The sequence below is a fragment of the Miscanthus floridulus genome, chromosome 17 (genome assembly GCF_019320115.1).
Source record: "Miscanthus floridulus cultivar M001 chromosome 17, ASM1932011v1, whole genome shotgun sequence".
Lineage (NCBI taxonomy): Eukaryota > Viridiplantae > Streptophyta > Magnoliopsida > Poales > Poaceae > Miscanthus > Miscanthus floridulus.
Window position 1 is genome coordinate 10004981 of NC_089596.1, and position 72089 is coordinate 10077069.

A 72089-nucleotide genomic window follows, 5' to 3' on the forward strand; every position below is an offset into this window, starting at 1 on the left:
GTGTTAGAGTCCAGTTCGTGTGTTTTTCCCCATCGTTTCCATCAAATCCGTGCTGTCGTGACCAATTTTGCGCGTATTGTTTCCGTTTTGTCCTCTAATTCGGAGTCAGTTCTCAAAACTGGTCTAGTTTCCGCATACGAACTCGGATTTCGACGTTCCATATATCAAAATCAATTAGAAAAAAATTTCGTATCCATTCGTCCCCCTCTTCACTAGGTTCAGAAAATTTTATTTTGGCAAAAACTGGTCACAAGATCCTCTTTTCATGGTTACAAGCTTTTTGTCAATTTTGAGCACGTCTTCTGAATTTTCCACAGACCACGCCTTTCACTTGTTTAAGCTCATATTTTCTATGGTTGCTTCTTTTGTGCTCCTAAGTGAAAAAATATCAAAAAAATTAAAAGAAAAAGTCAAAGTTTCCCAAAAAACAACGACAGCCCAAAAAATAGAAAAAAGAGGGGCAAAAGAGGAATAATATCTAAAGGAGCACAGAGAGAAAGCCAAAGTGAGCTGTGTTAGCGTGTGCTGTCTGGTGCCTTGTTTATGTTGCTCTTGCTATCCACTATACTTGTTTGTCACACACCTAGCACTTGAAACATTTTAGACCAGCAACAAGAACAAATAATTTGGACTATAATTCAGCATTACTTTCTGTTACTAACTTATGTGCTAAATATATACATTATTCTTTATATGCCTTCCAAGCTCCACAAACTCTTCAGATCAGTATAGAAAAAGGCCCTTGCAATCTCGGTGCCACTGCCTCACAGGTATCATGAACCAGCCGCCGGTTGTACCGCCCACTGCTTACGTTGATAAGAACTTTATAAGAGCTTGGTAAGATGCTTCCACTTGCTGTGAAAAGTGACCACTGCAACCACGTAGTCATTTAGTAGGGATAACTTTCACCATTTATTTCTGTTTTTGTGTTTATAATGGTAGGAGATAATTAGACTGGAGATAACAATCCCAAGGATTTCAATGAGTGTGTCAGCGAATAGCAACAGCAAGCTGCTGTAGAGAATGCCCAAAAAAGGATGAATGAGGTTGTCACTAATGCACTCATTGAACTCAATATTGGCAACAGCATGGAGAGATTGGACAAATGAATTTCCACGCTAACTGACAAGGTTACTTAGTTGGAAACCTTTGTGGTGGTCAATAATGATATCTCCGGCAGCAACATCGATGGTCTCTTGCCAGAAAACACGGTGTATGATGTCAATGGGAACATAGATCGAGCAGCCTTTCGACAAGCAAGATTACAACGATGTCTTCACCGCAACACAACAGGTATGGGTGGTGTCCACCACCATCAAGGTAATAATCATCGTGTGCCTGATGATCCTTATGCTAAGATTAAGTTCACAATACCATCTTTTTTGGGTCATTATGATGCTGAGGGATATCTTGATTGGGAGATGATGGTAGAACAAAAGTTTAGTGCCCACCTTGTGCCTGAGCAACATAGAGTTCGCCAAGCTACTAGTGAGTTTAAGGACTTTGCCATTATTTGGTCGAATGGACTAGCTGCACAAAATGCTTTACCTGGTACGTGGGAAGAACTTAAGATGGCTATGCGTGATCTTTTTATTCCTCTTTATCATAGAGACTTGCGTAAGAAATTGATGTGTTTAGAACAAGGAGAGAAATCTATACAGGATTACTATGGTGAGCTCCAAAAGGGATTGATGTGTTGTAGTGTTGTGGAGGGGAACCGAGATTCCATTTGTCGTTTTTATTTGGGTTTGAAGCGCGAGATTCAGGACATTATTGATTATAAAGAATTTCACACGGTCAACCAGCTGTTTTAGTTCGCTATGCTTGCAGAAAAGGAATTGCAGGGGCGTGAACAACAGAGCAAGAGCAAGGTCAGCACCACATACACGCCATGCTCGGCACCAACTTTGGGGCTGACCAAGCCAACACTTTTTAGGCACCTCCACCAGCGAGCAAGCGACCAGAAGCCCCAGGAGTTACCGCTACACCTAAGGCACCTCCTACACGACCTTCAGATTTAGGTAAAAATTCTTTGTAGGTGCCTGCCAAGAGTGCCTCATCTATTGCATCGACGGGACATACTTCAGACATTTAGTGGCACCGCTGCCATGGAATTGGCCATGTGCAGAAGGACTGCCCAAGTCAGCGGGCATACATTGCTACAGAAGATGGTTACATCGGCATCTCTAACATTGAAGATGAAGATAAAGATGAGGAAGACAGCGAAGTCCTTGGTGAAGAGGACACGGTGGCCTATAGGAGCATCATTGTACAGTGGGTGCTCAACACATAAGTACAGCAACCTGAGAAGCTACAACGTCATAACTTGTTCTAGATTTTCTTCGTCATCAGCACCTGTTGAGCACGTGTCATTATTGATGGAGGTAGCTACAATAATTTGGTGAGTTCTAATTTGGTCAAGAAGCTTGGCTTGACCATATGCCCGCGCCCACGTCCATACCATATTCAGTGGCTAAATGATTCTAGAAAAGCAAAGATAACACAAACTTATAGAGTTTCATTTTTCATGGGTTCTTATGCTGATTCTGTTGATTGTGATGTGGTACCTATGCAAGCCTGTTCACTCTTATTGGGTCATCCTTGGGAACATGACAATGTTGCTATACACCATGGTAGAAGTAATAAATACACTTTTGTGCATAAAGGAAAGAAAATTACTTTGGTACCTTTAACCTCTGCTCAAATTGTACAAGCTGATAGAGAACGCGCTGCTAGTTTGAATGATGTCTAATCTAAAAATCAGCAAGTTGCTAATTCTATTCTCCCACCTAAAAAGGATAAGTCTACATCTATTTCTAAGGCCGAGGGGATTAAATTGAAGGGTGGTGTTATGCTTGCAACAAAATATGACTTTGCTGAAATTTCTAATGATGATATTTGCTATGCTTTGGTATACAAACGAGCTATGTTTTTGCTTGATGATATTATTAGTTCGGTGCCTCCTACTGTCACTAACCTTTTGCAGGAGTATGAGAAAATTTTTCTAGCTGAGATACCCCCAAGGCTGCCACCTATGAGAGGGATAGAGCATCAAATCGATTTGATTCTAGGAGCAACCTTGGCCAACCGTGCTGGCTATCGAACTAATCTTGAGGAGACTAAGAAAATTCAGCGGCAAGTCCAAGACCTTTTGGACCATGGGTATGTACGTGAAAGCCTTAGTTCTTGTGTCGTTCCTATACTTTTGGTTCCTAAGAAAGATCGAACTTGGCGTATGTGTGTTGATTGTAGAGCCATCAATAATATTACTATTTGGTACCGTCATCCTATTCCTAGGCTAGATGACATGCTTGATGAGTTGTGTGGCTCTATAATTTTCACCAAGATTGATTTGCGAAGTGGCTACCACCAAATTAGAATGAAACTTAGAGATGAATGGAAAACCACGTTTAAAACTAAATTCGGGTTGTATGAGTGGTTAGTAATGCGTTTTGGTTTGACAAATGCACCTAGCACTTTCATGCACTTAATGAATGAGGTTTTAAGAGCTTTTATTGGTCGTTTTGTGGTAGTCTACTTTGATGATATATTGATTTACAACAAGTCTTTGTTGAACATATGGATCACTCACGTATTGTTTTTAATGCTTTACGTGATGCATGATTATTTGGCAACCTTGAGAAGTGCATCTTTTGCATGGATCGAGTTTCTTTTCTTGGCTATGTTATAACTCCATAGAGAATTGAGGTGGACGAGATGAAAATTGAAGCCATAAAGAGCTGGCCGGTTCCCCAAACCGTCACATAGGTGAGGAGTCTTCTTGGTCTTGTAGGATTCTACCACCGCTTCGTCAAAGATTTTAGCACCATTACTGTCCCGTTGTATGAGTTGACGAAGAAAGGGGTGGTGTTTCATTAGAGAAAGGCACATGAGGAGTCCTTTGACACTTTGAAGGACAAGCTCATACATGCACCATTGCTGCAACTTCCAAACTTTGGTAAGACTTTTGAGCTAGAATGTGATGCTAGTGGAGTTGGCATTGGGGGTGTTTTGATGCAAGATGGTAAACCCATTACTTACTTTAGTGAAAAATTGCATGGCCCTGTTCTGAATTATTCCACGTATGATAAGAAATTGTATGCACTTGTTCGTTCTTTAGAGACGTGGCATCATTATTTGTGGCCTAAAGAATTTGTTATTTATTCTGATCATGAATCCCTTAAGTATTTAGCTCTCAACATAATCTAAATCGTAGGCATGCTAAATGGGTTGAATTTATTGAATCTTTTCCATATATCATCAAACACAAGAAAGGGATGGATAATGTGATTGCTGATGCTTTGTCTAGATGATATACCTTGCTGTCCTAACTTGATTGTTAGATTTTTGGGCTTGAATCAATAAAAGAACAATATGCGCTTGATCCTGATTTTAAGGACGTGTTGCTGAATTGTAGAGAGGGATGTACATGGAACAAGTTTATGATTAATGATGGGTTTTTATTTAAAGCTAACCACCTATACATTCCAGTTGGCTCCGTTCGTCTTTTGTTATTGTAGGAGGCACATGGAGGCGGATTGATGGGACATTTTGGTGCCAATAAGATGGAGGAGGTGCTGTCCACATATTTCTTTTGGCCAAGGATGAGGCAAGATGTAGAACAGTACATGGCTCGGTGCGCCACATGTCAAAAAGCTAAGTCACGGTTGAACCCACATGGTTTGTATATGCCTCTTCCTGTTTCTTCTACTCCTTGGATCGATATATCTATGGATTTTGTGTTGGGTTTGCCAAGGACTTAGAGAAGAAGGGATAGTATTTTTGTGGTGGTTGATCGTTTTTCAAAGATGGCATATTTTATTCCTGTCATAAGAGCGATGATGTTGTTCATATTGCTGACCTTTTCTTTTAAGAAATTATTTGCTTGCATGGTATGCCTTCTACTGTTGTTTCAGATCATGATGCAAAATTCTTGAGTCATTTTTGGTGCACTTTGTGGAATAAATTGGGGACCAAGCTGCTATTTTCTACAACATGTCATCCCTAAACTGATGGGCAAACTAAGGTAGTGAATCGAACATTGTCCACCATGTTGAGAGCAATTTTGAAGCGCAAGTTGAAGATGTGGGAAGAGTGTTTGCCGTATGTGGAGTTTGCATATAACAGGGCTGAACATTCCACCACCAAGGTAAGTCCTTTTTAGGTAGTATATGGTTTTAACCCCGGTGCTCCTATTGATCTTTTGCCTTTACCTACCACTGAGAGAACACATAGTGATGCTAGAGAGCGTGGTGATTTCATTTGTAAGTTGCATGAAACAACTAAAGCAAATATTGAAAGAATGAATGCAAAGTATAGAATTGCTGGTAGTAAAGGTAGAAAAAAATTAAACTTGAACTGGTGATTTGATTTGGTTACAGTTGAGAAAAGATAGATTTCATGAGCTGTGTAAGTCTAAATTAATGCCAAGAGCATCTGGTCCTTATAAGATAATTGAGAAAATAAATGATAATGCCTACAAACTTGAGTTGCCACCCGAGTTTGGGGTTAGTCCCACCTTTAACATTACAGATTTGAAACCTTATTTGGGAGAAGAAGATGAGCTTAAGTCGACGACGACTCAGTTTCAAGAGGGGGAGGATGATGAGGACATCACTCCTTCGGATGTACTCGCTGATCCTCCAACCATTATGCAAGGTCCAATGACCCGAGCTCAAATGCGTCAACTCAATTTAGAGGTGAGCTCGTTCTTAAGCGATCCTTTTCATACTTTTGAGAATAGACTACTACCTAATGATGTTATCTTGCTTAGGAACATAGGAGAGGGTCATGACGAGGACATCACTCCATCACATACAAGCCTAGGAGAGGAGGAGGTCCAGCATGGGCGTCCAATTCATCTTTCTCATAGTGGAGGCCCAGTCCAACTGAAGTTGGAGCCCAAATTGGGTTCTAGGACCAGTCTGTCACAAAACTGGTCACATGGGCACGTCCAGGCTCCATTTTCAACGATCCATATGGATGGAAAGCTAATTAGATAAGAAAGCCAATACAAGTGGTCTCATGTCAAAAGCCCTTCGGAATCAATAGGAATCGTCAAAACAAGTCAGCATCCAGAATCTGTCAGGGTGCTGCGACACTGTCTTTTGATCCGTTGGACCGTGTATCGTGTTTGGGCCCATTAGGGGCACGTCTAGGGGGTGACACCCAAGACTCTATATTATACCATCATCACTTTCGTTAGGGTTTTGGGTTTTGCTTAGATTAATCTATTAAGAATAGTTTCGTCGTTCATCGGTTTGTGAGACCCCAACATTATGAGATTAATCATTCATCTGCAATTTATTTGTTTTCTTTCTTGTTCTTGCTTGTGGTCTTCGTTGCGCAGGTAGGGGTGAGCCTTCTTGGCGAGGTCAACCGGATCCGTGTCTCGATTGATAACCAGAGGAGTTGTGGTGCTAAGATTACAGGGTTCGATCTTTCGATCTAAAGCCATATCGGTGTGTCATTCTCTGCCACAACGATAGTTACCTCTACCTGACGAAAGATCGGGATCCCTATCCCCATTATCGGCAAAGTTGTCATTCGGCATTCTTCACAAGTCGCGTGTTGCGCTCATTAGCGGTTTCTCCTTCTCTTATCACGCTGTCGTGAATGACGTGGAAGATCATGCCTCCAAACCCCAGAGGGAAGGTGGGACAGCTTGGAGATGTCCTGGTGGAGCCCTTGGAAGAGTCGTCGGGACTTTTGTCCAAGACATGATGAAGAGACTCGGTTGGAAGACCTAAGTCCTCCGAAAGTTGTCAAACAACCACCATGTTGACCACCGAAGCAGGCTGGCCGGGGTCAGCCTGATCGACCGCGGGGAGATTGGAAGCCCAGTTGCGCTCAGCATTATCAACAAAGACACGACGGACGGTGTTTTGATAGGTAGATGTGGCACCTGCCGACCCAAAAGGATAGGATCTTGAAGAATTTTCAGCTTGAATCTCATACTCGCTCAGATGCAAGCCAGTAGCGGGAAGTGGTCGGTGGCGCACTGTACGTCCTTCTAGGGTTGCCGTAATCATTAGGTCAGAATCACTCCAAACCACATGGGTTGATCGAGCAGGTCTCTGGACCATGGCGATCGGGCGGTCCTGGGGTGTGGGGAAGCCATCTCCTGCCCTAGATTGGTGCAGGACCGAATCCACAAGGATCTGGCACTCCATTAGATGATCCATGACCCGATCAATGGATGTGATCAGATCATCGTTGTTGATGGGTCTTCTGACCCAGCAGCGTGGCACTGGCATGGGAGACGACACCATCGGTGCAGGCATGATTGGCGCTAGAACTGCTTGGGTGATCTCCACGATCTCCTCGTTGTCATCGGGGCTGATGATCTAAGTGATGGATCCAACCGTAAAGACCTGGCCTGGCTCAAGCGGAGCCATGGAACTAGGAAAAGTGACCATCCGGTTTGACATGGAATCAGCGTGCACACTCCCTACCTGGCACGCCACTGTTGATGAAACCTAGTCGGTAGTCTACCGAGGGGTATGCCCATGGCAGTAGATGAATTGGTAGAGTGCGCATGAGGAAACTAGATGGTGACACAAAACACAAGAGACAACGATTTAGATAGGTTCAGGCCGTCAGTTCGACATAATATCCTACGTCCTGTGTCTTTGTGTATTGTATTGCTTGAGATTGGATTGAAATGAGGGGGGTCCCTATCCACCTTATATAGCCGGGGGTAAGGTTACAGATTGGTAGTTTCCTTTCTGGTAAGATTACAAGATAGGAAGTTACAGATTACTTGCGGTCTATTGTAACCGAGCAGATTTGGTAGGCTATCTGAAGATTGATCGGTTGCCTTGTAGAATGCGGCGTACGAGCTAGACTCCTGCGACCGGCGTTGCCCATACGTAGCCTCACATGCTGGGCCTCCCTAGGCAACTTGGCCCACACGTGGCTTTGTGCGCTGGGCCTCTCATGGTGGCTCAACCCAAGTGTAGACCTGTGGGTACTGGGGGTTATGACCCCCACAACAATGGAAATAGGGAATTGCTATATCAGTACCTATTTCTTTTTTTTCCAGGTGGTGAATAGCATCTTAATTAATTCAATCGTTCACAGCTTAGGGACTATTTGGTTGCTACCCTAAGAAACTTGTCTGGCTCAGGCAACAACGTCCAACCACAGACAACTAAAATCCAACGCCTGAGATTGTTGCGTGTACCCACGAACTTTCTCATCAGTGTCCAAACTAGGGCCTAAATAAGCCCTAAGTCTTATTATTCTTCTTTCACCTCACCGGCCCCTTCTTGGGCAACTGTTGTCCTCCTCCGCCCATGGATGATGGGGGCTCGAGTCTTCTTAGCTTAGCCAGTCAGCCCAAGTATCTTTCTATGCCCGTAGGGAGAGCACGACTCGAATCTATTTTTTATGTAAGAAGAGCGACGCCTAAAACAAATATCGATTTCAGACAACCGTAACATAGATCTCTTAAGCTACTGGCCCACCGAGGGAGAGCGGGGTGATGGTGTATGCCTTTGTAAGACAACAACAACAATGCATAAGATATGAATGTGGCTAGATGAAATTGTACACAAGCATATCATTCTCTTCTTAGGCCTTGTTTAAATTTAGGGTGTAAAGTTTTGAGGTGTCACATCGGGTGTCACGTGAAGGTGTGCATGGGGTGTTCGGATACTAATAAAAAAACAAATTTATAGAATCCGTCAGTAATCCGTGAGACAAATTTATTAAGCCTAATTAATTCGTTATTAACACATGTGTCACTGTAGCACCACATTGTCAAATCATGGACTAATTAGACTTAAAAGATTCGTCTTGTAAATTAGTCGCAAACTGTGCAATTAGTTATTTTTAGTCTATATTTAATACTCTATGCATGTGTCAAATATTCGATGGGATAGAGAGTAAACTTTTGAGTGAGGAACTAAATAAGGCCTTAATTTTTGCTTTTCTTCATTATAAATAAAAACTTGATATGGCTCCTCTTCTACTACTCTTTCAGAGGAGCCTAAGGGCACGTACAATGGTGTCTCTTCCCCCGTCTCTTTGTTACCGTTTTTTTGCAAAATACACCCTCGCTCGCCTTGTAGACGGTTGCCCCGTCGCCTCGTGAGGCGACGACGAGGGCTCGTGCTCCGAGGCCGAATCGCCTACTGAAGCAGCATTGTAGGAGTCGTCTTCTTGACTCATCGAAGGATGTGGATCTCGCACGAGCACACACTGAATCTAGTATTCGCGCGCGTGGGGGGATGTTGGGCGCCCTGGCCGTTGCGAGCAGCGTGGTCGAGCTCCGCCGTGCCGTGGACTGCGCGCGGCAACCTCCGCCGTGCCGTGAGCTGCGCGCGGCGACCTCCGTCGCAGCCGTCGCGTGCCGCACTGCAAGCTGTGCGCGCCGACCTCCGCCATGCCGCTGCGGGACGCGCAGGCCAGCTCCACGCACCACGGGCTGAGAACGGGTGAGCTCCGCCCCGGCCGCTCTGCCCTGGCCACCAGGAGCCACGCGGGTGAGCTCCGCCCTGAGCAGGTCAGTGCCAGTCCCTGGGATTGTTTGACAGAGATGCGCTATTTTGTTTGACGGTGCAATCGAAGCTCAAATATGTTTGACAGAGCCACAGCGCCATCGTCCATCGATGGATCCAGCGGAGGCGGCTTCCCCAACTTTGACAGAGATGCGTGCTGCTGCTTGTAGTACCTACTAGTGTTTGCTTCGATTGCTATATGCTATCAGTTTAAGATTTCTTTGATGTGCACCCCCTTTGTTTACAGTGATACTTACGCCAGGGCTAGATGCTAGACCAGATATAGTTAAATCTGCATATAGTACTACAATGATCCTATCTTCAGTTGAGTGCCAATTTTCTGAGCCAGTTTTCTGAATCTTCAGTTAGAGCAAGCCTGTGAGCACTGTGATTTTTCTGAATGTGCTATTTTTCTAAATGTGTGCAGTGTGAAGCTGATGTAAAGTTGCTGTGAAGACTGTTGTCGTGGAGATTGAAATTAAGCTTGCTGTGAACTGCTATGAACATCATCATCCTGTTAGCTTTATTGCAAAACCCTGGGCTATGAGGACTTGCAGCTATGAATGTTGTAGCAACTATTATCCTACTGTCCAGGAACTTTATCCTATCTGAATGTGAACTTTATCCTATATGTGCTGTTATTTTCTAAATGTGCTGCTATTTTCTGAATTTGAACCGAGCTATCAGCATACTAGCTGTTGTCTGATTATGGTGCACTACTATTTTTTTAATGTGAATAGAGCTTTGCTACTATGATCCTTGAAGCACTGGCAACTCGGGATCTTTCTATATGACATACTTTTTTTTATCATGTTGCTCTTATTTATTCTTGATACATTTTCTATCAAATAGTCACACAATAAAAGAGCGTACCCAGTGTAGATCCTAGCTACATGCAAAGCATTAAATAGCTTAGAGACGGACCCCTATTTATAAATTATATAACCTATCTTTATATCTGTCTGTATGATAGATTCGAGACGTTTAGAGATAAACCCTAATCTATGAGTTGTACCTGCCCTAGCCCTTGTTTAGTTCCCACCAATTCCAGAATTTGGCACTATGCAAAAAGAAGATTCCCCATCCCATCAAACTTGCGGTACATGCATGGAGTACTAAATGTTGACGAAATCAAAAACTAATTGCACAGTTTGGTTGTACTTTACGAGACGAACGTTTTAAGTCTAATTAGTCAACGATCGGACAATTATTACCAAATAAAACAAAACGGCACTGTAGCTACAGTGTTGATGCAGTGAATTGGGCGGCGCTGATTCGGCCGAACTAAACAGGCCCCTAAGCATTCGAGAAAAAGTCATAAATTGTAGCTCCTCGTCCGCGACCCAATTCACAAAGCGCCTCGAACTCCTCCAATATTCAATATAAAAAGTTTGGTATAACTCTTCGGAGCCTACAGTAAGCTCTCGTTGTCCATTCTCGTCATTTCGGGCATACATGATTAACTTTCAAAATTTGTCATATAAAAGATTTGATAAGTCAAAAGTTAAAAAAAATTACTATAGATTTAGTAAGCCAAACGAGAGAGTTTGACAAGTTTAATAGAACTAAATACTTGCTAAAATTATAGCTCGACAAATCAGGTCTAAAATTTAGCTGAAATTAACTGATTTTATTAGAGAAAATATTGTTCGGCTGGTTTTGATAAACAGTAAAATGAGTGAGGCAACCAGCCGGCTGGTCTGATTTTTTCAGACCCGCGAACACGCTCAAGCAATCAGACCCTTCCACTTCGCCGCCCCAACCAGACCACCGTACACTTCTCTCCATTACTACAAGTCTGCTGCAACCGCGACTCCTGTCTCTCTCTCCCTCCCTCTCTCTCTCTGCATTCTGCACCAAGATACCTCCGAGTTCCTTGCATCTCCGTTCCCCACTGCGCAATGGGAGGAGGAGGGGGGGAAGTGATGGAGGTGCCCCTGTCGACGGGGGCGTTGGAGGCGATGTGGCGGGAGGATGGGCTGCGCCCGGTGCTGCAGCTGGCGGACGCGCCGCAGATGGCCGGCGGCGGCCCGGCTTCGGAGGCTGGGCGGTACCGCGTCGCGCTCTGCGACGGCGGCGCGCGCCTGCATCCGGGGATGCTCGCCGCGTCCCTCAACCACCTCGTCGCCCGCGGCGCGCTCCGCCGCGGCACCGTCATCCGCGTCCTCGAGTACTTAACCGGCTTCAGCCGCACGCAAAGGTGACGGATCGGTCCGTCTCGCATGATCGCATCCCGCTCCCCTCCTTCCTCTCTATGCTACCCTAACCTAGCGGCTAGCGCGCCCGTCAGGATCCACATTGGACAGTTCTTGTGCGCCGCCGCTGTGCGCGTCCGTCAGGATCCACATTAGTCACAAGTTACTACTGTAGAGATGCCTAGGATTTCGTGCCTTTTTTATTTTTGTGCTACTGAAAATCTTGCCACGGCGTCCAGCAACCCTTCGTTACGTTCATTCGTCGCCCTAGGGGTGGCCGATGGGGTTTCTGTGACTGCGCAGTGACAGATCCAACGTTACTGCATGGCTTGCCAACAAGCGCTGTTTTTTTTTTTTGTTACCGGAATGCATGCGGGGCTGTTCTCCGTTTTGGGGGTTTTGGCACCAGCAGTGAGGAGCTGAGCTATCGATCATAAAAATGTATTGCCTTTTTTTTCCTTATTATTGTGTCTATGGATGTGCCTTTGCATGGAATCGGCAAAGTGCCAGTGACCCCTCTGTGGTCCTTGCTCTTTTAGTCTTATATAGGTTTGGTTATGCGCATAAGGTTTTGTATTTATATCATATCAATTTACTGATCAGATTATGCTGTAATTCCTTTCTTTGTAGTCTGAAACCACAGAGAGTTTTTAGTCTGTTACTGCACCATACTCTGAAAAGTAGAACTAAAATCATCGGTTTATTTGGTCGGACGTGGTTTGAGCTTCTTATTAGTTTGTTACTGAAATGGCCATAACTGCCTATGTTGCATTTCCACTTGCATTTGATATAGGAGTATATGCTTGTACATTACTGATTCAGATGGGGTTGTCTGTCCATTTTTACTTTCTTATCAGAAGTTACAAATTCCATGGAGTTCTGAACTTGTCAACCAATTTTCTTAAGTTCAAAATAACTTTTTGTTCACACATATTCTACATAATAAAGGGCAAAGCTCTCAGCTTTGAGCGAAATATTCTTCCGTTATTTGTTTCACTGCTCTAGTTGGTTTGTCACAAACATTACTGCATGGACTGCCAACAAGGACTGCATTTTGTAGTTACCAGATGCATGCGGGTGTGCTCTCCATTATTTGGTTTTGGCACCTGCAGTGAGACCTTAGCAGTCGATCAGAACCTTATTGACTTCTGCGTCACATGTGTCGAGTACATCAATTTACATGCAATGGAGAGCTATATGCATCAACAACAACAACAACAACAAAGCCTTTAAGTCCCAAACAAGTTGGGGTAGGCTAGAGTTGAAACCCAGCAGAAGCAATCAAGGTTCAGGCACGTGAATAGCTGTTTTCCAAGCACTCCTATCTAAGGCTAAGTCTTTGGGTATATTTCATCCTTTCAAGTCTCCTTTTATTGCCTCTACCCAAGTCAACTTTGGTCTTCCTCTGCCTCTATTCACGTTACTATCCTGGCTTAGGATTCCACTACGCACCGGTGCCTCTGGATGTCTCCGTTGGACATGTCCAAACCATCTCAACCGGTGTTGAAAAGCTTTTCTTCAATTGGTGCTACCCCTAATCTATCACGTATATCATCGTTCCGAACTCGATCCCTTCTTGTATGACCACAAATTCAACGTGACATACGCATTTCCGCGACACTTATCTGTTGAACATGTCGTCTTTTCGTAGGCCAACATTCTGCACCATACAACATAGCAGGTCTAATCGCCGTCCTATAAAACTTGCCTTTTAGCTTCTGTGGTACCCTTTTGTCACATAGGACACCAGATGCTTGACGCCACTTCATCCACCCTGCTTTGATTCTATGGCTGACATCTTCATCAATATCCCCGTCTCTCTATAGCATTGATCCTAAATATCGAAAAGTATCCTTCCTAGGCACTACTTGACCTTCCAAACTAATATCTTCCTCCTCCCGAGTAGTAGTGCCGAAGTCACATCTCATATACTCAGTTTTAGTTCTACTGAGTCTAAAACCTTTGGACTCCAAAGAATGGAGAGCTATATGCATCAGATGCATCAAATGTACAAGCCATAGGCGCAATGCTCAGTGTTGTTTCAGACTATACTGTCAGACCTTGGATTTTGTCTTTTACTGCAACAGACTTAAAAAGTGAAACTGAAATCATCAGTTTTATTTGGTTCAATGTGGTTCTGGGTTTCTTAGTTTGTCGCAGAAATGGACACAACTGTTTATGTTGCATTCCCACTTGCATCTGGTGTATATATGCTTGTACATTACTGATTCAGATGGGTGCACTCATACATTTTTCCTTTCTTATTTGATGATACAATTCCATGGAGTTCCCGACATGTCAGTTTTCTTTCCTTATGTTCGAAAATAACTTTTTGTTCACATATTTGTATCGCTACATATGCTAAACTAAAAGGCAAAGGTCTGAGCTTTAAGCCAAATGTTCTTCTATTATTTGTTTCACTGCTCTAGTTGGTTTATCAGAAACAGGCTCACTCTTTCTTCCTGTATAACTATTATGTTTTTCTAACTTGCTGGTCCTGTTCAAATTTCTTTCTCCATTTATATATGCCCTGCAATTCTAAGTTCATTACTCGAAGTAAGCATATTTTTCCTTTTCTGGATGAACAAACTCCTCACATGTCATATCCCACTAAATCTGCTTGATGTGTTTCGTGAATTAATTCTAAACAATTATAATTGGCTGTTCCCTGACTATTTTTCCTTCTCTGTCTTGGTTTCTTCATTCAGGGTCATTATTGTTATCCAACTTGAGATACTGCACGCTGAGTGCATGCTAATCCGCAGTCCCACAATCTTTGAGGCCAATGCAAGTCAACATATTGGTGTATCCTGTTCTGGTGGTCTTGCCATCCATGAACCTTGCTTCATGCCATGTACTCAGCAGGTTATTAGCAACTCGTCATGTTCTCCTGATAAGGGAGTGTTGGATTCTTCAGTTACACCAAGGGCAGAACCTACTGTGATTAATCTGCCATTCAGTGAATGTTTTTGTTCAATGCCAGCACAGAGCACAGTAGAAGCCAAGATGCAGCAGCTTTCATTGAATGATCATCAAAACCAAAGGTTTATGAAGACTGCCACAGGTGATGGATTGACCCTCCTGGAAACTCTTATGCAAACCCAATGCTAGCTTCTTATCTGTACGATTCACCAGGGCTCTCAGGCACGATGGCGGCGTGGCTGACGCCCGGCGCGGTGGTGGCGGTCTCCGAGCACGGCGACGGCAATGGGACGCTGCAGCCGGTGCTGCAGGTGGTGGACGTGCGGATGGTAAAAAACGTCGAGAACCCCTCCGCCGAGTGCTTCCGGATGGTGCTCTCCGATGGCGTCTACACGATGCAGTCCATGCTTGCCACCGCCAAGAACACGCGCGTCCGGGACGGCTCCATCCAGAAGGGCTCAATTATCCACCTCCAGGAGTTCACCTGCAGCACCATCCAGAACCGCAGGTGAGGATTAGTTATTAATCCTTCGCTGCGCTTGATTCCCAGCTTCATCCCTGGTCCGAGTCGCAGATTTGTTTTTATCTTGCTGCGTGCCTAGTAGAAAGGTTGAATCTTGGTTTACCTCCCGCACGATTCGCTCGATGTTCGGTGCTGTAAAACCTGCAGCATGTTAGACTCGTGCCATATTGTTAGGGTTGCGACATTTCCTGCAGCATGTTAGGCTCGCCGGTGTGGCTACGGCGGCTCGCGCGCGTGGCTGTGATAGTGGCTGTAGGCACACTGACCAGCAGCAGCACAGTGGCTTGCACAGCAGCACGCCGACAGACCGGACAACACGTAGCAGCACGCCGACGGACCAAACAACACGTAGCAGCACGCCAACGAGACCGAACAGCAGCACGTAGCGACGGACCGAACAGCAGCAGCTCGCACAACAGCAGCACGCGCGTGGCTGTGATGGTGGCTCGCACATGGACCGATCAGCAGCACGCCGACGAGACAGCGGCACAGCGATGAGCTAGCCATGGCCATGAGAGGTGAGAGATGAGAGAGAGATGACATGTGGGCCCATACCCGTTTGGATGAATATGAGACCCAAACATAGTTTAAGGACCGAAATGACACACTTTTTGAGTTCAGGGACCGGGATGACACGCTCCTACAAGTTTGAGGCCTGGCCATGAACTTTACTCTTTTCCCTTTGTCATTAGCAATTTTCAATTGAAAGAAAACTGTCAAACGGGCAAAGTTTCTTTTATTCTTTATAGACTTTCTATGCTGTTGATGATCCTTAGTGCAGTGAAAGGGTGGTGTAGTTTTGTGCTTGTAGTTACAAGTCGGAAAGCTCTTATTCTGGCATCCATGTCAAATCAGTAAAACTGTCACAACATGTTCTGCTGTGACCATTCAAATGAGTCGTAGAAGTAGCTCTTTTAAGATATGACGAGTCTGAACCTTGTAGACTCTCGTGGGTGTTACTAAACTGTGCACAATTATTGAATTCTAATGAATTGCCATACATCAATAGAATGTGGATTTACTGATATGCTGAATTTTAAGATCTGAAGTGGGTTACTGTTGTTTCATGAATATTTCAAGAATCATTGTGTCCCCTACTTATTTGGTTCTATGATTTGAGTCAATTCTTTGAAATACCTATTTCTGCTAGAGCTGACTAGGCATCTCCTAAAGAGAAGAATATCGTATTTCAATTTTAGTTTGTGGACACCTTTCTGTGGCTTGCCTCTTGTCAGTTGAGTTGACCATGCCTTTATCTTTTGTTCAGGTTCATTATTGTTAGCAAACTTTATGTTCTGCAAAGTGAGTGCAACATAATGGGAAACCCCAAACCCTATGAGATGAGGAACCAACCTAATGAGCAGGTCACCAACTTACTGGCCAATGCTGCTCAAGCTAATACTGGCATTACCCCTGTTAGTGCTTTGAACCCATACCAAACTATATGGAAGATCAAGGCTAGGGTGACTGCAAAGACTGATCTGAGGCACTACAACAGCTCCAGAGGTCCCGGAAATGTCTTCTCCTTTGATCTCCTTGATGGACAGGGTGGAGAAATCCGTGCAACATGCTTCAATGCGCAGGCTGATCAGTTTTTCGACCTCATTGAGGTTGATAAGGTGTACCTGATATCTAAAGGGTCGGTGAAACCAGCACAGAAGAAGTTCAACTCTTTGAATCATGAGTATGAAATAACTCTGGATTTCAAAACATCTATTGAAGTCTGCATTGATGATGATAGCAACATCCCTAGGCAGCAGTATAATTTCCGGCAGATAAGCGAAATTGAGAACATTGAGGCAGGTGCTATTGTGGATTTGGTTGGGATTGTTACATCAGTTGGTCCTTCTGCCATGATAATCCGAAAGGATGGCTCAGAAGCCCAGAAAAGAACTCTTCAACTGAAAGACATGTCTGTTCGGAGCATGGAAATAATCCTTTGGGGCAAATTCTGTGATGCAGAGGGACATCAACTGCAGTTGCTGTGTGATTCAGATTCAAACCCTATACTGTCTCTCAAAGGTGGACGTGTTAGTGATTTCAGTGGTAGATCTGTGGTCACAATCAGCTCAACTCAGTTAAAAGTAAACCCAGATTTTCCAGTGGCTGAAAGGCTGAAGCAGTGGTACATAACTGAAGGAAAGAATACTGCTTGCATTTCTTTGTCTCGGGGAATATCAAACATGAGCGGGAATCATGTGCTGAAAACAATTGCACAGATCAAGGATGAGAACCTGGGGCGATCAGATAAGCCTGACTTCATCACTGTTAGGGCTGTACTCTCACATGTGGGAGCTGATAAATTCTGTTATCAAGCTTGTTCCTTGGAGCTTAATGGTAAGCAATGTTGTTCCTTGGATCTTAATGGTAAGCGATGCTACAAAAAGGTGATGAGAAATGGTGATGGGACATGGTATTGTGATAAATGCAATCAGCGCACTGAAAATTGTGAGTACAGGTACATGCTTTCGTGTCAGATCAAGGATCACACTGGTACTACTTACGTTACTGCATTCCAAGAGGCTGGTGAAGCAATATTTGGCCACACGGCGCAAGAGCTTTTCATGATACGAAATGTAGAACAAGATGACCTGAGATTCACAGAAATCATGCAGGCGGTCCTTCGGCGTGAATACCTATTCAAGCTGAAAATCGATGAGCAAACCTATAAACGTGAGCAGCGTGTGAAATGCACCATCATTGGTGTCAAGAAGCTGGAAGAGACCAACAACCTTTTGAAGGATGTTTCGCGCCCAGTTCTGAAGGATGATTCGTCCTACACCCCAAACGTTGGCTCTGCCAATTTGGAAGCTAGACAGAGCATGCTAACCTCCAGCAATGCTAACCTCCAGCTAGACAGAGCAAGCTACAGCTCCAGCATGCTAGCCTCCAGCAATGTGGGTGCCACAGGCTTTGCACAGTCGAACTGGATGCCTACTCCACCATCAGCTTCATCCGATGGTTGTGATTTCAATGGTGGCTTTGGCTTTTTGGATCAGTCGGCAGTGAGGGGAGCCCCACTGTGCTTCAAATGCAACCAGCCTGGGCACTGGTTTAAGGACTGCCTTGTCTGAGGCACTTCAGTGCCTTGGCTCATCCAGGAGGTCGCTGGAAATACCTCTCATACCAAGTAGCTCTATCGGTTGCTTTTGCTTAGTAGGCTGGAGTCCTACTTTATCATGTGCAGTTATATTTTCAGTTCCTATCTATATATCTATGTGCCTGGTTCCTATGGACCAGGTGGTTAGTACTTAGTAATATGCAGGAGGTTGCTGGAAAAACCTATGTCCTTTGCAAGCCTGCCTTATTGTGGAACCTGTGGTTTGTATGCAACTGATGACTAGTAGTTTTCATCTTCGGTCTGTTCGCTGGTTGGTTTCTGGGCTGGTTTGGGTTGGCTGGTGCTGATTTATTGTGAGAGGAAAACACTGTTGGCTGGCTGGTTTGGGCTGGCTAAAACCAACAAACGAACAGGCTGCTTATGTTGAAGAATGTTTTTATATATTTGTTCTGTCCAAGTCCAATCGACAGTTATTTTTTTAACGGACAGCAGTGGGAGAGAATTCCCACCTGAATTTGTATTGATATATCGTGGCATAACCATATCAAGTCATGTTCGCTTCGCTGAAAAGCTATAACTGAAAGTATTGTTCGCTGATTTATTGTGAGAGAAAAACAATGTCCGTTCGCTGAAAGAGTACGGCTCATAAGAAGCGAACATGGACTAAAACCAAAACCTAGCTAAACTAGGGTAAATTACTGTTTGCTTTGCTGAAAAAGTTTTGTTTTCAAGGAAAATAAGGCAAAATCCTTTTGTTCGGTTAATTTAGAAAAACCGGACTAAAACCAAAACCTAGCTAAACTAGGGTAAATATCCACTAGAAAGAAAAATCAACGACCCAGCACATGCACGGGGCAAGAACAACAATCGACGGTTTGTTGGTGTCTACTTTGCTTCTGCATGCCTGTGAAGCGTTCAGGCAGATGCCCTCTTTATTTTTTTAAATCCTCATGAATTAGGTGTTCGCGTGTAGGAGCAAGGATACTGCACCCGGGCTGGTTGGTGATGGTAATCACCTGTGCTGTGACTAGGAGAATCTGCTGCATTTGATTGCCCGAGGATTATTTGATCTGCTCGCGTGAAAAGGCCCTTTTTATCATCAAAAGGCCGCCGGAGTATCGTTTACTGTGCGTATATTTACCATTATTACGGATGTTATCTTACACTGTTATTGACATGGTATTTTTTATACCACTCACGTCATAATGATGATAAATATGTAAATAATCCGTTGAAGTCAAGAGAAAGGAGGAAATATTTAATGGCGAGCAGCTCACTTTTATTTTAAAAGAAAAAGAAAACCAAAATCAATGCAGCAAATTTTGTTAGAACGAGGAAAGACAGAGCAAGTATTGCCGCAGTATCTATTGTTGCTCAGACCTTTTTTTTTCGAGCAAGGAGAGAATTTTATTAGTTAGCCACAGGCGAATTACAATCAGTTTTAAGGAAGGTCCAAGCGCACTCAGGCACTTGTCCTGAATCCTGATCAAGCCGCAAAATATTTACAACGCTTAGCTAATAAAGCTAATGCATTAGCAACTTGATTACAATCTCTCTTTACTTGGGCGCACTTTCACTCACTCATCAACCGACGCCCTATTCGGCTCGTATATAAGCCGGCTAATTTCGGCTGATTCAATAGTGTTCTGTGATGAAGAATAAGCTAAAATATGCTGACTCGGCTGAAAAACAGTTCAAACGAACAAGCCCGAGTTAATTCCCTATTGCTCAGACTAGTTATGGTGGCACAGAAGAAGAGACTGAATTTACTCCAAAGGTCATTTGTGGAGATGATCATTATACCATAACCAATCTGTGGCGTTAGACAACAGTCGTTAAAAGGATAATATGGTGTCAGTATAGGATGCTCTGGAAGGTTCTTAGTCAATGATCTCTTACTAAAATAAATGTGCATCTCACTTTATGATATATAATAAATATTTTTAAGGTTAGCTAAATTTTAAGAAATATTTATGATATATAATAAATATTGATTGTTATATATCTTTCATATCTTTATGGGATACGTAAAACTGATCAAATCTATGCCCACGGCGGCCTCCTCTTCCCCTCCTTGGCGTCGTCATGGCCATGGGCGCTCCCGCCCCGATCTGGCCCGGCCTACGATACCAGAACCTTAACTCGCCCTCCCGCCGTCCCCATTGCCTGGCCGGCCTACCTCTCCGGAGCCCTTTCTAAGCCCACCAGAGTTGGGAAATAAAGAGAGGGAGAGAGAAGGCATGGTGTCACGCTATCGCGATACAACCCAGGCTTCTTCTCTGGCCGCGACAGTAGGTGTGCATCGAACGGCCCAAACCCCAGACCCCAAACCCGGAGAGCATCGGACGGCAGAAACGGTGTGTGCGCCGAGCGACGCGAGCCGTACGCTCTGAAAGAAGCATAAGTTTTATTAGGATAGACGTCTAAAACCAAAAAAAAATCGCTCTCATATATTAGTATACTCCATGCATCCATAAAAGAATACAATTCTCGTTTTTCGCGGAGTCAAACAATTTGAATTTTAACTAAATTTATATAGAAAACTAATAACATTCGTATTATAAAATAAGTATCATCAGATTAGTTATAAAACGGTTACAACAATTGCATTATTTTAAATAGAGGTAGCATATCATATCTATTATATCTGTCCTTAAATATCTGTCATTTACGTTTTTCGAGAAATAACTTCGACTAAATATATATTAAAAAATATTAATATTTATAGTATATAATTAGTATCATTAGAAAGATCTTTAAATCTAGTTTTTAATAGATTTATTTGAAGATATAAATATTATATGTATTTTCTATAAACTGTTCGCACTCACGCCAACACCAGCGACATATATGAAGGGACCGAGGAGTGGACGGCAACAACGATATTGCTCTGCCCACAGCAGGGTCATTTCGGTCAACGCGTGTCAAAACAAGCACCCCTTCCATCACACGCAACGCAAGGACAACCGTGCTCTCTCTGGCCGGCTGGCCAGTCCTCATCTCCACCGTCTCGGCACCACACCGCCTCGGGATTCGCGACACCGCCTCGTCTTGTCCTGCCACATAAGAGGAGACAAGACTAGAGAGAGGCCTCACCTGACAAACACTTCGCTCACACGCGAATCCTCCTTGTTGAAGATAGCGCAAGACCCTGCCGTCGCTGACAAGAGCCAGTGCGTGATGACCACGAGAGCAGGACGCGCTCCTTCGCGCCCACGATGTACGCTACCACTATGCAGTTGCGAATTGAGCAACATATGTTGTAACTTATATAAACACACCAGAGATCAATGAAAGAATTGTCGGCTCTCATTCACTTTTCTACATGGTACAGAGAGCTCAGGTTGAGCCCTCGCTGTATCGTCGTCTTCTTCCCTCCGCTCTACTGTCTCTCCACGGCTGTCGCCATGCCAACCATGGACGACAATCCCCTCTTCGGTCTCGGCTCTTCCGACTCCGGCGACACCTTCGAAGTCTCCTTCACCTCCTCTGTCGGCGACGATCCCCCTGCCACCACGCCTCCCACCGTAGTCCTTCAAACCGTCAACATCAAATCTCACATTCCCGTTGTTCTCAAGCTCGCCACGCCGAACTACAACGAATGGCAGTGCTTCTTTGACGCCTTCCTCGGCAAGTTCGGCCTCACCTCCCATGTCTCATCTCCGCCAACCGCCGACCAGCGCCATGATCCCGACTGGCGTGTGGTTGATCAGTGCATCTTGAGTTAGCTGTACAACTCCATCACCAAGGACGTGCGCGACATCGTGCGCCATCCGAAGGCGACCACGTACCGTGTCTGGGGCGCCATCCATGATCAATTCCGCGACAACGAGCTCCATCGCGCTGTCTACCTAGAGACGGAGTTTCGAAACATGGTCTAGGGCGATATGGACATCACCCAGTACACCGGACGACTCAAACAGCTCGCGGATGCGCTCTGCGACGTCGGCCAACCAGTGCAGGAGACGAGCCAAGTCCTGAACATGCTGCGTGGTCTAAGCTCTAAGTATCACCACGCCATCCCCGCCATCACCGCTAAGCAGCCGCCACACACCTTCCTCTCGACGCGCTCATACCTTCTTCTGGAAGAGCGCTACGACAAGGAGCATGCCAAGACGGCGGCACAGCACGCTCTGCTCGCCACTGGTGGACCTCGTCCCGCCGCACCCACCACCACCGAAGGCGGATCAAGCTCTACTATGGCTGGCAACTCCGGCTCCACTGCGCCGACAACCGTCGCCAAGCCACCATCTACTGCTCACGGTGCGCCTAACCACTACGACAACATGCGTGGTCGTGGCCGCGGTCGTGGCCACGGCTCATCTCCAGGCGGTTTCTCCTCCCCAAGGCCGCCAACGGCCTGGACGCTCGGATTCAATCCGTGGACTGGCATGGTGTAGGCATGTCCTATGCCATTCTGTGCCCTAGGAGCTGGCGTGCTCGGCCCGCGCCCCAGCACATCACCACACCAGGCTTACTTCGCCGGGTCTGGCGTCGCTCAGCCACCACCCTCCATGGATCCATGGAACCATCAGGCCTTGCTCACCGCACTGAACACAGTGAATTCCACAACAGCTGCTCCTCAAGCGGCCAAATGGTTCATGGACACCGACGCTTCTTCCCACATGTCTTCCAACGCTAGTAATCTCACCTCTTCCACCCTAGTTTACAATTCCACTCCTATTGTCGTCGGCAACGGTGCCACGCTGTCGGTGACTCATCGTGCTTCCACACATATCCCCACTGCTCGATCCCCACTTTCCCTCCCTAATGTTCTTGTCTCTCCATCACTTGTTAAGAATCTGATTTCAGTTCATTCCTTAACTCGTGACAATAATGTCTCTATGGAGTTTGACGCTTTCGGTTTCTCTGTCAAGGATCTTCCCACTCGTTCGGTGATCCTCCGCTGTAATAGCGACGACAAGCTATACCCTCTAGCCTCATCTATGCCGGAGGCCCTAATCGCCACCTCCACGCCCACTGTTGAGCTCTGGCATCAGCGTTTAGGCCACCCTAGAAGGCACATGCTGCAATAGACTCTTCCTCGCCTTGAGTTCATCTCCACCAAACCATCCACTTGTGAAGCCTGTCAGCTTGGCAAGCATGTGCGTTTACCTTTTTTAGACTCTACTTCAGTTAGCTATGTCCCATTTCAGATTATTGATGCTGATGTTTGGACCTCTCCAGTGTCTAGTTTCTCTGGCTTCAAGTATTACCTTGTGTTGATTGATGATCTTACACACTATGTCTGGACTTTTCCATTACGCAACAAGTCTGATGTTTTTCAGTGCCTCATTGCATTTTATGCTTATGTTCATACTCAGTTTCAGTTACCTGTCATTGCATTCCAAACCGACAATGGGAAAGAGTTCGATAATTTAGCCTTTCGGCGACATCTTGAACACCATGGTGCCACCTTGCGCCTATCTTGTCCATATACTTCATCTTAAAATGGCAAAGCCAAGCGCATCATTAGAACACTGAATGACTACGTTCGTAGTCTTCTCATTCATGCTGGCTTGCCTAATGCATATTGGGTGGAGGTGCTGTCCACGGCAACCCATCTTCTGAATCATCGTCCCTGTCGAGCCAGTGGTCAGACGACTCCATTTTAGCTTCTCCTCGGCGCCCCACCATCCTACATTCATCTAAGGGTTTTCGGGTGCCTGTGCTATCCCAATCAGGCTTCAACAGCACCGCATAAGATCCACGCTCGATCCACGCCATGTGTTCTTCTCGTTTACTCAGTTGATCACCATGGATACCGATGTCTTGATCTACAAACACGCCGCATCATCACATCTTGCCATGTTGTTTTTGATGAAACCCAGTTCCCCTTTCATTCTGAATCTCAGCGTCGTCAACTGACAATAGCCAGACCGGCTACAGTAACTGACGAACCTGTCATTCTTTAGCAGAGCGCACCTCACCCACCACCGCCTCCTCCTACTTCTCTATCGCCTGCTACGTCTGGTCCCACACCCACTCCTTTCGCACCATCCTCCGGTGCTTCAGTTCCCACTCCATCACTATCCAATAGTCCTATTCTTGATGCCGTACCCGCGGCGTCGTCCCACGGTCACCAAATGCAGACTCGTTCCAAGGTAGGCATCTTCAAACCAAATCCACGGTATGCTCTACACGTCGCTGACTCATCCGCCGCGCCTGTGATCTCACCACTTCCTGCTATAGCTCGGACTACTCTCAGAGATCCTAACTGGAGGGCAGCCATGGAGCTTGAGTTTGATGCGCTCCAGTGCAACAGAACTTGGCGCCTTGTTGATCGTCCACCGGGTACCAACATTGTCAGTGGCAAATGGGTGTTCCGTCATAAGCTCAATCCTAACGGCTCACTAGAGTGTTACAAGGCGAGGTGGGTGGTTCGTGGATTCACCCAACGAGCAGGGATTGATTTCAGTGAAACCTTCTCGCCTGTCATCAAGCCAACCACTATTCGTACTGTCCTCACCATCGTGGCATCTAACCAGTGGCCAACAAAGCAACTCGATGTCTCTAATGCATTCCTTCATGGTCATCTCAATGAGCAAGTTCTCTGTCAGCAGCCCATGGGCTTTGTCGATGTTGATCGCCCTGACGTTGTCTGTCTGCTCGACAAGTCCTTATATGGACTCCGTCAGGCACCGTGGCCGTGGTTCACTCAGTTCGCCGGGTATGTCACCAAGATCGGATTCAAGGCAACCCGATCTGACTCGTCCCTTTTTGTCCTTCATCGCGGCACAGACATCGCATATCTCCTACTCTACATCGATGACAATGTGCTCACTGGGTCTAACTCAGCCTTGCTCCAGCACATTATCGACTGCCTCCGTGCTGAATTCACCATCAAGAACATGGGGGCGCTGCGCTTCTTTCTCGGGATCGACATCAAGCGCACCAAGGATGGGTTCTACCTTTCTCAAGAGAGGTACGTTGAAGACATCCTCGAATGCGCCGGGATGACGAACTGCAAACCTGCCTCAACACCAATCAACACCAAGAACAAGCTCGCCGCTGACGGACCACCAATAGACGAATCGATGTCATACCACAGTTTGGCAGGCGCGCTCCAGTTCTTAACGATGACGCGGCCTAACATAGCCTTTGCCATCCAGCAAGCCTGCCTCCACATGCATGATCCCCGCGCACCGTACATGGCGCTTCTCAAGTGTATACTGCGGTACGTCCGTGGCACAACGTCGCACGGCCTCCAGCTTCACGCCTCCTCTGACCTCAGCGTCACCGCGTACTTAGACGTGGACTGGGCGGGCTACCCAGACACTCAGCGATCAACGTTAGGATTCTGCGTCTATCTCGGTGACTCCCTCGTCTCCTGGTCATCCAAGCGGCAGCCCACCATGTCACGATCAAGCACGGAGGCCGAGTATCGGGCGGTGGCGAATGCAGCCGTGGAATGCATCTAGTTACGCCAGCTACTCGGTGAACTCCATTGTGGAATCAAGAAGGCGAGAGTTGTGTTGTGCGACAACGTATCCGCGGTATACATGTCCTCAAATCCCGTTCACCACAAGCGCACCAAGCACATTGAGCTCGACATTCATTTTGTCCGAGAACGAGTTCAACTGGGTGAACTGTGCGTCCTCCACGTTCCAATAGGTGAACAGTTGCCGATGTCATGACGAAAGGTCTGCCAACGGCGTCAATCGAAAGCTTCCGCTCCAGTCTTTGTGTGCTGCCGATCACCCATCAGACTGCAGGGGTGTTGAAGGACAGCGCCAAGACCACGAATGCCAACTGCCGTCGCTGACTAGAGCCAGTTCATAGTGACCACGAGAGCACGATGCGCACCCTCGCTCCCACGTTGTACACTAGCACTCAGATGCAGTTGCCAATTGAGCAACACATGTTGTAACTTATATAAACACACCAGAGATCAATGAAAACATTGTTGGCTCTCATTCACTTTTCTACACTCCTCTCCACTCCGCCACCTCCCGCGGCTCCCGAGACCGGAGTCTCCCCTCCACGACCGCGTCGTCGTCGTCGTCGTCCGCTCCAGCTCAGGGACATCGACATGGGGGGAGGGCTGAAGGCCGACATGTCGCCGGGGCCATGCCAGCGCTGTGGAGTGCGCCGCTGGCGGGGTGGCGCCTCGTGCTGCAGGTGGCGGACGTGACGCATGTGCCCGACGGCGCCAGCCTGCAGGTGGCGGACGTGACTAACGTGCCCAAGGGCTGCGGCGTCAGGCCGCGGCCGGCGAGGTACCGCCTCCTGCTCTCCGACGGCGTCCACTCGCACCATGCAAGGCTCGCCCCTATCCTCGACCCCCTCGCCAGTGGCGGGGCCCTCCGCAGCGGCTCCGTCGTCTGCCTCCTCAGCTTCATCCTCGTCCCCACCCCCCCGGGACACGCCAGGTGAAGAATCGATCTCAGCACCCCTGAGTCTCTGCTTTCTGTCTGAAGAAAAAAGGTCCCCTTTGATTTAGGATTTTGGTACGGCTTTGTCTGATTTCTGATCTGATGAACCGAAAAAACTCTCCCTCCCTATCTTTGGTGGTGACTGATAGCATTTGCGTTGCCTGCGCCGGGGAAAAACCATTGTGGATTAGTTCTGCATTTTGGATATCTATATGAATAAGTTCGTTGGTTAGTTTCTGGGCTAGTTTGGGCTGGCCGGTACTGGTTTATTGTGAGAGTAAAACATTGTTGGCTGGTTGAATAAGCCTGGCTGAAACCAACAAGCGAACAAGGTGTATGATTTTTGAGCTTGCTGTATGAATATGATGAACTGAATGTTTCACCCATTACGGCGCATTTAAAGGCAGCTTGGCAGATCAGATCTGTATAATAGTCCTTGTCTCTTCGTTTCAAATTATAAGTCGCTTTGACTTTTTCGATACGTCTATTTTACTGTGCATCTAGATACAACCTGTTCGTTGGGTCGTATTTGACTTATAAGTCATGACTTATCAGTCAACGAACAATATTTTTCTCTCATATTAAACCAGCCACCAGTACTTTCAGCCATGGCTTATAAGCCAAACCAGTCCAAACGAACAGGACGATACGGATGGAGTGCAAGTCTGGAGCTCCGGTTTGCTCCTTCCATCTTTTGCAACGTTCAACCATGCATATATGTGGAATGTGCTTTTTTTTAGCATTTCCCCAATAAAATCAGCACTGACATAAGTTTGCACTAGCAACAACTGCCTAAGAAAAAAACTATACCCCTTTCCACATAAATAATCAATCATATGCTTCAAAGCATAATTTCCATGTCCTTGACAGATGACATGCATGCGATGCCAGTTTGTAACCGCCCGAAGATGGTTCATGGGCACAATACATGTAAAATCAATGTCCTTGTGGAGTTAAACATAAACGTTCTGGGTGTAAGCTTTTGGTTTTTCTTACCATAATTACCATGATCTGAAGAAAAGCAAACTCTGACATGCCAATTATCAATTGATGGTGACTGGTGATTTGCAAACTAGTTAGGCTTGTTTGATTGTCTTATAATATGTACTTTTTCAGCGAGCAAACGATATTTTTCTCTAACAACAAATCAATCAACAGTACTTTCGGCCATAGTTTAGTGGGTTTAGAGATTAGTTGGTTTGCAGTGCTATCATCACTTCATGCCGGCATTGACGCTTTTTGCTGCGCACCAGTGCCTTCCAGATTGTCTTTAATCTAGAATTCTCCCCCCATTTCCATAACCCTAAACCTCAAATAGATCCATAGGTTTGAGATTCCATGCCAAAAGTTATGAGGTGTCTTTTCAGGAGCTGCATTTTTATGTCATTGTTAATTGAACTGAGCATCTGTACTAAGGGGGTGTCTGGATCCGTGACTAAAGTTTAGAGGTATCATATGAGGGTGTTGTCTGGGGTGTTCGGATACTAATAAAAAAATAAATTATAGAATCCATCAGCACGAGACAAATTTATTAAGCCTAATTAATCCATCATTAATACATGTTTACTGTAGCACCACATTATCAAATCGTGGACTAATTAGGCTTAAAAATTCGTCTCGCAAAATAGTCTCAATCTGTGCATTTAGTTTCATAATTAGTCTACATTTAATACTCCATGCATGTATCCAAATATCTGATAGGACAACGACTAAAGTTTAGGAGTAGTAACCAAACACCGTCTAAATGTGTAGCTTAGTTTCTTTCGGAGGGTATAGAAGCACAGGTGCTCTATGCTTCCTTACAAAAAAATTAGAACAAAATGTAGCTCCTCTTATGGATTTAAACAGTTACTATACTAATCTAGCACTTGGCTTACATTGACGTCCCACTATTCTTTTAATCCCTCCGTCCAAAAAAAATATATAATTGTAGCATAGTAACAAGTTAAGGTATCTTGAGTTTAACCAACTATAAATAAAAAATATCAATATTTATACTATCAAATAAGTATCATTAGATTTTTCGTAAGATATATTATCTTACTACACTTATTTGGTGTCATAAACATTGATATTTTTACCTATATATTTGGTTAAATTTTAGACATGTTTAGAATGCACCTAGGATTGTATTCTTTTGTGGATAGTGATAGTAATATTTTAATACACTTGTGTTATTTAAGCTAAATGTTGGCATTGTAACCAAGACAAGCGGCTCAGCACTGTGGCATCTGAAGGAGTGGCACTGTTGGGCCATCCTAAATCTTACTTCAGCTCATTTAGTCGAGACAAATGTTCCACGTTTGTGGGGGATATGACCTTCGGTATCCATAAGACAAGACATGGGTCATATAATCAGAGGTGGTCCAGCCCACAAGATCAAGGCGTGCAAGGCACTGGTCGACATGCACCGCAAGATATTGTATAGTACCAAATATGATACTTTCCTTATAACCCTACCCCTCCGGAGTATATAAGGAGAGGTAGGGGTCCCCTAGTCGACATCTACACACATCTTATATTCAATACAATACAACAAAGACACAGGATGTAGGGTATTACGTCGATCAGACGACCCTAACATATCTAATTCGCTGTCTCTGCGCCTTGTGTCACCATCCGGTTCCTGATTACGCGCACCCCCATCGACAAATCTACCATCACGAGATACCCCTCGGTGGATTGTCGAGCATCTTTTGTCGACAGTTGGCGCGTCAGGTAGAGGTGTGCGTGCGGATCCCACGAAGAACCAGATGGGAATTCTCTTCATCGACATCGTCCGCGACGACTCGGTCATCTGGCAGTGATTTAAGGAGTCAAGCGGCGGCCACAACGATCGACGCCGGTAGGAGTTCATGTCAGATGCGATCCGTTCGTTGGCCGATGCATGACATAGCCTGGTGCCGTCACGCTTTCTGAGGTCAGAAGCCAGCACCTGGATCTCGGCGGCAGTACTGTACCAAATAGTGCATGCACGAGAATTCGACAAATCTGCAGCCATGTACTGGAATCTAGCCAAGGGAAGGCTTCGCTTTCCTGATCAAAATCATCCAGCATGATGTCCCAGGGCGTGACGCCACCAACGACGGCAACCATGGAGGCTAAATAAAGTAATCAAGATTATGAACATACATGCATGAACGCTTGCATGTACGGCATCAAGCAGCATACATGTTGAAAGCATCTAGGTCCCTTGTTGGATTTCGGTGATTAATGATAATACGAGATTACTATGACTAACGTGTGTTTTACAGAGGCAATTAAGTTAGGTCATGGTAATGGCAATTGATTGGGCAATCATGGTTGTCATGCCCCTACGATGAAAATCGTTTCGGTTTTCAAAGGATGAACAACAAGGTTAAGGACGGACTAGTTCTAAGTGTCGTTTGGTGTTAAAGAGACACTTATAGTAGTTTAGGACTTTGTTTTTTCTTTGGCCATACTATTAAAGGCGGTATGGACTAGTAGCTTGACCTAGGTGAGTCTAGTGAGTTAGGTGTGGTGCACACTTGTCAAATCTAGCACTAGGTAGCAAAGGAGTAGCCCTAAGATCAATTGCAGCAAACTTTATTCACATATGATTTTGGGTTGGAGGTGAATGGAGGGTCAAATGACTGATCGGACGCTGGTCTGGTAGTGATCGGACGCTGAAGGGTGAGTCTGGTCAGTTCATTTAACCAACTAGAGCCATCTGGTTGCGACCAGATGCTGAGTGAAAAGTGACCGGACACTGGGTGCTAGAGTCCGATCAACTCTAGAGAGGTTCCAAAGAGGGAGTTTCCTGATCGGACGCGTCCAGTCAGTTCTGACCGGACGCTGGTCAGGATCCGGTTACTGACCGAACGCTGAGCAGCGAAGTGATCGGACTCTGGGCATCGTCGTTCGGTCAACATCAGTAAGGTTCCAGAGAGCAGTTTTCATGACCGGACGCATCCGGTCAGTGCTGACCGGACGTAGCTCAGAGTCCGGTCACAACTTAATGGCTCTGTGGTGGGGATAACTGACCGGAGCATCCGGTCACCCCACAGAGTGCTGACTCAACTTCCTAACGGTTTGTTTTGAATGAGGGGGTATAAATACTTCCTCTATTTATCCAAGGGAGGTCTCTTGCCTATTTCTTGAGCGAGAAACACCCTTTAGAGTGCTTAGGAGAGCAAGAGCCTAGTAAGGTGATTGAGATTTGAGAATCCAAGATTAAGGCCTCATTAGTGCAAGGAGAGTAGCAAGTGTGCATCCACCCTTCTCATTAGACTCGTTGTGGTCGAGTGAGAGTTCATGCTTGTTACTCTTGGTGATCATCATCACCCAGATGGCTTGGTGGTGATCGAGAGTTTGGTGATCATCCGGTGGAGCTTGTGGATGACCTAACTCAAGTTGTGAGTGGTTGTGGGTGATTCACCATGATGGAGTGTCGAAGAATCAGCCCGTAGAGAGCACTTGATCCTTGCGCGGATAAAGGGGGAGCTACACCCTTGCGCGGGTGCTCCAACGAGGACTAGTGGGGAGTGGCGACTCTCCGATACCTCGGCAAAATATCACCACGTTCCTTCTCCTCTCTTTACTTTAAGCATTTACATTTGAAACAATTCATTTCTTGTCTTTACTTTCTTAGAATTGCCATGTTAGAGTAGGATTGAAACTTAGGGTGCTAAACTTTTGTGTGGTAGATTAATATAATCACATTCTAGGCACAAGGGGTGAAGTGGGCTAAGTGTAGGGATTAATTATTGCAAAAAAATTAGAATTTGTCCAATTCACCTCCCCTCTCGGGCATCTTGATCCTTTCAATTGGTATCGGAGCCTCGTGCTCGCGAATTTAGTCTTAACCGCCTAGAGAAAGATGTCCCTCTCAAGGTTTCCCAAAACCTAAGGATCCCGCACACCTTCAAGGCGATGAGGTCAATTATAAGAAATGGAATGCTAAGGCTAGAAACACCATATTTATAGGCCTTTGCAAAGATATGTTTAACCATGTGCGGAACCACAAGGACACCGATGCACTATATGTCGGACATTTGTGCGCTCTATGAGAGAATAAAGAGTGAGCATGAGAAACACTATCATCTTGTCATGAAAACGTTTAATTCTTTTGAGATGCTTCTGAAAGAAAGTGCTAATGAAATGTACTCACGCTTAAATGTTCTTGTAGAGGAAGTCAAAGGGCTTGGACTCACACAAATGTAACCATCCGATGTTGTAAGAAAGATCTTAAGTGTCCTTCCCATTGATAAATATAGGCATATTGTGACTGTGCTTTATCAAGGTGATCTTTCCACCGCTACACCAATTCAAATCTTGGGAAAGATCAACGCACATGAGATGTATATGCACATCACACCATAAGATGGCTCTTCCTCCACCAAGAAGAAAGACTTAGCATTCAAGGCTAGTCAAGAGAAGGGCAAAGCAAGAGTCGAATATGAGAGCTCAAGTGACGATGAAATTGATGATGCAAGTCTTGCTCTCATGGTGAGAAGAACCGCTAAGATGCTTAAGAAGCTCAACAAGAATGGTTTTAAATTTGATGGCAAGAAGAAAAAGTTCTTCACTAGCAATAGAAGGAAGCCAATCTCTGAGATGGATTGCTATAATTATGGAGAACTTGGTCATCTAGCACATCAATGCCCCAAGCCAAAGAAATACAAATACAAGAAGTACAAGGGCAAGAAAGATGACTCAAGTAATGAAGATAATGATGAGAAAAAGAAAAACAAACCATACAAGAAGAAGGATGGCAAGAAGAAGGATTTCCACAAGAAGAAAAAAAATGGCAAGGCATACATCGTCGGTGATTGGCTCATGGACATTGATTCATCAAGTTGCTCATCCGATGATGATAGTGAGAACGAGAAGGTGGCCGCTATTGGGATTGACTCTTCACTATCTTCACCGACACCACCACCATCATCCTCTACACACCTATGTCTTATGGCTAAGGGTGAATGAAAGGTATAAAGTGATGATGAGAGTAGTGGTAATGATCATGCTAGTGATGATGATAGTGATAGTGATGATGAATTTGAATCACCTTCCTATGATGATCTTGCCAAGTTGCTCAATCAATATACTAAAATCATTAGAAAGACAAGAGCTAAAAATAAAAAGCTAGAACTTAAGAATGACTCACTTTTAGCTAAATGTGACATAGCGGAAAAGGCTAGTATTGAGCTTAGAGAAGCAAATGAAGCTATGTCATCCAAACTCAAGGAGCTTAAATCTTCTAAGAAAGAGCTTAAAGAAAAATATGGTAAACTTGAGGGGATACATAATGAGCTCATCACTAGATACAATATGCTAACAGAAGAATATACAAATCTCAAGATCAATCATGATAATCTTGTTGTCTCTAATAAGCTATTATCCAATGAGCCACATGATGCTACTAACCATGTTCTTAAGATTGATATAGCTACATCATGTGATGATTTGATCATTGAGAGCATTGAACAAGGTTCTAGTAGCAAAGGCAAGGAATTGGTTGAGTCTGACAACTATGACGAGTATGTCAAGATCAAGAATGAGAATGAGAAGCTTAAGAAAGATCTTAAAAATCTATCAACCACCAATACTATTGTGATAGAGAACTTTGACCATGATAGTGATCTAATTCTTGAGAATGAGAAGCTCAAAGAAGAGAACAAGAGACTCAAGAAAGAAAAAAAATCATAATGAGCTCAAAGAAGAGAACAAGAAGCTCAAATTAGAAAGAGAACATCTCAAGACCAGCTTGAGCAAGTTTACAAGAGGTCAACATCTTTAAAGTGGGCTACTCATGAACACTGTCATAAAGATGGATAGAAGTAGAATGGGATACTTGGCACATCAAGAGAAGAAGGCTCAAGCTCAACACCAACAACACCACAAGTCAAAGCCAAAGCCAAAGGGGTATTTTGAGTATGAACAAGAAGGTCACTTTGCCCATGAGTGTCAAACTCCACCACCATAACCCTTGCCCAAGCATACTAGACCTTTTGCTTTTAATGCTCATTACATGCTTAGAAAGGACTCTAGTGGTAAAATGAAAGTCATGTTCTTAGGACCTCTCAACAAGAATAGGCCTAAGAAAACTTGGGTTGCAAAGTTACTTGTTGAGAAAGTCAAGGGCCCTCAACAAGTTTGGGTCCCTAAACAAGTTTGATCTCTTGTGTGTAGGTGAACTACAAGACCAGTGGAAGTCATTGGGTAATTGATAGTGGTTGCACTCAACATATGATCGGTGATCCTCGTATGTTCACCTCACTAGATGAAGAAGTTGATCGTCAAGAAATAATTACATTTGGTGATAACTCGAAGGGCAAAGTCAAAGGATTATGCAAAGTGGCAATATCAAATGATCATTCAATCTCAAATGTGTTATATGTTGCTTCTTTGAGCTTCAACTTGCTATCCATTAGACAATTGTGTGATCTTGGCTTTTAATGCTTGTTTACCGAGAAGGAAGTGGTTGTATCTAAGAAAGATGATGATACAGTTATATTCAAGGGGTTTAGATACAGCAACCTATATCTAGTGGATTTCACATCCGAAGATGCTCACTTGAAGACATGCCTATTCACCAAAATATCACTTGGGTGGCTATGGCATAGAAGACTTACTCATGTTGGGATGAGCTCACTCAAGAAGCTTATGAAGAATGAATTGGTGAGAGGGTTTGAAGGATGTGAAGTTTGAGAAGCACAAGCTTTGTAGTGCATGTCAAGCCAGCAAGCAAGCTGCAAACACTCATCCTACAAAAACTTTTATGTCAACAACAAGAGTGCTAGAGCTCCTTCACATGGACTTATTTGGACCAACAATTTATAAGAGTTTAGGAGGAAATCTTTATTATCTTGTGATTGTTGATGACTACTCTAGATATACATGGGTGTTCTTCCTTCATGACAAGACCGAAGTTGTATCATGTTTCAAGAAGTTTGTCAAGAGAGCACAAAATAAGTTTGAAGTGAACCCCAAGAAGATAAGAAATGATAATGGAAAAGAGTTTGATAACAGAAATATTGAAGCTTATTGTGATGAAGTTGGGATCAAGAATGAGGTCTCCACAACATATACTCCTTAACAAAATGGTGTAGTTGAGAGAAAAAACCAGACACTTATCACACTTGCAAGAATAATGCTTGTTGAGGACAACACACCCGAAGCTCTATGGGCGGAAGCTATCAACACCGCATGTTTGCATCCAACTATCTATTCCTTCAAAACTTTCTTGGCAAGATACCTTATGAGTTGCTCAATGGGAAGAAACCGGATGTCTCATTCTTCCAGGTGTTTGGTTGCAAATGCTACATCTACAAGAAGCCGGATGTCTTGAAGAGCAACCTCAAGGTGCAAGAGTCATTGGAACAAAGTGGGTGTTCCGCGACAAGCAAGATGATCAAGGCATTGTAGTGAGGAACAAGGCAAGACTAGTTGCAAGGCGGTTCTCTCAAGTTGAAGGGTTGGATTTTAGAGAGACCTTTGCACCGGTTGCAAGACTTGAAGCCATTCGTATCCTCCTTGCATATGCATCGCATTATGAAATGAAATTATATCAAATGGATGTTAAAAGTGCATTTTTAAATGGCTTCATAAATGAACTAGTCTATGTTGATCAACCTCCCAGGTTTAAAGACCCTAGATATCCTAATCATGTTTATAGGTTGTCCAAGTCGCTATATGGGCTTAAGCAAGCCCCAAGAGCTTGGTATGAACGCCTTCGGGATTTCCTTATTGAGAAGGGCTTCATCATTGGGAAGGTCGACACCACACTATTCACCAAGAAGCTTGATGAAGAAATCTTCATTTGTCAAGTATATGTTGATGATATCATCTTTGAATCATTAAATGAAGATTATTGCAAAGAGTTTGGTGAATTGATGTCGAAGGAGTTCGAAATGTCAATGATTGGAGAGCTTACATTCTTTCTTGGTTTTCAAGTCAAGCAAATGAGAGTAGGGATTTTCATCTCTCAAAAAAAATATACCAAGAAACTTCTCAAGAGGTTCAATATGGATGAATGTAAGCCAATCAAGACACCAATACCATCTAATGGACATCTCGACTTAGATGAGGGAGGTAAAATGGTTGATCAAACTCTCTACCGCTCTATGATTGGTAGCTTCTTATATTTAACCGTATCTAGGCCCGACATCTTATTTAGTGTGTGTATATGTGCTAGATTTCAAGCTAATCATAAGGAAGCTCATTTGATAGCCATTAAAAGAATCCTTAGGTATCTTAAGCACACACGAAGCATTGGCCTTTGATATCCCAAAGGAGCTAGATTTCAATTAGTTGGCTATTCCGATTTGGATTATGCCGTTTGCAAAGTTGATAGAAAAAACACATTTGGAGGATGCCATTTGCTTGGTAGATCACTTGTGTCTTGGTCCTCCAAAAAGCAAAATAGTATGGCTTTGTCCACCGCCAAAGCGGAATACATTGTCGCGGATGCTTGTTGTGCACAAATACTTTATATGAAGCAAACTTTGCTAGACTATAGTGTAGTTCTAGAAAAGATACCTCTTTTGTGTGACAATGAGAATGAGATAAAGCTTGCTAATAATCTGGTTCAACACTCTCGCACCAAGCACATAGATATCTGCCATCACTTTCTTAGAGATCATGTAGCTAAAAATGATATATCACTAGAAGGTGTAAGGACCAAGGATCAACTGGCGGATATCTTCACTAAACCGCTAGATAAGGCAACTTTTTTTGGTTGAGGAATGAGCTCAATGTGCTTGATTTTAGTAACTTCACTAGAAAATGGGCTTGTGTTGTCCCTTGCATTGCATTGTAATATACAACATGTTTAATTTTTGGTAATGAATTTAGGGCTTGTCTAACATGGTTAAGATAACCGCCGAAAAGCGTGTGAAGAAGCTTAACCTTGGATCAAACTTGACAAGCAACTAGAATTACTTTCAAGTATTGCATTGCATATGCATGTGTGTTGTTTTGTCATTTTCTTTCGATTACCCTTTTATTTCCTATTTTTTTAAAAAGAAGTATAGCCTATGGCAAAATATTTTAAAAAAAATTGAGGGTTTGAGAGAGGTCACTCACATTAGTCCCAATTGGTGTTTATTTGGGTTTTATTGAAGTTAGGACTTGATAGGGAACATGCAGCACGAAGGAACATTGAAGATTTGCTAAAAAAGGACGACTGGACACTGCACCAGACTCTGGATTCCAGTGTCCAGTCATTTCACAAGAGGTGAACAGAAGCACAAAGACATGACCGAACGCTAAAACTATGATCTTCCTACGTCTGGTCAGATAGTGTCTCCGTCCGGTCAAACGAAGAAGATGAATACAGGATCGACCGGACTCTAGCTACATCCGATCAGGGGTAACTAGACACGTTTGGTCACAACTTGAGGGGATTTGGATCTCTCTGTAGTTGACTAGACTCTAGGTGGTAGCGTCCAATCGTTGCCACCGGAGCGTCCGGTCAGTAGAAAATGTGTAGATCCAGAACTCTTTCTCCTTTCCTTATCCGTCATGTGGGGGGGCCATCATATAACCCATACACCACGCTCGTGTTTTGCCTAAACCTTGCCGCCGCGATTTCACCGACATCACCCGTGCCCTAGACGCTGCATCCACGGCCGTGTTGACCTTACCCACGCCGCCGCTACCTCCTCCACAGCCAGCCGGTGCGCCATACTGCACCGTCGTGCCCATGCTGTCCACGCTCGCACCACTGCTCCATGCGCCCACGCTGCTCCCACACTACTATGCCCTAGTCTCGCTGTGCCCGTACCTGCACCGACGACACCTGCACCTCAGTGCTTGCATCTCCACATCCCGTCCAGCGCCAATCATTGCCTCAATGTGCCCTAGCCACAACTGCGATCGCCTCTCCACTACTTTGCTCGGCCGCCGCACCACTTTGCATCGCAAACCCTAACCCTAGATGTGAAATTGCCAATTCTAGTGGTTCCCCATGATTCGTTCCCCTGCTGTTTGGTCGTCAATTCACCGGTTCGTCAGGTAGCAAGCCATCACCTCTAATTTCGTATCTAATGCTTGATTAGGGTTTTGTATCTCTAGATGTATATTGTAATTATTCATATATCTGATCTATTCTATCGTGCAGCGAGTCGATGCTTTTGTGGTACTCTTTGTAGTTGTCAGTGAACTCAGGGCCAAGCCCACGAGTACGGATCGAGGCCAAGCCTCGCAAGTGATAGTTGGCAGTTGATTCTTATCCGTGGCAATAGTTCTTTTCAGCTCTAGCAATGGCACGTGTCAAGAATGCCGGAGGTGGTCTAGGTGATGAGGATCCGAGGCCTCCACCTCGCCTGTCTACTCAGGCGAAAGGCAAGGCCAAGAAGACTACGACGAAGAAGTGGAAGCTCATTGATGTAGAGGCTGAGAGAGCAGCGGTAGTTGCAGCCATCGTAGAGCGTGCAGAGAAAGGAGGAGCTCGAAGTGGTGTCTGTATTACAGATCAGCTTTTACCTACACAGAGGGCCACCATCGAGAGGGTTGAGAGTCTTCATGGTAGTCCAGCTAGGACTGTCATGCTTGGAGGATGACGTGTTACTATAGATGAGAGTTAGCCTCAGGAGGAGACTATTGAGCAGTAGGCACAGTCAGTAGAGCAATCAGAGAGTACCTAGCCGACATAGCAGACTTAGGAGGTAGAGTAGACCGAGGAGACAGAGTAGGCACCTCAGCCACAGTTACGACACTCTGGTCATACTTGTGCTCAGGTGACACCAAGGCCTGAGACATAGAGGAGGGGTTCTTGTCTGCCTCCTAGACCACAGGGTCCGCCTCCAGTGACTCACCTTGACTTGAGGGCAGCCACAACCAAGCAGGTGCAGCAGCTTAGGTTCATGTAGTTTGAGGACTAGTTTCTACTGAGGTGGGATGAGCGTGCTTTAGAGCACTTCTACACACCACTGCAGGAGGATTTCTATTATGCATATCTTAACAATGGAGTGGCTTTTAGATCTAAGAGGGTTTGCTCTATTAAGGCACTTGTAGCAGCACCAGGAGAGCAGATCCGCCCTCACCTCTCATATCTGCCAAGATTGACTGACCTACTTGGATGGATTGGCCGATATGTTCCATAATGGGTCCATGAGTTCTACTCTTCACTTTGGATTAACCTAGGGCACAGATTCATACACTTCACATTTAGAGGCCATGACTACAGGCTGCAGAGCTCGAGGGTTAGGGAGATTCTTAGGATTCTAGAGTCACCCATCCACCTTTATGAGGTTTGCTATGGTCAGACACAGCCTCCTAGACACCCTCACGGCGGTCTTGTGCCTTCCACAAATCTGGTCCAACCGTGCTTCATAGAGCCTTTTGGCGAGGGGTCGAGCAGGACACCTAGAGACCTTACTCCTATAGGTAGGCTACTTGATGCTATCATGAGGAGAACATTGCTCCCGAGGATGGGTTATCGTAAGGAATTGACTCACATCTAGTTATGGCTAGTGAACTCTCTGATACAGTAGACAATATTTGATATTTGGGATATCATTCTTTCAGAGATGGAGGATACTCTTGTAGAGGGGTTTAGAGGTCACAGACAGCTACCTTATGCTCACTAGATCACATTCTTGATTCGCAAGGCAGTTATAGTGAAGTCCCCAGAGACGATGGCTGAGTACATAGGTGCTACTATAGAGTTCTCTTCTTATAACATGACTCAGATGCTCCGCCCCAGTACTACGAGGACTCCTCGCCAGCCGAGTCATCGCCTAGAGTCCCAGAGACTACAACTCAGCAGGATGAGATTATTAGGGGCTTTGCAGTGATAGAGGAGGAGCAGCTAGATTCTCAGCAAGAGGGTGTGGTTGAGAGCAACCCCAATGATAGTTCAGATGATGACTACCAGGCTATTCCTCATATGCCTCCTCGATGACATGACAGTGAGGTTGGTGGCTCTAGCTTAGCTCCACCACAGCCACCACAGATAGACCCCACTCTTCTAGCTATTCTTGAGCGGATGAGGTAGGATTAAGCATGCCAGGCCTAGGAGACCGTAGCTGCACTAGCACAGGTTTAGGCTAGACAGGACGAGTTCTAGAGACAGCAGCAGTAGCAGGCCATGCAGCAACAGTAGTTCCTGGTGCAGTAGCAGTTACTTGGATTTATGCAGCATGTTGTCACTGCTATTCGGGTTTCTCCACCACCGTCTACATCTCAGCTCGGCCAGCCTGCCACCACTTCAGTGACTCCAGTTGTACAACCCAGTGGGCTTTAGAGTCAGGGACAGCCAGCTACACAGTTTGCTTCACCTATAGAGCAGGTGTCCTAGTGGTTTGCTTCACCAGTGATAGCCTAGGGTCCGCACTTCGCACCTATTATTATGGGCTTCACTCTGGCTTAGAGCTTGTGACTAACACCCTAGTTTCTAGGAGCCTCGGTGCAACATTTAGTGAGCTTACAGGGCAGCCTACACCTCCAAAGCTACATGTCCCTGCTCCCACTATAGTTGCTCTAGTTACTAGTACTATAGAGATGCTCCCATCATCTGTTGCATCATCAGAGCCACCTGCTTTAGTGATACCTATAGAGTCACATGCCGTGCTAGTCCTAGAGCAGACCTAGACCGCTTTAGCTTCACTTCCAGTGATAGAGGGTTAGACAGCTTAGAGCTCCAGGTCCGAGGATGATGCTACATAGTTTTAGATCGCTCACCGCACCTCAGTGCCTGACTCGTCTACTCCTGCCCCACCGATAGACCCTTAGATTTTGGTGCTTGATGCCAAAGGGGGAGAGGGATCGAGTATGATTAGATCTAGGGGAGCGCTATATCTAAGGAGAGCTTATGATTTATTACGTTTGTGTTTTTATGTGTGATACATTATTATGCATTCACGTTTACTTTCATGCATTGAACTACATACGTGTGATTGTGATATTTATGTGATATGTGACATGTGTGCTCTCTACTTTGATCTATATATATGCCATGTCACTTCATTATGCTTATTTGCTTTGCTTCCGCGTTTTACTCCGATTCAAATGAGCTTTATTTCTTGTACTCATGCTTACTTCATATCTATTGAGTACACCTTGTTCACTTGGGTCATATAAGCATGTCTAACTCCTTTGCTCTTATTGTCAAAAGTTTATATGAACCAAGCATGTTGAAAACCTCATCTCTTACACATACTCGAGGTTGTATTGTCATTAATCACCAAAAAGGGAGAGATTGAAAGCATCTAGGCCCCTTGTTGGGTTTTGGTGATTAATGACAATACGAGATTACTATGACTAATGTGTATTTTGCAGAAGCAATTAAGTTAGATCATGATAATGGCAATTGATTGGGCAATCATGGTTGTCATGCCCCTACGATGGAAATTGTTTTGATTTTCAAAGGATGAACGACAAGGTTAAGGATGGACTAGTTCTAAATGTCATTTGGTGTTGAAGAGACACCTAGAGCAGTTTAGGACTTTGTTTTTCCTTTAATCGTACTATTAAGGGGGGTATGGACTAGTAGCTTGATCTAGGTGAGTCTAGCAGGTTAGGTGTGGTGCACACTTGTCAAATCTAACACTAGGTAGCTCAGGAGTAGCCCTAAGATCAATTGGAGCAAACTTTATTCACATATGATTTCGGGTTGGAAGTGAATGGAGGGTCAAATGACTGACCGGACGCTGGTCTGGTAGTGACCGGATGCTGAAGGGTGAGTCCGGTTAGTTTATTTGATCAACTGGAGCCATCTAGTTGCGACCGAACGCTGAGTGAAAAGTGATCGGATGCTGGGTGCTAGAGTCCGTTCAACTCTAGAGAGGTTCTAGAGAGGGAGTTTTCTGATCGGACACGTTTGGTCAGTTCTGACCAGACGTTGGTTAGGATCCGGTTACTGACCAAACGTTGAACAACAAAGTGATCGGACTCTGGGCGTCAGTGTCCGGTCAACATCAGTAAGGTTCTAGAGAGTAGTTTTTGTGACTGGACATGTTCGGTCAGTGCTGACCAGACGCAGGTCAGAGTCCGGTCACAACTTAACGTCTCTATGGCGGGGATAACTGACCGGAGCATCCGGTCACCTTGACCGGAGCGTCCGATCACCCCGTACAGTGCTGACCCAACCTCCTAATGGTTCATTTTGAATGAGGGGGTATAAATACTTCATCTATTCATCCAAGAGAGGTCTCTTGCCCATTTGTTCAGCTGAGAAACGTGCTTGAGAGTGCTTAGAAGAGCAAAAGTCTAGTGAGGTGATTGAGATTGGAGAATCCAAGATTAAGGCCTCATTAGTGCAAGGAGAGTAGCAAGTGTGCATCCACCTTTCTCATTAGGCTCATTGTGGTCAAGTGAGAGTTCATACTTGTTACTCTTGGTGATCGCCATCACCTAGACGGCTTGGTGGTGATTGGGAGTTTGGTGATCATCCGGTGGAGCTTGTGGATGACCCAGCTCAAGTTTTGAGTGGTTGTGGGTGATTCACCATGACAGAGTGTCGAAGAATCATCCCGTAGAGAGCACTTGATCCTTGCACGGATCAAGGGGGAGCTACACCCTTGTATGGGTGCTCCAATGAGGACTAGTGGGGAGTGGCGACTCTCCGATACCTCGGCAAAATATCGCCGCGTTTCTTCTTTTCTCTTTACTTTAAGCATTTACATTTGAAGCAATTCATTTCTTTTCTGTACTTTCTTAGAATTGCCATGCTAGAGTAGGATTGAAACTTAGGATGCTAAACTTTTATGCGGTAGATCAATAGAATCACATTCTAGGCACAACGGGTGAACTAGGCTAAGTGTAGGGTTTAATTATTGCAAAGAATTTTAGAATTTGTCCAATTCACCTCTCTCTCTTGGGCATCTTGATCCTTTCACATATATTCAAGTTAGACTCGAGTTACATCGCCAGCTGTTTCCATTTCAATGATCAAGCAAGGACACCGCCTGCTCGGAGGCGCTACAACTGTTCTCATGGTCCTTCACCACGCAAGATCGCAAGATCTGGACGACGCAGCTCTGGATGCCGTTCGACACCACGATGGAGTATCAAGACGAGCCTGAGCCATTAAGTGAGCCACCCGAGTCGCCGACCACTAATATAAGGATGATGTCGTCCGGACTACTTACTCCAACCACCTGCCACGTCATAATGATAATCGTCGCGAAGTACGGTGCCGTGACAGCCTCGACCGTCGCCACGATGACAGTTCAGAAAGCTCAAGGGCCTGACAATTTCATCAATGCCGACCTAATAACGCTATACGCCACCGACCAGATGTTATGTCTAAAACTAAGTTACACTTTAATATTTTTCTAAATATTCTCCAATCTTCGTATATTGCCATAATGTTTCTCCGAGCTGTTTTCTCAATAATTATTCTGTAAATGACTTTTTTCTCCGCGTATACCATCTTAAAGATGACATACAACTAAGCATAAGGTGAACCCCTGAACAATCATGTTGACGCTTGGATGTCCCTAGAGACGGCCCTATCTCCGTCTCCTCTCTACATGTGCACGAGTGTCTGTCCTTTGCGTTATGGGTGGTCGGTAGCAGCTCCTTAGCGACGCTTTGTTCTTCCTACACGCACACAGGCTCTGCGTTATGGTTAACAGGCTAGTTAGGACTGGAGACTCAACTACACACTAACTGGTCGGGTGGTTTGTATTAAACATAAATACATCTTCAGAATAACACTAAGTGTTCACACCAATTGATCGTCGAGCTGCATACGCTATTTCATCACCATTACTGATTCTTCTCTAGAGTTCAAATATTTTTACATCATGTACTACCTGTTCTATATATTTGTATTGTAGGATCATTGTCCAAGTGATTGGACCACCTGGTGCTCAAACTGCTCCACCGATCAACTGGTTGAACTGCTAGGTTCATGGACTTCATCACTGACCAGTTGATTAGACTGTTTATCGATTGCTTCTACTTAATGCTCACTTCGCCGCCAACTAGTTGACCGGACTATTCGTTGCTCGTGCTTCATCATCAGCTACGCTGGGGGCTTACCAGCTATGCCAGGGACTCCTTGGCGCTCGAACATCGTCAGCTCACTAGGGACTTCTCGGTGCTTGGACATCGCTAGCTACGCCAGGGACTCCTCAATGCTCGGACATCGCCAGCTACGCTAGGGACTCCTCGGTGCTCGGACATCACCAGCTACGCTAGAGACTCCTCGGTGCTCGAACATCGCCAGCTACACTGGGGACTCCTCAGTGTTTGGATTCTTTGTGCAAGCATCATCAGCTAAGCTGAGGACTCCCTTGGTGGTCGGATCTTGCTATGTCTCATCGGTGTGCTATCAAGCTGCTCCATGCTGTTCGGATCAGGGTGCTGATTTTGGGCAGCACGTCTAGGGTCTTGATACGTGCATGTCAGATGATGTCGGCAAGCTTTCAGACTTCTTTTCTTTGTCCCTGCTACAAGATTCATTCTTCATCTTCCAGCAAGCTCGGGAAGTAAGTGGCTACACTTCACCTGATGGTGAATGTAGTGCTTATTTTTTGATTTACCCTCCTTATTAATGGAGTCTAAGTGGCTATACTTCTCCTAAGTGGAAGAATTTTCAAAATTTATATTGAGCCCCTTACATCCTTCTAGCAAGCCTTACTTGGCTAAGTCCGAGGTCTCCTAACTAGTTAAACTGGTTGACTTCGACCTTCACCACCTAGGTCACCAGTTAAACTGGTCGACTTCGATCTTCACCGCCTAGGTCACCAGTTAAACTGATCAATTTCGACTTCTACTGCTCGGATCACCAGTTAAACTGATTAGCTTCACGTCAAAGTGTTTGGACTTGTTCAAGACAGCGTTGCTCAAATGATACAAGGCGCTCAGGGGCAAGCTGTGGGGGATATGACCCCCGGTATCCATAAGACAAGACATGTGCCGCACCATCAGAGGTGGCCTAGCCCACAAGATCAAAGCGTGCATGACACTGGCCGACGTGCACCGCAAGATATTGTACAGTACCAAATATGATACTTTCCTTATAACCCTACCCCTCCATAGTATATAAGAAGAGGCAGAGGTCCCCTAGTCGACATCTACATACATCTCATATTCAATACAATACAACAAAGACACAGGACGTAGGGTATTACATTGATCAGACGGCTTGAACCTATCTAAATCACTGTCTCTGCACCTTATGTCATCATCCGGTTTCTGATTACGCACACCCCCACCGATAAGTCTACCATCGCGGGATACCCCTCGATGGACTGCCGAGCATCTTTTGTCGACAACGTTTATCTACAGTGTCTACATTTCCTAGTGGCTTACTGCTTGGCAGTTATGTTGATCATTCCTGTAATCCCTATTATATCTTGTATTTTCTTTTTCAGGACCATCTATATCTTCGAGTTAAAAATACTGCAGAGTGCCCAGAGTCTTAAGCTCTACAAGCCGACAAGGAACTCTGGGGTGTCCAGCATTGATAGATCAATGATTTATGGTCTTAGGTCTGATTGTAAACCTTCAGCATGTTCGGCTCGACTTGTCTCGCTTGTTTCAGCTTGTTTCAACTTATTCTCTCTCATGAAACACTATTGAATCAGTTGAAATCAACTAGAGCCAACCGGTACACAGTAATTTTGGAGTCATTCAATATGGGCCTTCTTGCGGATCCTATCCAGCTGGTGGAGACAAGCTATCTTATGTTGCACTATGGGAAAACCACCTGTCTAGAAACTGGTTGGATAGATCAAATGCTTAGATAAGCCAGACCTCATCACTGTCAAGGCTACTATCTCATGTGTAAGGCCCCTATCGGGGACCTAATACCAGGGTACCCCAGGAGGTGGAACCAATAACCATCGAGCATTAAAAACTTCTGGACGGATAAGGGCGTCATAACGTCCCTTGCTCGAATGACAGGAGTTTGGTTCCGCCTCGCCTGATGCCTTTGAGATAGCTCTGCCTCGCCCGAGGGCTTAGGGCTAATCTCCGCCTTGCCCGATTCCTTTGAGATAGCTCCGCCTCGCCCGAGGGCTCAGGGCTAATCTCCGCCTCACCCGACGACCTTGGGGCGAGCTCGGTCTCGCTCGAGGGTTGAGGGATAAACTCCGCCTCGCCCAACCCCAGAGGGGCGGGCTCGGTCTCGACCAAAAGATAAGGACTGGCCTCCGCTTCACCCAACGGCTAGGAACGAGCCTCGCCCTGCTCGATATCTAAAGACTGATTTCATCTTACCTGACAACTTCTCCCCGTTCCCTCATGGTGATGGGTACAGGACAAGACAAGACGTTCGGGTCAACCATGGCTCCAACGAACATACCCTACGCCCTGGCAGGAAAAGTACTACCAGGGAACGACGGGACAGGTGCTTTAGACACTTCCGGGCACCGCAGAGCCCGAAAGGTATTTCAGGTGCATGCCCCTCACCCTGTAGAGTTGTAGGCGCCGCCTTCAGCTCTGGGACATGGAACCCAACAAAGATATACGACAACCGCTATGCTCTAGAAAAGGATTTGCTATCTCCCCGAACGACGGATATTCCATCACCACGCTATGGACCCAAGGGAGCTGTGCCCGCTTCCCGACCCCTCAGGTCCACCAAGTCAGAAGATCTTGGCCACGGCGCTACTCCAGACCCCGACCCCTCGTCCCTCCAATGGAGACTCATAGGAACCAGAAGGCGTGTGGAGCAAGGCTAAGGGAGACTCATAAGTCAAAACCACTATACTGCGGCCCATACCCTACATAGGGCAGCATTCTGTAACCAACCTGACATTCTACAGAGGCATCGACAGTATTGTAGGCGCTTATCTTCCTTCACACTTATCAGAATGAATAACCAGGCCAGGTAGATGTGAGCCACAAGACTAGGTAGAATACGCATCATAAAGCCCTCACCCTTGTAAAGCCAGCCCCTTCATCTATAAAAGGGGATGCGCTTCCTCCACCAAAGGGACCGATCTTTGACGGAACAACACAAGACACTCACACACATAGTCAAGCTACTACCAAGCTCTTGGCCCCCTTTCAACCCTTCCATTAGAGACTTGGGACCAGTCCCTCTCTCGATCATTTGTACCCCCTACTACGAACCATTTTCGGTGCTAATAACACGAGCAGCAACAAACTGGACGTAGGGACATTTGGCCCGAACCAGTATAAATCTTGTGTCCTTTAGCGCACCATCCGAGCCTAACGTGCATTACTATAAATTTACTTGCCGGTGCTTGTACGAAACACCGACAATTGGCGCGCCAGGTAGGGTGCTTGCACATTCTAGATCAGGCCTCGGATGGCCACCCACGCAATCAGCTGGGCCTCGGGCGCACACGTGTGTTTTAGCGACCTAGATTTTATCGTCACACTTGGAGTAGACCTGGCGCTGACCCACACGGCTGCACAGTCTCTCCCTTCCATCAACCTTAGCCGTCTGAGGCTTGAGGGCCTACGGGGTGACTCCCTTGGACCCCAGTTATCTAGGGAGCCCCCGCGCAGCATCCCCCTTTTTCTGGAAGGCCCTGTACGAAGCGCCTCGACAGCATTTCCATTCGGTCTCTGCAATGCCGTGGTGACCGCTGGCCACCTTCTGGCTCTACGCATGGTTCAGCTACCTACGGACAGGGAGTTCGTGGGGGTAATCGAACACGATCTGGAGACACTCTATGGGCTCCTCACGGAGGAACCAGAGTCGTCCTCCAGCTCTGACTCCAGCAAGGGGAGCCATCACCCTTCCCGGGAATGCTTCATGACGCAAACCCCCGAGGGGCACGTCCAAAGCGTCTCTGGAGAGGAGACAACCCCAACTGGCAACCCCAATGCTAGGATCGAGGCGGAGATGGCAGCTCCATCTCATGTAAGGATGGAGCAACTAAGAGCACGAAAGCTGGAGATCGATGACGCCAGACAACAGCTTGTCCAGGAGTACCAAAACATCGAGGAGGAGATCAAGCGTCGCGGAGATGGTGGGCACGCACGCACCTCAGCCCGTGATGTGCATCGAAGGATCCTCACCGATGATGGGACTCTCCCTCACTTCGCTCGGGCAAACCAGAACATCGCCGCCATGACGGCCTTGCTTCATGGCCTCCCAAAGGCCGCGACGTTTGAGGATCACCGGGCCCATAGGGAGATTCACACGTTGCTTGAGCGTGCGGTGACGCGGCAGGCGGAAAGTTCGTTGTCTCGATGACGCGAACCTGACACTAGCCAGCGCACACCCTCAGTGCGTCCCACCAGGGATGCGTCCGTTCACCAAACACCGCCAGGTGGCAGGCAGCCCTCCGCCGTCCTAGTGCATCAACGCCTCAGCCATGACCACGATGTACGTAGCATCATCGATGCTCGGAAACGCACCCACGGCGATGATGGAGAAGCAGCACGCCGCGGCTACCATCCACGACATGGCGGACGCTACGACAGCAACAAGGACCGAACCCCGAGCCCCGGCCTGCTAGGTCCTCAGGCCTTCAGTCGACACATCCTCAACGCTGTGTTCCCCCTAAGGTATCGACCGCCTACCAACATCCCTAAATATTCTAGCGAAACAAATCCTGGGCTTTGGCTCGAAGACTATCGGCTTGCATGTCAGGCCGGTGGTGCGAGTGATGTCGATTTCATTATTCACAATCTCCCGCTGTTCTTGGCCGATTCGGCGCGAGCATGGCTGGAGCACCTACCGTCCAATGCCGTTCAGAGTTGGGCGGATCTGACAGAGATCTTCGTGGGCAACTTCTAGGGCACGTACAAATGCCCTGGAAACCCATGGGACCTCAAGAACTGCCGCTAGAAAGCCGATGAAACCCTCTGCGGGTACATCCGGCGCTTCTCTCGGTAGTGCAACGAGCTCCCTAACATCGCCGATGCCGACGTGATAGGAGCCTTCCTATCTAGGACAACCTGTGAATCCCTGGTCCACAAGCTAGGACGCAGGGGCCCGCGGACTACCAAGGAACTCCTGGACATTGCCACCAGTCACGCCTCTAGAGAGGAGGCGGTCGAAGCCATCTTTGATCGCTCCGATAGAAAGACGAGGCGGGACGAGGACGCCGGCGAAGGCACCTCCAACCGTCCCGCCAAAAGGAAAAATAAGAAGCAATGGCGCGACAACTCGCTCATGGCCGCTGCTGACCGCAAAGGTGGTTGGAAGCCCACGGAGGGCACTCTGAACCACTTTGAGAAAATGCTCGAGGGGCCATGCCCAAACCATGCCTTCCCGGCCAAGCATCTATACAAGGATTGCGGCCTCATGCGCAAATACTTGTCCAGGGGCCTTAACAAAGGGGAGCAGGGGAAGGAGCCTATTCCTGCCATAGATGACGTAGAGGAGAAGGACGACGCCTTCCCAACGCTGACCGGCGCCCTCATGATCTTCAGAGGATCAACGGCCTATGACTCCAGGCGCCGCCAGAAGGTCGCACGCCGCGAGGTCTATACAACCGGACCGGCCATGCTAGCCTTCCTCCGGTGGTCAGAATCCACCATAACCTTTGACCGGACTAACCATCTGGATGTCGTCCCACACCCGGGAAGGTACCTGTTTGTCGTCGATCCGATCATCGATCCAAAGCGGCTCACCAAAGTACTGATGGATGGAGGCAGTGGCCTCAACATCATGTATGCCAAGACGCTCGACGAGATGGGCGTCGACCGAATGAACCTCCATCCCATCCGAGCGCCTTTCCAGGGTGTCGTGCCTGGTAGGCAAGCCATGCCACTAGGGCAGATCGATCTGCCCGTCACTTTCGAGGATCAGTCCAATTACCGGACTGAGACCCTCACCTTCGACGTAGTGGGGTTCCTGGGAACTTTCCACGCCATCCTAGGACGACCATGCTACGTGAAGTTCAGAGCCGTTCCCAATTATACGTACCTTAAGCTAAAGATGTCGGGCCCCCGCGGGGTCATCATCATCGGCACCTCCTTCCTGTGCGCTTACGAGTACGAAGTCGAATGCTGCGGACACGCATCCGCAGTCATTGCCTCCGAAGAGCTCGCCGCCCTCAGGGAGGAGGTCGTTGAAGGGGCACCAGATGTGAAGAGGCCGTCTAGGTCGTTCAAATAAGCGGAAGGACCCAAGGAGGTCCTCTTGGACCCCAGTAACTCCGAGGGCAAAAAAGTCCGTATCGGGACCGCGCTCTCCTCCAAATAGGAAAGTGCGCTCGTTGACTTCCTCCGTGATAACAAAGACATCTTTGCGTGGAAACCCTCGGATATGCCGGGCATCTCGAGGGAGGTCACCGAGCATACCTTAAAAATTCACTCGAGCTCCAAGCCGGTGAAGCAATGCTTGCGCCGCTTCGATGAGGAGAAACATAGGGCCATCAGCGAGGAGATAGCCAAACTACTAGCCGCAGGATTCATTAAGGAAGTATACCACCTAGAGTGGTTAGCAAATCCTATTCTTGTGCGAAAAAAGAGCGAGAAATGGAGAATGTGTGTCGATTACACCAGCCTCAACAAAGCATGTCCAAAGGATCCGTTTCCATTGCCACGAATAGACCAAATAGTTGATTCCACCTCAGGGTGTGAAACCCTCTGCTTCCTTGATGCATACTCTGGCTACCACCAAATCGCGATGAAAGAGTCCGACCAGCTCGCGACATCTTTTATCACCCCCTTTGGATCGTTTTGCTACATTTCAATGCCGTTCGGTCTGAAGAAAGCTGGGGCAACTTACCAGCACTGTATGCTCAATTGCTTTGGAGACCTTAGCGGGTGAACCGTTGAGGCCTATGTCGATGACATCGTAGTCAAGTCCAAGCGAGCTGACCACCTTGTCACCGACCTTGAACAAACCTTTGCGAAACTCTGGGCAAATGGCATCAAACTCAATCCCGAAAAATGTGTTTTCGGGGTCCCTAGGGGCATGCTGCTCGGCTTCATCATCTCCGAGCGTGGCATCAAACCCAACCCGGAGAAGATATCAGCCATCACAAGGATAGGCCCGATCCAAAGCATAAAGGGGGTTCAGCGGATTACAGGGTGCCTGGCCACCCTCAGCCGATTCATTTCGTGCCTCGGCGAACGAGGACTCCCCCTTTATCGACTCCTGAAGAAATCTAACCGCTTTGAGTGGACAGCCGAGGCTTAGGAGGCGCTTGACATGGTTAAGCGATTTTTAACTAAACCTCCGGTCCTAGTTCCTCCATGCAACGGAGAATCCCTCCTACTGTATATATCGGCCACCACCCAAGTGGTCAGCTCCGCCTTAGTGGTAGAGCGAGAGGAAGAGGGGCATGCCTTCAAGGTGCAGCCCCCTGTGTATTTCATTAGCGAGGTGTTATCCGACTCCAAAACCCGCTACTCCCAAATCCAAAAACTCCTCTACACCGTCCTCATCACCAAGAGGAAGCTACGCCACTACTTCGAATCACACCCTGTAACAGTAGTGACATCGTTCCCCCTCGGTGAGGTCATCCGTAGCCATGATGCTACGGGAAGAACCGCAAAGTGGGCGCTCGAGTTGATGGATCAGGGCATTTCTTATGCCCCCCGAACAGCGATCAAATCTTAGGCACTGGCTGACTTCATCGCGGAGTGGACCGAGGTCCAGATGCCACCAGCAGTCGTCGATCAAGAGTACTAGACAATGTACTTCGATGGATCGCTAATGAAGAAGGGCGCCAGAGTAGGACTAGTTTTTGTATCCCCCCTCGGGGTCCACATGAGGTACATGGTTTGGCTCCATTTCCCCTCATCAAATAATACTGCAGAATACGAAGCACTCATCAACGGCCTATGAATCGCCATCGAGCTGGGCATTCGATGCCTCAACGTCAGGGGCGACTCTCACCTGGTCATCAACTAGGTCATGAAGGAGTCATGCTGCCATGACGCCAAGATGGAGGCATACTGTCAAGAAGTCCGATGGCTAGAGGATAGATTCAACGGCCTCGAACTCAATCACATCCCAAGGCGCCTCAACGAAGCAGCCGACACGCTCGTGAAAGCAGCGTCCGGCTGAGAGCCAGTCCTGACAGGCGTCTTTGCCAGCGATCAACACAAACCCTCGGTACGCTACGCGGGGTTGGAACAAGCCGATGATGGCCCATCTAGTCCGACCCTAGGAGCCGATCCGCCGACTGCTCCGCCCGACCCCGAGGTTATGGAGCTTGAAGAGGACCCAACAGCGGAGTCCGACCCTCCCGATGACTGGAGAACGCTTTACCTCGACTACCTCCTCCATGACATACTACCGGCAGACAAGACAGAAGCCCGACAGCTCGCGCGACGCGCCAAGTCCTTCGTTCTTGTAGAGGGCAAACTCTACAAATGGAGTCACATCGGTATTCTACAACTCTGTATCCCTGGTGAACAGGGGAAGCTCCTGCTAGGCGACATCCATGGTGGAATATGCGGTCATCATGCCGCACCAAGAACCTTGGTTGGAAATGCATTCTGACAAGGCTTTTACTGGCCCACCGTAGTAGCCGATGCCGAGCAAATTGTACACACCTACGAAGGGTGTCAGTACTACTCTCAGCAAACACACCTCCCAGCCTAGACACTCTAGATGATCCTCATCACGTGGCCCTTCACGGTCTAGGGGCTCGACCTGGTTGGTCCACTCAAAAAGGCGCCTAGGGGCTTCACCCACCTGCTTGTCACCATAGACAAGTTTACAAAATGGATTGAAGCTCGACCAATATCCACAATCAAATCCGAGCAGGCTGCGCTATTCTTCCTCGACATCATCCATCGCTTTGGAGTACCGAACTCCATCATCACAAACAATGGCATGTAGTTCACCAGCAGGAAATTTGTTCGATTCTGTGATGAACAACACATCTGGATCAATTAGGCAGCCGTCGCACACCCCCGGACGAACGGGTAGGTCGAGCGCGCAAACGGCATGCTCCTTCAAGGCCTCAAACCTAGAATTTTCAACCGGTTGAACAAGTTTGGCGCGCGCTGGCTCGTTGAACTGCCGGCCGTGCTCTGGAGCCTAAGGACAACTCCTAGCTAGGCGACCGGCTACACACCTTTCTTCATGGTCTATGGTTCCGAGGCCATTCTCCCAATAGACCTCGACTATGGAGCACCAAGAATCAGAGCGTACGATGAACAGGGGGCCGAAGCATCTCACCAAGACGCCATGGACTAGCTAGATGAAGCCCGCGACATCGCCCTCCTCCGTTTAGCTAAGTACCAGTAGGCGTTGCGACGGTACCACAGCCGACGGGTACGGGGTCGAGCCTTCAATGTCGAGGACCTCGTCCTCCGCCTTGTGCAGAGCAACAAGGACCGCCACAAACTCTCCCCGCCCTGGGAAGGGCCCTATGTCGTTGCGGAAGTACTTCGCCCGGGCGCCTATAGGTTGAAAACCATCAACGGCGAGGTCTTCACCAACGCTTGGAACATTGAGCAGCTATGTCACTTTTACCCTTAAAATAAGCATATACTCTTTCTTATCAGTTTTTGTCATTACAAAACCTCGATCCTTAGTGACTTCCGACCCCTGCAAATTGTGAGGGGTCAGACCTCACTCGGGGGCTGAAATGAGTAATACAAATATTATGCTTGCAAAAACCTCCTGTGTTATATATTTGCAAACATTCTCTAATTTTTCCATTCTTCTTATAAATAAGTCCTAAGGGCTAAGATTTTGGGAACAAATTCTGAATACAACTGGTAGGACTGCGGGAGACCCACGCCCCAGCGGCTGCAACCTCTTTGCTCACCAGCTCAATCAGAATTAGTTCGCCCACATTCATAGTTTCTTACGACTTAGACCGTGAGAAGGGTCGGAGGGCACTAAAACTATTTCTACAAAAAAAAAGAAAGATAAAAAGATTGCTTGCCATAAGCAAAGGATAAAAATTTGCCATTTTTTGCACAAATTCACCACTTACAAAGTGATTTCATTACAAAAAGGACTAATATACTTATAAATTCAGAGGACTGTTTACTCGGGGGCTTCTCCACAAAATTATTCAATTACAATCTCTGCTTAGCTTTACTAAAGTGCTGCTACGGTCGCCGCGCCACGCTCTCCATCGGCGACGCCCAGGGCATGTACTCGGGCCAGCTTGTCTACTGCGGCCGCCGCTCCACGCTCTCCATCGGCGACGCCCGGGGCGTGTACACAGGCCAGCTCGTCTACTGCGGCCGCCGCGCCACGCTCTCCATCGGTGATGCCGGGGGCGTGTACACAGGCCAGCTCGTCTACTGCGGCCGCCGCGCCACACTCTCCATCGGTGACGCCCGGGGCGTGTACACGGGCCAGCTCATCTACTACGGCCGCCGCGCCACGCTCTCCATCGGCGACGCCCGGGGCGTGTACACAGGCCAGCTCGTCTACTGCGGCCACCACGCCCGCTGCTTCACGGGATCCTCGAAGGCGCCGTCATCTGCAATGCCTCTGCCAGGGCATCCGGGGACTACGCCATCGTCGTCAGCCGCAACCCCGACAGCAACGCCTCCGCCAGGGCGTCCACAGGCTACGCCATCATCGTCAGCCGCAACCCCAACAGCGATGCCTCCACCAGGGCATCCGGGGACTATGCCATCATCTCTAGCCACAACCCTGACAACGGCGTTAGAACACGAAACGCCTCCCGCCAAGGGAGGAACACAGCAAACGATGGCGAAGTCGACAACGTACGGCGCCCGCCAGCGCTCCTTCTCCTTCGGCAGCAGCGACTCCTCATCAAGGGCGGCACGTACCATCTCATATATGTTGGATGACCTCCGGCTTGACATTAGGCTCCAGATTCACGAGTGGATTTGTGAGTTTTCTATCTCTCTGGCATTACTCTTCCTCACTCAGGAACCACCGCGACGCACGGACGCATTCGGCGGAAAGGGAGAAGGAGAGGTAGCGGCTCAGAGGCAGAAGAAGAGGTGGGATGAGAACTCCCCTCCCCCTCCCTATTTAAAGAGGAGACACTGCAGCTAAGGAAAGGCGAAAGGTTGGACTAAAAACCCTCTCCCTTCCCCTCCTTAAATACAGAATCAATGCTGATAGACACCTAAGGGGACACGCCGGAACTGACGGGACATGCCCCGGTCGACGAGGTGTCCCCCCGGTCAAACTAGACACTGCCTAGGTAGGGCCCGCCACTGACCCACTCTAGACGCGGCAATTAAGGCGCCCACAAGGGCAGACGACCCTTCGCCTCCCCATGCAGGACCACGGAACGATCCGATGATAGGGCCTCTATAAAGGGGAGCCCAACGGCTCTCCTGGGTCGACCATGCAGCCCAGGAGAGATGACGAATGAACGTCCAAAGAAAGATAAGCATCTCTGCCTTCTTACTTTATGCGTTAAAGATTTATTACCGAACTTCCAACCCCGTCAAACGGCGGGGACACGAACATCACTCGGGGGCTACCGAGGATGTCTACCAGTCTAGACATCCTCTTCACCCGACCCCTCTATACGCTTGAAACCAGGGGCGTGGAATACGGGCATAGAACTTTGAGTAAAACTAGATGAACTACCAGACCCTACGCCCCGACAGCTATGGTGTTTCTGTTCACTAGAACAATCATACTCAACGCCCCCTGCATCTCCAGCTTCGACATCTGCCTTCTCAAGAAGGGTTCGGAGGGGTTCGCCTACAGAATCTCCCCCAAAGGAGAAGCTGTCAGGTCGCCCAAGTCAATCGAACGGCTCAGACCACCACCGAAATACAAAAAACAAAGAATAGCGATTCTTATGCAGGTTACTTCAACCTCGTCGCAAACATCAGGGCCCGAACCCTGCACAAACACATCTGGTAGGAGCTTTTCCATCACTCATGCCACCAAGGTAATGTTACCGACCCTGCCTTTATTTTGATTAAATTATACATTCAAGCATTACATATGCAAAACATTACATCCCAACGCTTTGTGTCGCATCACAAAACGCCTATCGCCTCATTCGATATAGGTGGCAGCAGGCCGAGGTTTAAAGGCCGGCCCGTGAAGGGCTCGAGGCCGCCTCATGCCAAACAGAGCCAGGGAGAAATAACTGAGACAAGCCCCAGCGGCCCTGCCCAACCCCGCTCAGAAGTGGACAGGGACATCTCAACCTTTTCTCGTTCGATTCTAACCCCGAGCCAAACCCACAGAATCTCCATCGAGGAGAGGCCGTCGGGCCACCTGAGCCTATCAAACGACTCGGGCATCTACCGGGAGACGGGTTAAGAAGTTGTGGAGTGCCACCAAAGGGCTCTGTCGACCCCATCAGCAAATGATGAACCTAGATTCCACACGAACATACCCGTTAGCGAGCTCGTTGAGCGCGATACTCGAGCCGTCGAGGCAAGTGTTGTTTACTCAGCCCCTCCGATTGTGAAAATCGAGGACAGGGTAACACGCAAATTATGGCCAACCCCTATCTGACCCTGACAAGGCTCAGGGGCTCGAGCCGCTCAATACAGGGACACAAGTTCAAAGGCCCTACCTTGCCGAGCCCATAGAATCCCGATTTGGGGAATTCTGTTGGAAGACAGGGCGGGGAATATTGCAATGCCATCCAAGGACTTCGCCGACCCTGTCACCAAAACCACGGAATGGAATTCCATCTGAACATTCCGGTCTCCAGTAACCCCTGACCCTAGCAAATGCAGGGGGTCGGACCTTACTCGAGGGCTGGTTAAGGTATGGCTACCTCCCTTCCTTCTTTCAAAACAATCTCCTCGCATCAAGACCAGCGGCAAGATTCGGGGGAACAGATTGGTGAGATCGCAAAAAATCAAACAAAATGAAATTACAAAGCAAAATCATGAAACCGTGTCTAGCCTCAAAAATACCGACACTTGTTCACATATTACATATAAGTTGTTATCAAAATTATTTGACTAACTACTCCCGCGAAGGGAGAACCATCTCTTTCAGATTATCCGCCAGGTTTTTCGCAAGGGGAGCAACCATCTTCTCCATTGCCTCTAGCTCATCATCCTCATAGGTGGACGGGAAACCTTCGCTCATCACCTTCAGGTTGATTTCCTTCTCGTAATGAGCATGGGCGATGGTGGAGGCCTGGGTGATCCCGGTGTGAAAAGCACTCTCCTCACGCTGGCCCACCCGAGCCGTGATACCTGCGGCACGAGGCGCGAGTGGGCTGGTCTCCACCGGCTCCACCACCTTCAGGGCATCAAGGACCACCCCGACCACAGCTTGTAGAAGATCATGCTCGTCACTCTCAGTCTAAAGGGTCCTTTGTACATGGGCAAGCTCCTTTTCTAGCTTGATAGAGACGTTTTCGGCGCTCAACCTTTGGCTCACCACGTCACCGAGATCCGCCTAGAGAGAACGGACCACCTCGACGTCCTCGTCCACCTTCTGCTGAAGGGCCATGGCCCTACTCTCGGCCTTCTGCCTGAGGTCCCGCTCCATCTCTAGCTCCTTTAGGACCTCGTCGGCCTTCTCATTAGCCGCGGCATTCCTCTGCAGCAGCTCATCTCGCTCCTTTCGGAGCCTGGCGGTCTCCTCCCCGTCCAGCTTCGACCTCGCCGACAAATCCTCAAACATCCCATGGGCCTCCTCCACGTCCTGATGCACCTGGGCCTCTCGCTCCTGGGCGGCAGCAAGCTATGCGGCCATGTCTGCTCGCAGCTGGGCCTCCTCGGAAAGGTGATCCCACTCCACCTTCTGCTCGCGGAGGAATTGGGATTTATTCCAGCTACGAGCAACAAGAATCTGAAGAGGAAGAAGACTGGTATTAGAAATGCGAAAACACAAAAACAAGCAAAGAAAGAAGAAAACCAAGCGATGGTTGAGATTCCGATGTCAAGACCCTCCCGCTCCATGCTCTCAGCATGATCATCGAGTGAGAAAAGAGCCGACGTCGGATCCTGGGCGGCCATCCACTAGGGCGGCGGCTCCCCCCGCGTGGGGGAGCGGCTCCCTCCCGACAAAGGGGCCAGGGGTGGTTCCCTTGTGACCCTATGCGGCACCACCGCTGCGCTCGAGGACCCTCCGACCGGACCCTCCTCCATCTAGGCCGCTTCGAGCGCCATGGGTGGATCCACCTGGGCCCCCGGTGGTGTGGATTGCACTACGCCCTCGAGCGCCACCACGGCTACACCCGGCTGATCCTGGTTTAGCATGGTCACAACCACCTCCACCGGCGGTATGCGGCCCTCGGCTGGCTGTACCACGTCTGCCGTGGAGGAAGCCGCCTGCTCGGTAACCACCGTGGGCGTGGGTGCCACCACAGACGCCGTCGGGTCGGCCAATGTGGCTCCAACGTCGGCACCACTCCTGCCCGAAACAGGGGTGACGCCAGGTGACGCCATCCATCCCACTTGAATGGTGAGGCTCTTCTTGGGTGCCAGCCCTAGGGGGTGACCCGTCCGTAAGAACCTACACAAAGGTAATAGCCATTAGGTCAAAATAGAAATGGAAAAAGGATGAAAACATGGGAATCAGCAGCTTACGCTGACGCCCTCGGTCGGCAGAAGCATTTTGGGGACGGATCCCCAGATCCCTGCCCTGACTCATCTGGGCGGGACCGCTTCGAGCCTACCCCCTGCTCCGAGGCAGTGGGGCTCATCTCCCTCACCTCATGGGGCGCGGCATTAGAGCCGCTCCCCTCCATCGTCTCATGGGGCGCGACACCAGAGCCGCTCCTCTCCATTGTCTCATGGGGTGCGGCACCAGAGCCACTCCCCTCCATCATCTCATGGGGCGCGGCACCAGAGCCACTCCCCTCCACCATCACCTCAGGGTCAGCGGCGGCAAGCCCGCCTTCCCCCATCCACCGATCCTCGGTCGGCACGCTGTGCGAAGCGATGAACTCTCCGGCCTCCACCGACTCACTTCCCTCTGCGTGGAACGGGAAGGGTCCCTGCACGGATGGGTGGGTACTTGTCAGCGTGTCCTCGTCCAATAGGACACCCAATCCATGTCGACGACTACCTCGTCGTCATCGTCGTCGTCATCATCACTGCTCACATCCTCCCCCAGGTCCCGTGCCTCCTGCTTTAGTCGTTTCGCCTTCTTCATCTGCTCCCTTGCTTTCTTGTCCCGCTCGACCGCGAGTCGATTCGCTGCCGCCACGGCCTTGTCCTTTGGCAGCGGAACCGGACTATCTTTGAAGACTAGCCCCCTCGGCTGGTCCCAACGTCGCAAAAGCAAGTATCAAAAAATGGAGATTTAGGAAAAAGAAAGAGCATGGGAGAAGAGGGCTTACAAATTTGAAGAACCCAGGTTCTGGCCGCATTTGGGGGATGTTTGGGCACCGGATACACAATGTCGAGGACGCTGCCTTTGGAATCCTTCGTCGGCTCCATTGCCTTCTTAATGCGCTGCGCCACTTCCGAGAAAGGGAGCGCCTCGTCAACAAGCACCGTCCCCTCGAACGACATCCCGGGCATCATCCGATGCAGGGGAAGCACGCGCGCCATCAGCGGCGCCACCCTCCTCGCATGATAGGCATCGATAATCCCCGTCCCCTTTACGCCCCGATCCTTTAGGGCTTAGAGGGCGGAAAGAAGGTCGGAGAGGTGTTTCTTGTCTTTGAACTGGACGCCCCAGCCCCATGACTCCAGAGCCTCTTCAATAAGGCGCCCAGTGTACCTCAGTAGGGTGGCACTCACATCATCCCTGACATAAAACTACTGTGAGTGCCATCCCTTGTTGGATGTCGCCAGACACATGTATGGGTAACCCCTCGACTGGGTATGGCACAGATGAACGCTGGCACATCCCATCGGCGTGTTCGCATCTTTCCCCCCAATCTTCCTCTTCAACAAACTAACGGTAAAGAAATACCGCCACAGATCAAAATGGGGATCGATCCCTAGGAAAACCTCGCACAGGGCAACAAACGCCGCCATATGTTGAACCCCGTTGGGAGTTAGATGCTGCAGCTCCACCTCATAATAATCCAGCAGCCCCCGAAGGAATGTATGCGTGGGTACCACAAATCCCCGCTCATGGAAGATAGCGAAAGAAACGACATACCCTTCGGGCGGCACCGGCTCACCCTCGTCACCAGGTAGCAGCCACTCCTAGATAGCGAACAGCGGGCGGAGAAGGCCACGGCGGACGAGGCCCTCCAAACGTCATGAGGTGATGCTAGATCTGCCCCACAACTCCATTAAAGCAATTGGGGAGAAAGGCAGGCGCAAGCTTGACGGCGGCTACAACATGGATGCAAGCTGGTCGACGGTGGCGGTGCGGGCACAGGAGGCTGGGACGATTGGCGGCGGATGTTTCAGACGCAAAGGCAAGGGGGCGAAATATAGAACCTTGGGGGCGAACCCCGTGGTTTTATAGGGGCGACGGACGCGAGAAGGGCAACCGTCCGCCTCGATCTCTGGGCCTACCACGCGCACCGCCGCGTCACGTCGCGGGACACGCGCCCACAGTCCCTATCCTTTCCCACCAAAAATCATGGTGGACGGTTCGCCTTCCCCAGGTGAATCCGGACTCTCATCCCACCTGGGGAAGGCTGGTCACAAAGATTTTTTCTATTTTTTGGCCCACCTAGGGCCCAGAAGCTCAGCGGCCGGCCCAACAGAGGATGGGTCCACGAACGATCTGAAATCAAGGGCGCAAGTATTACTGGGATCTCGGTCCACGGACAAGCCCCAATTAGGTCAGTCCTGAATGAGATCCCCACGAACGGGATACCACGACCCCCTCGAAAAAATATCCGGTTGACAAAAAACTAAGCTTTACCCGCGAAGGGTCCGTTACAACCCTCTGGGCGACCCTGCTCGAAGCACCCGGGGGCTCAGGGGCTACACCCATCGGGTGCGCTCACGCGCACCCTCTAGCAAAGTAACTCCGACGAAATTAAAAACACCCTCCAGGCGGTTCTATCCGAAACACCTAGAGGCTCGGGGGCTACTGTCGGGGACCTAATACCGGGGTACCCTAGGAGGTGGAACCAATAACCACCGAGCGTTAAAAACTTCTAGATGGATAAGGGCGCCGTAACGTCCCTTGCTCGAATGATAGGAGTTTGGTTCCGCCTCGCTCGATGCCTTTAAGATAGCTCTGTCTCGCCCGAGGGCTCAGGGCTAATCTCCGCCTCGCTTGACGCCTTTGAGATAGCTCCGCCTCGCCCGAGGGCTCAGGGCTAATCTCCGCCTCACCCGACGACCTTGGGGCGAGCTCGGTCTCGCCCGAGGGCTGAGGGATAAACTCTGCCTCGCCCAACCCCAGAGGGGCGGGCTCGGTCTCGACCAAAAGATAAGGACTGGCCTCCGCTTCACCCGATGGCTAGGAACGAGCCTCGCCCTGCTCGATATCTAAAGACTGATTTCATCTTACCTGACAACTTCTCCCTGTTCCCTCATGGTGATGGGTACAAGACAAGACAAGACGTTCGGGTCAACCATGGCTCCAAGGACCATACCCTGCGCCCTGGCAGGAAAAGTACTGCTAGAGAACGACGGGACAGGTGCTTTAGACCCTTCCGGGCGCCGCAGAGCCCGAAAGGTATTTCAGGTGCGTGCCCCTCGCCCTGTAGAGTTGTAGGCGCTGCCTTCAGCTCTGGGACACGGAACCCGACGAAGATATACGACAACCGCTATGCTCCAGAAAAGGATTTGCTATCTCCCCAAACGACGGATATTCCGTCACCACGCTATGGACCTAAGGGAGCTGTGCCCGCTTCCTGACCCCTCAGGTCCACCAAGTCAGAAGATCTTGGCCACGACACTACTCCGGACCCCGACCCCTCGTCCCTCCAACGGAGACTCATAGAAACCAGAAGGCGTGCGGAGCAAGGCTGATGGAGACTCATAAGTCAAAACCACTGTACTGCGGCCCATACCCTGCGTAGGGCAGCATTCTGTAACCAACCTGACATTCTACAGAGACATCGACAGTATTGTAGGCGCTTATCTTCCTTCACACTCATCAGAACGAAGAACCAGGCCAGGTAGACGTGAGCCACAAGACTAGGTAGAATACGCATTCTAAAGCCCTCACCCTTGTAAAGCCAGCACCTTCATCTATAAAAGGGGATGCGCTTCCTCCACCAAAGGGACCGATCTTTGACGGAACAACACAAGATACTCACACACACAGTCAAGCTGCTACCAAGCTCTTGGCCTCCTTTCAACCCTTTCATCAGAGACTTGGGACTAGTCCCTCTCTCGATCGTTTGTACCCCCTACTACGAACTATTTTTGGTGCTAATAACACGAGCAGCAACAAACTGGACGTAGGGACATTCAGCCCGAACCAGTATAAATCTTGTGTCCTTTAGCGCACCATCCGAGCCTAACGCGCATTACTATAAATCACATGCATGGAGTACTAAATGTAGACGAAAAAAACTAATTGCACAGTTGGGTGAGAAATCGCGAGACGAAACTTTTGAACCTAATTAGTCCATAATTAGACACTAATTATCAAATATAAACGAAAGTGCTACAGTAGCCAAAATCCAAAAATTTTTGGATCTAAACGGGGCCTAACTGAGCTCCTACACCGTGTTGCCTGCCCGCTAGTGGTCAATACTACTCCCTCCGTCCCAAGATATATATCATTATCACTTCCCAAGAAATCTAACACTTTTGACTTTGACCAAACATATATGTAAAAATATTAATATTTATAATACATAATTAATATCATTAGGTAGATCGTTGAATATACTTTCATAATAAACTTATTTAAAGATATAAATGTTGCATGTATTCTCTACAAATCTTGTCAAAGTTGAGAAAGTTTGACTTACATATATCCTGGAACTACCTCTATTTTGGGATGGAGGAGTAAGCAATACGTACAATGCTATGGCAACTGATGATGTTGACGGGACGTGGCGCTGTGACAGATGTGGGTACAACTTTTTGGAGCCCAATAAGGCTATCTTTAACCGCAACACCTAAAATATATAAGACATATTCGTCTTTTGGGTAGCGCTGCAGGTAAAAGGTTCAATACATATTCGACATCTTCTCCAACAATAAGACCCAAAAGAGAATCTTTTCTGCAAATGTGTTTTCAGGAAAGAGGATGCCCATATTTGGGTTGTACCTCTCGGGCAACCCAAAATATGTCTCCCGTATAGATACTCTGTTGGAAACTAATTTTGGATCTCTTACTATCCATTTTAGGTTTAGGTGTCCATATGAGTTGACAGTCTAAGTATGGGTGTTTGGTTCGCAAAATCCAGGATCACACGGGCACGGCTTCTGCTACCGCATATGTCTTAAAATCCAGCTTGTTCGGTTTTTTTTTCAGCCGGAATAGTGTTTTCTCTCACAGCAATTCAGCTGAAACAATATTTTTATTTATTTTTTTTAGCTAAATTCAGCCAAACGAACGGACCATGGCGGACCATGGCGGGCCGTTGGTAAGCAGTATGTCTTACAGCTAAAGGTCAAACGGCAGCTGCTGTCTGGCGTGACTGCACTGTTGTCAAGGCAGAGAAGGTGAACCCATCGGCCGAGTCCCGCAGCCTCCGGGGGCAGATCAACATGCTTCTGCAGGAGGGTTCAGGGCCACGTTCGGAGTTTCACAGCCCCACCATGCGCACCTACACAGGTTCGTAGTCATACCGTGCGGCGATCCTCAAACTACAGCAACTCAGCGATGTGCTGTTGTGTTTCAGGAGACAAGCGTGATCGCCCGGGAGCCGCCAGGCGATTCCCACTTCCCAGGCGAAGCTTTTGTTGGGTACATGGTGCACTCTATAAGTCATGGCCGAGAACACTGCTGTCTGATTTATTGTGAAAAAAAAATATTGTTCGCTTGCTAAAAAAATACGGATTATAAGCCAAGTGAACATGCCGTATGCAGTAACTAGTAGTTGTATGCCTTGAAGCACTAAGTGGTTGATTGTATCAGGATGGTGCATTAGCATTTAGCAATGCCATAACTCTCGGGGCTTGTTTAGTTGGACGAAATTTGAGAATTTGGCTACTGTAGCACTTTCATTTTTATTTGGCAATTAGTATTTAATTATAGACTAATTATGCTCAAAACGTTCGTCTCGCGATTTCCAACCAAACTGTGCAATTAATTTTTTTCGTCTACATTTAATGCTCAATGCACGTATCGCAAGATTCGATGTGATGGCTACTGTAGCACTTTTTGAAAAAACTTTTTAAAACTAAACAAGGCCTCATAGTATGTGCGTGTGTGGCTTGGAGCCAGTGACTTGGCAATATTTTACTACTACAGTAGTAATCAGCAGTCAGTATTATGTAATATGTAGTAGGATCGGTATATGTTTATTATTATCTTGCAAGGACCTTGTATTAGTAAGCTCAGTCGATGCATGTTAATCTGCTGGAATGAGGCCTTGTTTAGATGCCATTCAAATTCCAAGTTTTTTCACTCTCTCTCCATCACATCAATTTTTATCCGCTTGCATGGAGTATTAAATGTAGTTAAAAAATAACTAATTACACAGTTTAGTTGGAAATCACGAGATGAATCTTTTGAGCCTAGTTGGTCCACGATTGGACAATATTTACCAAATAAGACGAAAGTGGTACTATTCATCGGGTTCACTTTTTTTTCAAAGTGAACGAGGCCTGAATGCTTAAAATGAAATTGCTTGTTATCTTGTTGCAATCGTCCTAATCGTTTGGCTTATAAGCTGTACTTTTTCAGCCAACGAACAGTATTTTTCTCTCACAACAAATCAGCCAACAATACTTTTCAGCTATGGCTTATCAGCTAAGCGAACAGGACAAATGTCCAGCTGGTGCATGTTATGGGAGGCAGCAATTTCATTTGGACATTAACACTCTGTATTATACAGCATGAAGTTTATTATTGGCCTGTTCGCTGGTTGATTTTTGGGCTGATAAACCCGACTGGTGCTGATTTATTGTGAGAGAAAAACACTGTTGACTGGCTAATAAGCCCTGGCTGAAACCAACAAACGAACAGGTTGTATGTGTCCAGACTGTGTACTATATAGCAGCATTGATCATCATCCAAAGAGCCCAAGGATATATATATATATATATATACAGAGAGAGAGAGAGAGTATATTCAACCTGGTTTGTTGTGAGAGAAAAACACTGTTGACTGGCTAATAAGCCCTGGCTAAAACCAACAAACGAACAGGTTGTATGTGTCCAGACTATGTACTATATAGCAGCATTGATCATCATCCAAAGAGCCCAAGGATATATATATATATATATATATATATATATATATATATATATATATATATATATATATATATATATATATATATATATATATATGGAGAGTATATTTAGTAGCTAGCTATAAAATAAGTTATTATGTAGCCACCTCTATTTACGATAATTTTATATACTAATTTACAATAATGTCAATACATATTTATGATAGTTGGATTACTATAACACATGGGGATATTACCATAACATTATAGTAAACCATTTAGTAAGGAGTTACTATAATCTCGTAAATTAATATAGTAATTAGTTTCGTTTGGCTGACAGAATTTTGGCTGATACTGGCTGGTTGGCCCCGTTCGGCTGGCAGAATTTTGGCTGAAACTGGCTGCTGTTCTGGCTGAATTGTTGTGAGAGAAAAACACTGTTCCGGCTGAAAAAAGAAGTCGAATATGGGGTAAGCCGAACGGGGTCATTATCGTAACTCAAAGTGGCTATAGAATAAGTTATTTTATAACCAGTTACAGGGTAGTCGTTCTCTCTCTCTATATATAGCTGTATGAGTTTTATTAGAGCAACTCCAGCGGTAGCCCCAAAACAAAACCTCTCCTCTACTTTTAAGTGTCTAAAATTTTGATTCAACTCCAACAGCAGCAGCCAAATTTGAGCGTGAAATTCTCTTTAGGACCCGCATGTCATCTCCAATTTCTCATCATCTCAGCTATCTCAACGCGTATAGGGGAGGGGAGAGGCTCTACGAACGTTGAACGGACCGGCGGCTTCCAGCGGCGGTGGGTCGAGGGGGAGAGGAAAGAGGCGGCGGTGGGGAGCCGACGGTGGATGGAGTTGCAGGGAAGGGGCCACAGCGGGCAGAGCCGGTGGCCGTGACCGGGAGGCGGCAGGGGAGGAGATGCGGAGGACCTTGCCGTAGCCGCTGAGGATCCCGTCGGCGTGGCTAAGGGAAGCACGCCCGCGCAGCGTAGGGAGGCGTGGTTGGCCTACTTCGGTGCGGCGGAGGTTGGCTGGCCCATATGTTCCATGTCTAGTTTGGTCATTTGGCGTTTGCCAAAATTCCAAATCGCAAGACACCCACCGTGTGCCCGTCTCCCGCGACGTCCCCACGCCCAGCTTCCCGCATACGCCTCGCCTTCGCGACGTCTCCATGACGATCTCGCTCTCCCTGCCCATTCTCGTCATTTCCACTTCGCGGCTCCACACTTCTCTCTCCTAATCTCTCACTACAAGCATGCAACCGCAACTACGAGGGCTTTCCTCCTCCTCCTCTCTCTCTCTCTGCAGCTGCAGTCTCCACCAAGATACCTCCGAGTTCCTTGCATCTCCCGATCTCCGTTCTCCACTGCGCAATGGGTGGAGGAGGAGGAGGAGGGGAAAGGATGGAGGTGGAGGTGCCCCTGTCGACGGGGGCGTTCGAGGCGATGTGGCGGGAGCACGGGCTGCGCCCGGTGCTGCAGCTGGCGGCCCGGCCATGAAGGCGGGGCCGTACCGTGTCGCGCTCTCTGACGGCGGCGAGCGCCTACAGCCAGGGATACTTGCCGTGTCCCTCAACCACCTCGTCGTCCGCGACGCGCTCCACCGCGGCACTGTCATCCGCGTCCTCGAGTAGTTCACCGGCTTCTTCCACAACAAAAGGTGATGGATCGATCCTCCAACCTCCACTTTCCTTTATATCCTACTACCCTATCCTAGCGCGTCCGTCGGGGATCCACATTGGATTATTTCTGGTGCGGCGCCGCTGTGTGCGTTCTTGGTCACGAGTTACTATTGTAGAACTGCATAGGTTTTTGTGCTTTTTTTAATTTTTTGTGCTATTGAAATCTTGCCAAGGCGTCCAGCACCATAGACCCTTCGGCCCTGTTCGACTTACCCCATATTCGGCTTGTTCAGCTTCTTTTTTCAGTTGAGACAGTGTTTTTCTTTCACAACAATTCAACGGAAACAGTGTTTTCAGCCAGTTTCAGTCAAGTTTCAGACCAGCGAACGGGGCCTTCGTCTCATGCATTCCATTCCATCTCCATCGAGGTTGATGCAACACATACACGATCAATAGGTGATATGATCCACTTCATATCATCACGTGACCTTATTGGTTCATCTATCTTGACCTCACTTGCTCTTCACCATTACCTTCGTTCATCGGCGTCAAGTTTTGCTCAAGCTTCACTGCCACACGGTCCATCGCTCCAACGCCTCCAACTTGCCCTTCACGCTTGTAACCGGTCCATCAAGCCAAGTTTTGTCTCGATCTTCTCTACCTTAGTCACATCATTCAATGTCATGTCCCATATGCAATAAACTCCTTCATCACATGTATGAGCCTTGCAACATATCTAAACCATTTTCACCGTCATGGCATGAGTTGCTTACATAAATGTACTTGTGGACTAGTTACTTGTGTATCTCACTCAAACACATATTAGTCCATCTAAGATTATCACTCAATTAATAAAACCAAACAAGGACCTTTCACACTGGCACTGCTCCGGCGTTAGGTCTTGCGTGCACTGCCTGAGCGCGAGCACGTTGGTCGCCTCTAGCAGGCCATGGTCGTGCCGTATCTGCTGGCCACGATGGCCACCGTGTTTATGAGCCGCCCGAGCAGGCTAACGAACGCGTCGACGTTCCTACCGCTCAAGTTGTTCATGTTCCATGCGATCATCTGGTTTGCGGAGTTGTCGTAGCTAGAGAGGAAGTCACGGTCAAAGAAACGAAACATGCACTGATCGTAGTACACCGTCGCGTCTTTGGTTCCGACACAGATGGTGGACAACGTGAGGCTGAGCACCAACACGAGGCACGAAACACACTGTGGTCGTCGAGGAAGTCCCCGCGACAGAGCACGAGCCCATATGCCATGTACGGGGCGTCGTCGAACGCCCGTGACGCGAAGCCCGACGCCTTCGCGTTCCCTGGCAGCTCGTAGGACAGGTTGGTGTGGTTGGCCTGGAACGTGCTGCTGGACCGCGTCGAGTTATAATAGTCGTACGTGGGGTTGCAGATGTAGGAGAATGGTCTGGCCACCCACCTCGCCTTGCCATCGCTCGGCTCCGTCGCTAGTGTCGTCGAGATAGCGCCGATGATGAGGAGGAGCAAGGGGATAAGCATCGCATGCATCTATTGGACAGTTGGGGAGGCTGGTGGTGATCTGATGCATGCTGCTGTTAGCTACGTGCGTGTCGCACGTGCATATGTGCTAGTAATAAGCATAAGTATCGGTTTATTACTTATCTTTCATAACTTTATTGGATATGTAAAACTTATAGGATCCTCTCATGAATGGTGGGAGAAAGCTAGTAACGCCATTGATGGGTTGATGAGGCAATGAGTCAGTTCCCTCGTTATGCTTGGATCTTGGATCTTATGGAACCATTGCGACAGATACGTCTTTGATGGAGTAGCTCCAAGCATAGCTGGCACCCTGGTCATCGATGGCGAGGAACACCGGTTGTGGTCTTTGGTGGGGGCTCGAGGGCTATCACTCTTGGCTGCCCCCTCCCTGGTGGATAGAGAGTTAGGGCGCGTTTAGCCGGGCTCCCGTCGGCTCTGGCTCCCATACTGTAGCGTATCTGTAGCGCGCAGGAGCTGGAGCCGGAGGAGCAAAAAAACGAGCTTCTCTGGCTCCGGTGCTGTCAGTGAGAGAGGAAAGGAGGAGAGAGAAAAACGGCTCCGATGAATAGTGTCGCTACAGGAGATGAACAGGGAAGGAGTAAGAGGAGCCGGAGCCGCTCGGAGCCCAGCCAAATGGGCTCTTAGCTTGGTAGTGTTCGCCTTGTATGTTTATCACGTGTAGGAATATAATCGTTTGAATGATGGGTATGCGAGTGAGTGAGTGTGATGTTTGTGGGGATGTATGGGTTCTTGTCTTTTTTTCTTCTTAATTAATATATAGCCGCCATTTGGTTCCTATGAGACTTTTAGAATTTGGATAAAAAAAATCTCAAAATTATAGACTCCCATCCAAACAGACTAGATTATAATGAATTATAATACAGATACAGAATCAAATGAAATATGCTAGATTTTTTAAAATCCGATTTTTGAAAATCTCTAGGAAGCAAAAGAGCCTATAATGACTAAAACTCTCCCGTGTTTTCAAGAGAGAAAAAAACCGACGTGACATTTTCTTCTGAAAGAATCAGGAGGGGTTTTGCCCCTACCGTGAATTTTTTAATCTGGATTCTAAAAATCTCCTAGGAACCAAACGAGACTACAATGATGCGATGTAAATTTCAGGACATATAAGTTATAGAAAGAATTTTTTTGAAGCTAATTATAAAAAGAACTTTTTTTTGAATATAATTATAAAAAGAATTTGATACACAAGACCTTTGGTTGTCTATTTGGTCACGGTTTACCCGTTGGCAATTTTAGGAGGCTATTCGGCTAGCCTGAAAAAAAAAATCAAAATACTATTTCGATTGGTTTGTTGTGAGAAAAATACTGTTCGGATGGAAAGATACTGTTCATATAAACAGTGAGCACGTTAGTGTGCTGACCACCACCCGCCAGCCTAGTCCAGCCAGCCAGCCGAACACCCTGCCTTTGCAGCACTGCAGCTGTGCTGGTACGGGTACAGAGTAGATTTTTTTAATCCTGTGTGGGCACATTTTTATCAAAAAAATTAGATCTCGCTTTTTAAGGTAAGATTAGTGTAGATATAAAATTACGTATTTACCCGTACTCTATCATTCTAGAAATAAAAAACAATGGTTACATTCTGTAATGTTCTTCTTATGGATAAATAAAATATGATAGTTTTTAGACATGTGGTGAGATATTTAAAAGGTGGGTCCTATTGAAAAAGAATTTTTAGTCTGTTCGCTTGTTGGTTTCAGCCAACCCAAACCAGCCAGCCAACAGTGTTTTTCTCTCACAACAAACCAGCACTAGCCAGCCAAATCAGCTCAGAAACCAACTATCGAACAAGCCGTTCAAGTCTATATTTTGATGATGTTTAAATTTATGGGCTAAAGTTTATGGGTGTCACATCGGCTGTTACATAAGGTGCCATGTGGAAGTGTTCAGATAATAATAATAAAATAAATTATATAAGTCCTCAGAAATCCACGTAACAAATTTATTAAGTCAAATTAATCTGTCATTCGCATATGTTTACTGTATCTTTCCTGTAGCACCACATTGTGAAATCATGGATTAATTAGGCTTAAAAAATTAATCTCGCAATCTGTATAATTAATTATTTTTATAGTCTATATTTAATACTCTATGTATTCAAACATACGATGTGATAAAGACTAAAGTTTAGAGAGGAACTAAATAAGACCTTACATTTTTTTTAGATAAGATTTAAAACCCAACATTACATTCTTTCTGGCACTGAGGCATAGGCCCTGTTTAGTTTCCAAAATTCTTTGTCTCCTACAGTAAAAGAGTATGTTTAGACACATGCATGGAGTACTAAATGAAAAAAAACTAATTGCACAGTTCTCGATAAAATCGCGAGATGAATCTTTTAAGCCTAATTAGTCCATGAAAAGCTTTAAGTGCTGCAGTAACCCACATGTGCTAATGACCGGTTAATTAGTATCATTAGATTCGTCTCGCAGTTTTCTGATGAGTTCTGTAATTTGTTTTTTTATTAGTATCCAAAATCTCCTTTCAACATCCTTCTAACACATCCGATATAACATCTAAAAATTTTAAACTCCCCAGCAAAGAACACCCTAATCACACCCATAGCTTCTTCGGCACAACAGACACACAGTGTGTAGCCGTTGCCATCTCTCTGGCTTCTTCGGCACACCAGCGAAGGCACAGCATCATGGGCCTGTACGATAGGCTCCAGCCCACAAAAAAAAAATGGGGGCATTTCCGTCTTTTCGAAGTCCAAAATTTTTCCTCTCGGCGGAACCGCCGCCCGCCCCCTCAAATCCGCGCTAACCCTCGCCCCGTTCCGTCCCCCTCCCCCCTCCAAATCGAATCGGCCCCTCTCCTCTCCATTCCCCCCGCCTCCTCTCGCCTCCCTTCCGCCGCAAGATTCACCCAGGCTCGCCAGCGCGATGGCGGCGCAGCTGACGCCCGGCGCGGTGGCGGCGATCTCGGAGCACGCCGACGGCGGCAACGGGACGCTGCAGCCGGTGCTGCAGGTGGTGCACGTGCGGATAGTCCCCAACGTCAAGGGCCCCACCAACCACGAGCGCTTCCGGATGCTGCTCTCCGACGGCGTCCACACGATGCAGTCCATGCTCGCCACCGCCGAGAACGTGCTCATCCACAACGGCTCCATCAAGGAGGGCTCCATCATCCACCTCCACGAGTTTACCTGCAGCACCATCCAGAACCGCAGGTGAGGATTCATTAGTTAATAATCCTGCCCCGCGCTCGATTTCCCGCTCCATCCCAGATTCGAATCTCGCAGATTTGTATTATTTTGTTGCGTTCCTAGTAGTAGTAGAAAGGCTGAATCTTGGTTTGCTTCCCGCACGGTTCAGTGATGTAAAACATGCAGTGTATTAGGCTCCTGCCATATCGTTAGGGGCGACATTTCCGTACAAGGTTTGCGGCTACCGCTTTGGAAAGATAGATTGGGATTCGGTGGTGGTAGAAAATGGTATTTGGGCGATGTGGTACTAGGGTTTATGGTCATTCCAGTCCAGACTCACGGAAGTCTTGTTGATTGTTTTTTTTTCCCACTATCTTTAGATTAGCCTCGGACTAGGTTAACTTCACTGCAATGGAGTCCAGCCAGTTCTATTCTTGTTTCTATTAAGGTTGTTGTGCTTCTCTGCATGTGTTTTTTTAACCCTTTGATCCCTACAATGCACATTGATGTTATTTTCCCTTTGTCATTAGCAATTTTCCAATTTCCACTGAAAGAAAACCATCAAACAGGCAATGGTTAATATGCAGAGTTTCTTTGGTTCTGTATAAACTTTCTATACTGTTGATGATGATCCTTAGTGCAGTGAAAGGGTGCTGTAGTTTTGTGCTATCCGAAAGCTCTTATTCTGGCATCCATGTCAAATCAGTGAAACTGTCACAACACATTCTGTTGTGACCATTCAAATAATTCTTAAGTAGCTCTTTTAAGATACGACAGAGTCTGAACCTTGTATACTCTTGTGGGAGTTACTAAAGTATGCACAATTATAGATTTCTAATGAATTACCATACATCAATAGAATCTGAATCTACTGATTATGTATGCTGGATTTTAAGATCTGAAGTGGGTTAATGTTGCTTCATGAATGTTTCAAGAATCGTTATTTCCCCAACTTCTTTGGTTCTATAACTTGAGTTAATTCTTGGAAATACCTATTTCTGTGAGAGCTGACTGGGCATCTCATAAAGAGAAGAATATCATATTTGAATGTTAGTTTGTTTACACCTTTTTGTGGCTTGCCTCTTATCAGTTGAGTTGACCATGCCTTTATCTTTTGTTCAGGATCATTATTATTATCAAACTTGATGTTCTGCAAAGCGAGTGCACCATAATTGGAGACCCCAAAGCCTATGATGTGAGAATCCAACCTAATGAGCAGGGCACCAACTTTGCGGCCAATGCTGCTCAAGCTAATACCGGAACATATTCCAGCGGCCCTGGTATGC

The 72089-nt window shown here is 47.2% G+C and overlaps 4 protein-coding genes across 5 annotated transcripts in view; all 4 read left to right on the plus strand.

Moving 5' to 3' along the window:
- The first annotated feature begins 11353 nt into the window (after window positions 1–11353).
- LOC136518879 (replication protein A 70 kDa DNA-binding subunit A-like) lies at window positions 11354–18728 on the plus strand. 2 transcript variants are annotated; one of them, XM_066512577.1, is made up of 5 exons: window positions 11354–11703; window positions 14407–14563; window positions 14687–14762; window positions 14834–15128; window positions 16411–18728. In XM_066512577.1, the coding sequence occupies exons 1-5, from the start codon at window positions 11405–11407 to the stop codon at window positions 18215–18217; spliced, it is 2634 nt and encodes an 877-aa protein (XP_066368674.1). In that variant the 5' UTR covers window positions 11354–11404; the 3' UTR covers window positions 18218–18728. The 2 variants fall into 2 exon arrangements, with proteins under 2 accessions (XP_066368674.1, XP_066368673.1); XM_066512576.1 differs by having other exon boundaries at window positions 14407–14762.
- Window positions 18729–22091: 3363 nt separating this feature from the next.
- Window positions 22092–22604, plus strand: LOC136515193 (uncharacterized). The gene has a single exon (XM_066508861.1). The coding sequence runs from the start codon at window positions 22092–22094 to the stop codon at window positions 22602–22604; it is 513 nt and encodes a 170-aa protein (XP_066364958.1).
- A 1830-nt stretch (window positions 22605–24434) lies between these two features.
- LOC136515195 (uncharacterized mitochondrial protein AtMg00810-like) lies at window positions 24435–25625 on the plus strand. The gene has a single exon (XM_066508862.1). The coding sequence runs from the start codon at window positions 24435–24437 to the stop codon at window positions 25623–25625; it is 1191 nt and encodes a 396-aa protein (XP_066364959.1).
- Window positions 25626–70439: 44814 nt separating this feature from the next.
- The window catches only part of LOC136517009 (replication protein A 70 kDa DNA-binding subunit C-like), a 4245-nt gene continuing 2595 nt past the window's right edge, over window positions 70440–72089 (plus strand). Inside the window, exons 1-2 of the mRNA XM_066510520.1 lie at window positions 70440–70827; window positions 71926–72089. The exon at window positions 71926–72089 is cut by the window's right edge and continues 2595 nt beyond it. Of these exons, the coding sequence (XP_066366617.1) occupies window positions 70541–70827; window positions 71926–72089 (451 nt within the window). The 5' untranslated portion in view covers window positions 70440–70540. The remainder of the gene's footprint in view (window positions 70828–71925) is intronic.

What these genes read in the sequence shown, in the direction of transcription:
- LOC136515193 (XM_066508861.1), top strand. Translation starts at nt 22,092, where the DNA reads ATGGACATCACCCAGTACACCGGACGACTCAAACAGCTCGCGGATGCG.
- LOC136518879 (XM_066512576.1), top strand. Translation starts at nt 11,405, where the DNA reads ATGGGAGGAGGAGGGGGGGAAGTGATGGAGGTGCCCCTGTCGACGGGG. An exon ending in GGCTTCAGCCGCACGCAAAG is followed by an intron (nt 11,704 to 14,406) that starts GTGACGGATCGG and finishes TTCTTCATTCAG; the next exon opens with GGTCATTATTGTTATCCAAC. An exon ending in AGCACCATCCAGAACCGCAG is followed by an intron (nt 15,129 to 16,410) that starts GTGAGGATTAGT and finishes TCTTTTGTTCAG; the next exon opens with GTTCATTATTGTTAGCAAAC.
- LOC136515195 (XM_066508862.1), top strand. Translation starts at nt 24,435, where the DNA reads ATGGAGCTTGAGTTTGATGCGCTCCAGTGCAACAGAACTTGGCGCCTT.